The sequence below is a fragment of the Eubalaena glacialis genome, chromosome 2 (assembly GCF_028564815.1).
Source record: "Eubalaena glacialis isolate mEubGla1 chromosome 2, mEubGla1.1.hap2.+ XY, whole genome shotgun sequence".
Lineage (NCBI taxonomy): Eukaryota > Metazoa > Chordata > Mammalia > Artiodactyla > Balaenidae > Eubalaena > Eubalaena glacialis.
This window is the reverse complement of record NC_083717.1, coordinates 151,491,693-151,563,781: the sequence shown is the minus strand read 5'-3', so window position 1 is coordinate 151,563,781 and position 72,089 is coordinate 151,491,693.

Here is a 72,089-nt window from a genome sequence, read left to right as displayed (position 1 = left end):
TTCTCCCCCGGGGGTTGGACCCTTAACAGGAATTTGAATCCCTTAAATGAGAGGAATGAAGGTCCCATGGGGAGTTTGGGTGGTAATTTGTGCAGTCAATAAATCCTTTGCAGGGCTTCTGAAAACAATACTCCTTCAGGTGGTAATCTGCTGGTCAATGCTACCAAGATATTTCACTTTGTCAACCCGGGGCCCAGGGTATAGAGTATTTGTCTAACCTGAAGCAACTTCTCTGGCATAGCAGAGCTCTCACTTTTAGGGAGATGTATGACTCTGCTGGGGTAGCTCTTCTAGAAGCATACATTTTGCACAATGAAAATACAGCGGGACAACTTAAGAAGGAAAATGAGACATGTGGTTTGACTAACCAAGTGCCTCAGTTTATACTATTACTTGCCGCCCACCCCAGTTTTTTCCTAAATCCTCCTCAAGCAGCTGTCATGGAGGAGGAAAGCCCTAGCCTTGGACCAGAAGTTCTGGCTCTGCCTCTTTCTAGCTTTGGAAACTCAGACACATGATAACTTTTCTGAGTTTCCATTCCCACATTTAAAAAAATGGGGCTTTACAGCCAAGATGTCCTTCAATGGGTGAATGGATAAACATGCCCATACAATGGAATATTATTCTGTGATAAAAATAAATGAACTATCAAGCTTTGGAAAGACATGGAGAACATGAGATGCACATTGCTAAGTGAAAGAAGCCAGTCTGAAAAGGCTACATACGGTATGATTCCAACTATATGACGCCTGGAAAAGGCAAAACTATAGAGACAGTAAAAAAAACCAAACAGTTGACAAAGGGAAGGGAGAAAGAGAAAAATGAATGGCTAGAGCACAGGGGGTTTTTTAGGGCAGGAAACTATTCTGTATGATACTGTATTAGTAGATACATGACACTATGCATTTGTCAAGGCTCGCAGAACTGTGCAACACAAAGAGTGAGCCCTAATGTAAATGTTGGGCTTTAGTTAATAATAGCATATCATATCCACTCATCAATTGTAACAAAGGTACCATGCTAATGCAAGATGTTAATAATAAGGGAAACTGTGGGGAGGGGGGTATATGGGAACTATGGGAATTCTATACTATCTGAACAACTTTTCTGTACACCGAAAACTTCCAGGGCTTTGACATCTACCTCCCAGTGTTGACAAGGGGACTAAAGATGACGCTCCTGAGAGTTCCGGGCACCTAGCAACTACGCTGTAGTGTTCAGCCTGTCAGATGCCCGTGGCTCCAGCTGTCCCCCCTTCTCTTTCCTAATCACTTAAGGGGGGTTACTTTCCTGGTAGTGATCACACCTAGAAATATTCACTTTCAGTGTCTGGACATGATGATCAGTTCCCCCATAAATCTAGCTGCTTTTCAAAATGCTCATGTTCCAGTTGTTGTTTTTTCCCAGTATGCCAATCTTATTTTATCTTTCTGTTAGCCAGCACATCTTCTGACCTTAGGAATCCTGGCAGCTGCAGTATAGCAATGAAGGGCATGGGTGTCAGAGCCAGACTGCACTCGTATCCCAGCTGCACCATCTACCAAGGGCCCAGGCAACCTTGTTCATGTTGTTGGACCTTCCTCTGCCTCTGCTTCCTCATCTGTTAATTAGTGATAAAAAAAATTCTGTTAGAGTGATAAAAATAATACCTCCTGCACATTTTTTGAGATGATTAAATGAGATGACCCATGGAAAGCAATTAGAACAGTGACTAGCATATAATAAAAAATGTTATTTTCCTAAATGAGCATTTACATGTCAAAGATTTCGTCTTTATGGCTGTTGGTTCTCTCCATATGGCTTTGCCCACAGTCACATCTGTGCCATTGGGAAAGAGAAGGTATGTTCTTCCATCCACTTCCTGGGTAAACCTTGGAATTTTGTCAAGCAGACAGTGCAGAATTTGGTATGTGAGTTTTTCAGATCCATGTTAGACTGACCCAATGGCCAGATCCACTGTTAGGGTAAGATCTGGATGAGGAAAACATGAGAATAACTTGGCGCTCTAGAACTCCTAGTTTAACTAATAAATGATTATCTATCTATGCTAAAATAAAACATGTGTATATTTAATTGGTAATTATATGTTGAGTACATATGTAGGGGACAGCCATCCCCTAACCAGTTCTGCATTTTCAGCATCTTATCCAGCAATGCAACACCCTTCTGCGTTTCGGAAATGTGCTCTGTTTTCTCTCTTTCAGGAAGGAAACAAAGGTCTTTCAGATGGACAGTGAGGTCACTTCTCCCTGTCCCCCTTCCCTCTCCACACCTTGTCCGCAGCCCCTGAGCTCTGCTGAATTGAATAGCACTGGCATCCTCAAGAAGCGAGCTCCATGAGAAAACATGTGCTCGTTATATTTACATTCAGCACGTCTAGATCAGCAGCTTCATCTGGGACTTAGACCCACAGTGTTGATGATGCAGAGAGCCAGGTATTTAGTCACATCAAAGCAATTTGCTAATTGCAGATGCTTCCTTTCTGTTTAATGTTTCATGTGCAAGATTAGGTGGTTGATTTAACTGGTTCATAGTGCCTGTTTTATCTCATTAGCTATCTTTAAAGGAAATCAAATCATGTCACATATAGACAGAGGACATTCATTATCTGGAAAACATAATAGTATAACCTGTATATGAGTGTATGAGAAAGATGATTTAAGTCACTGTTAATTTTCTAGCATCTTAAATATATGAGAACTCATATAGAGATAAACATGTTAACCTACAAGAGGGTCTCATATATGAATTAGGTATCTGTGCATGTCAATTACAGTATATGCACTCAACATATAATCATCAGTTAAATATACACAAGCTTCATTTTAGCACAGATAGATAATCATTTATAAGTTAAACTAGGAGCTCTAGAGCTCCAGGTTATTCTGATGTTTTCCTCATCTCTTTTATCTTTAGTACATTTTCGACCATAATTCTAGCAAAAAGTGCAGATAGCTTTAATGTTGCTCCCACCATCTTTTGCTCCAACTATGTTCCTGGTCTAAGCTTTATTTTCATAGACTCTAACTAACCTTTAATTTAGTCTAAGTATGCAACTAAAACATTTCAACCTGAGACAAAGCAGCATTATCATATTTGAGAGAAAAAAGAAAGTCATAAAATTTCCAGAGGAAAAAGAATCCACCAAATCTGTACTTTAGACATTCCTCTGGTAGGGGATGTCAATAGTGGCGGAGGCTGTGCATATGTGGGGAAGGGGGTCTATGAGAACTCTCTGTACTTCCTGTTCAATTTTGCTGTGAACCTAAAACTGGTCTAAAAAATAGTCTAAAAGAAAAAATTATCTGTGATATTAGTATCAAAAAACAAATGTGTTCAGTGTAGTAAACCAGGGTCATGCATAGGTTTGGCCTGTAATAAGGACTGATGCTTGTACTATTTACGCTGCCATGCCACCAGCATAGAGATATCATGATAGCCAATAGCGACTCCTTAGGGGATGTTTATCATGTCACCGAGCTTTGAATTCACAGAGCTTTACCAAGCACATCAGCCACTGAGGATTATCAAGGAAGGGATTCTTTATTTAAATGCTCCCCACTATTTTACATGATAGAGTACAGCAATCTTTATATCATATTGATTTTTTTTTTAGTCTCTGAAAATAAATGAAGACAAGTACAGACAAGAGCACCACGAGACTCTGCTCTCCCTCTACGTCTCCCACTCCTACCACTAAAGGAGTGATTTACTTCTACAAACTCTCAGGACATGGTGTTCTAATCCCAGGGCTTGTATGTGGATGCAAGGGGACCACTCATGTTTCCCAGTCTTTATCTAAGCAATGGGCTCAGCTCTATACGGGCATTAGCGATGCTCTGGTCCAACTGGATAGACCTTGTCTACTTTGGTTCATGTTCTTGCCAGAAGGGTTAAGGCAGATTGCAACGACATTGATATTTTAAATCAGTTCCTTAATAAGTAAGAGAGACTAGTATAAATTTTTTAATGTTTATATCTTACAATAAATTTTTTAATGCAACTAAATAAGTTCCTTTTCAGAGATCAATGTACCCTCGGAAGCCATTCATTGACAAGGCCAAGATGCTGATAGTATAAAGCAGTATAAAGTAAGTGATGCTCTAACTCACTTAATTATAGAATATATTGAAGTAAAAAATGATAACTAGTAATTTTTTTCAATCAGAAAAAATATGCTTCCCAGAGTACAAAGGTACTGAGTACACTGCAAAGCTGTCTTTTGAACGGAATTTTACTTTCCACCCAAAGAACGGTGCATTAGTTCGCATGAACATCCTCCAAGCAATCACAGTGTCTTTAATCACCTTTTGCTCGGGCCCCACATAATGTAAGGATTCCCATTGCACCATACTTGGCAGAGCAGATTTTGAAGACCTGACCGCTTTTAAGAGGAAAATGATTTCTTCAACGCACTGCAGCTACATAACTCTCCCAGCCATTTTCTGCACCACAATTTTTCTCATTTTGCTTCCTTTGTGTTCCATTCAAGGTTTTCCTGCACTGAGACAATCTTTTACATTTTGTTCTTCTTCTGCCTGCATCAAAGTTAGGACTTTGTTAGGGATGCTTTGCTATCGGCATCTGTTACCTCTTTTTCTTAGGGGCTGAGGAGGAGGCTGCTGTGTGGCTGAAAAAGACTCTCATTCAGTTCGGAATTGCCTCCCTTTGCTTTCCTGTCAGTCTGTCAAGCTCAATCAGAACGCCATGAAAGTGATACAGAGGCGAGGCTTTGCTGGCGAGACTTAGAACAAAGACTGCTCCATAGCCGAGTACAGATTTCACATCCAATTTAACTCTTTGGAAAAGGATTTCAGGAAATACATAGTCAAGAGTTGAAAAAATGGAGTTGGGTCTACTATAAAGGCTAAAAGTATTATCCTGGCTTAGATAAGCTACAAAGATAGGTTGATACTATTTTCTAGCATAAACCACATTAGCCGGCATTACACATTGAGCTTTCTTTACTCGTTAAGTTGCAAGGAGATTTGAGAGGAATTTAACAGCTACATAAAATGACTCTTTCATGATTCTAGCTTTACCAGTCATTTTCGTTGTACAAGGTGCATGAATAGCAAGGACCTAAATCATGTTGTTTAACAAATCTGGTATTAGAGGGTTAGTCTCAGTTTACTTATTAAGAATTTAGTTGAGTAAAGGATTTTAGGACTCAGTTCTTTGTGTAGATGACAATGAACAGGCCAATACTTGTATTTTTGGGGGGAAACATACGTCAGCTACACATGCTTTGAACAGTGCTGTTGGGCCCATAACTAATGTTTTGCATTCAATATATTTTTCCACGGGGAACTAACTGTAAAGAAGAAAATTCATTGAGAAGGACATAGGTCAACGGTGACCTTAGTGGACTCTACCATGACTTCCTTTCTGAAGCCTACTTTCCACTTTTCTTTATCTTAAAAGAGACTTGGTTTAATTCTCTGAATTTTTCAAATTTAGGTCATGACAAGAAAGAAGTGTTGTTAGATTAGTGATTTGATTTTAAAGAATGATGGTCCTCATTTTTTCCCGATAGACTTGAAAAATGCTGAAAACTGGTTCATATAACACACACCAGTGGTAAATCTTAAACATTCTATACAGTAGCAATAATGCTAATGCAATAGTGAGGAGAACCTCCAAGAGTTTAAATGAACTATTTTTATAAACTATTCTTTAAAACGGTTATGGTCATAGATATCATTGTCAAAATGCCAATGTTTGTTATTTAGGCAATGATAGGTATTTTTTGCATGTCTATGTACTTTTATCTTATTGAAAGTACAAATTTTTAAATAACTTTATATATACATGTTTCTATACACTCATAGAGAGAGAGACATTGAAATTATTTTACAGACACAATTGCATTTAAGAGGAAAACATTCATATAGCTGGTACCACATCATCATACTAAAGAAGATATCTCTGGAAAATTTTCCATGAACAAGAGATGATTAGAAGCAAGCATGTGATAGACACCAACATTTCATCTCTGCATGCAATTATGATACAAATTAGAAATGCTATTATGTTGGTGCTCCATAATTAAGTAAGCAATTAAAAACAAAACTAGTTCATTAACAAATTGTCATAGCTAGGCCGACAAGTGCCCAGTGAGGTCACGGTCACGGCAATTGCACAAGATGATGACTTCCTGAGAGCAAAAATCCCAATGAACAGCAATGGTTCCATTTCTAATTCATGTGTTATATAAATAGCAATTTTGTGGTGGAAAAATGGAAATAAGTATTGTAGACAAGTGTGGGAAAGAGGAGAGCTCTTCGTGGTAAGTTATCTGTGCCATTTGTTAGAATATGGTTAGACTCTAAGATGAAATGTTAGGTTTATTCAAAACTGAAAATAAAATCTCCTTTGATACTTGATATGGCTATGGTTTTTTTCTCATAATTCTCTGGCCAGTTGGTTCATTCAGTCTCTTTGCTTTTGGGGAATCTATGCTTCTATCTTAATGAAGACGGTGACTAGAAATGAGCAGTTACTGGTGGAAGCTGTGAGATCCAGATATTTGTATGTATTTTTTAAGTGGCCATCAGTTCATAAGTATTTCATTATCAAAAAAAAAAGGTTTCCCATTATTTCCGGTGAAACCAGATAGTGTCACAGAAAGAAATTATGTCAACAATGAACACGTTTAATAAATAAGAATTAAAAAAAAGTAAAATGGTTAATCCCTGTACTAATTATTTGCCCCATTTTTGTTAATACAAATTAAATGTTTCACTTGGTTAATGACAAGTTTGATCAAACAGTTCATAAACTGATGGACTGACTTTGAAATGAATTCAGGGGAAAAAAAATGACATGATGTGGAGCTGGCAAAGGGCCGCCTCTAGTGGGAACAGATGCCCAACAAATTTGGCGAGTAGTTTTGTTCTCTTCTATCTGTTGCAGTTCACAATCCTAATGAATGTTATGTTTAAATAACATGAATAAAGATAAAGTGAAAATGAATTCGCAGCAGAATAAAAATGAGCAAACTGTATTATCTTCTGCCTCCTAATCTGGGTTGAATTTCCTCTGTATCTTTTTTGTTTGTTGAAGAATCCTTTTCTTGAGTCTCCTTGGCCATTGACAAGGTCTTTTGAGATGAATATGAAAAGATAGATTTAAAGGTTAAGGCCAGGGTCAGATGGTTGCAGATGTTTTGTGAGAGATTGTTCTGTTCAGTTTGTGGTACTTCTCCTGACTAAGGTATTTCAAACAGGCAGACTCATGGCCGGCAACTGTCAATGAATGTTGTTTGTCTCACAATTGATCCATGCAAACACAAACACACAGTAGAAGGAGTGTTTGTTTTCTCTTAGGCAGATAATTTTCCCCCAGCCCAAAGATAGTGTCAAAAGCCAGAGAAGAAGATGCAGTTTTTATTTCTAGAAAGTAGGATATTTTAGGTTTGGCTCTTCAGATGATCATCTGAGACCATTGTTCAGGGGACGAATAAAGGCACCATGTGACAGAAATTGATTAAACAGTAAAAGGTGGCAAAATTTTTGAAAAGGAAGAAAAAGGAAGTAGTGCTTAGACATAAAAAAATAAATAAATGATAAATGAACGAATCTTATCTCTTGACTTCAAATTCTAATGAACAGACAATGTGAAAATAAAGGGACAGGAATTCATGGAGGTCATACTGATTACCACTGGGATATTTCATTATTTAATTGATTTAGATCAAACTCTGTCTCCTCATAAGGAAGGTTAGAATAAATAAAGGTATATATATATATATATACCTATATATATATATATGTATATATATATATAGGTATATATATATACACACACACATATAATGTGTAAATATATATAATGTGTATATATAAAATATGTGTGTGCAAGAATTGTTATTTACTATTTGCTCAAGTTTATAAACATGATTAAAACATCCCCATGGGCCATTTCCCACCCCTCCCTTGAGTATTTTAACATTAGGTATGAACATTGAGATCCTATAGTTAATTGACTAAGGCCAATGGGATGGTTCCTTTCTACAACATGCAATTCAGAACCCACAAGACTGGGATAGTTCCTTTCTTAGATATTGTAAAAAAGGCTTTTGATTAAAGTATATTTTGGAAAATTCTATGTAAATATCTAGGATTTTGAAAGATACAAAAAACTGTGAATTTTTCAATCAACATACCGATAGGAAGCATTTATAGCTCTTACTTTCCTATCATCTATTCAACATTAGTCTCTCTTTACATTGACATTCTTCTGAATTTTATCCTGCCTAATGCTACTGGGAAGATGGTGTTTATTATTCTGACTTGATTCTTTGTGAAATAGGTGCTTGATAAGGATTATTTTTAAAAGACCAAAAGCCCCTCAAGTGATTACCCTCTCAAACTTCTTGTAAAGGAGGACAGATAGTGATTCTCATCATCACCGAAGGCAAATCTAGAATTTTCCAATGTTTTACATACTTGCATATCACACAATATAATCAAAGGGTTTTTGTTGTTGTTGTTTTGTTTTTTTTTGCTCAGGTGAAAAACTAGATTTTTTTTTTTCTTCCTGAGGCCTGTTGCCTCTGTTGAACATTTAGTCACATTTCAAAAGCATAGTGAATATTCTGGTCATTCCTAAATATTTGACCCACTTGAGAATGCTACAGGTTTGCAAAAAAATATGAACAAAATCATTCTCATGGTTCTTCCTGTAATAATGAAAGTATTTGACAATATAAGTTTCAAATCTACTTCATGCCATCAACACACGCATAAAAGATATGAAACATTCTCTTTACAAGGATTCACCAATGTCAGTTTCACTCTTTTAGGCTGTAAAGTGAAATGATTATCTTTTTACACAATATTATCCATTTTGCAACCTCACCCAACTAAACCATTTCATTACAGGACATGAGGTTTTTAAGACTGTGATTTTGGTAGAGAGGGTGTTATCTGTACAACTTTCCTAAGTATGTGGAATGCTGTTTGAAATATACGTTTCACTTTTTGTTTTTTGGCTCTCCTGAAGGCAAAAGAAAAAACATTCAAGGAGCCGAAAAGAAAATTCCACAATAAAAACAACGAAACCTATATAACAGTTATGGTTTTTGCAAGTGCTGGTTTTAAAAGCTTTGGGATAAACAGGAATCAATATAATTTATTCATATCACAATTTTCTAAAGCACGTTTACAGGTTTTTTTCCTAATACACACTCTGCCATCATTCTGTTTTTATATAGGTTCATTTAAAAATATTTGCCGAACATAAATAAGAACAATTACAGAATTACAGAGTAGGATTACTTCTGAAAAAAAATATTATCATCAGTTGTATTCTCATCAGCTATCCTATTTGACTTCATCATTAAGAAAAGTATTCAGGGGCTTCCCTGGTGGCGCAGTGGTTGAGAATCTGCCTGCCAATGCAGGGGACACAGGTTCGAGCCCTGGTCCGGGAAGATCCCGCATGCCGCGGAGCAGCTAAGCCCGTGCACCACAACTACTGAGCCTGCGCTCTAGAGCCCACAAGCCACAACTACTGAGCCCACGTGCCACAACTACTGAAGCCCGCACACCTAGAGCCCGTGCTCCGCAACAAGAGAAGCCACTGCAATGAGAAGAAGCCCGTTGCACTGCCCCCACTCGCCGCAGCTAGTGAAAGCCCACACGCAGCAACAAAGACCCAGTGCAGCCAAAAATAAATTAATTAAATAAATAAATTTAAAAATAAAATAAAATAAAAAAAAAGAGAAAAGTAGTCAGGATGTCTAGTGGGTGAAGAGAGCAGAAGTGTGTTTTCATTTTGATATGAGAGCTGCATTCAAGTTATTCTCTTTACAATAGATTTTACCTAGCTTTATCTTCATAGGAAGCTGCTTTCAGTTGAAAAGCAGAAGTGAATAGAAGTGTCATGACATGGGATTAACAGTACAACCGGTTAGTAAATCAAATGTTTGAGGTGAAGAAAGTAGAATGTGACATGCATCAGCAGGATGGAGTGGCAGGATTTTATGGAGACGAGTGAAAAGAAAAATTTGAATCATTGGTCGATGCTCCTGGTGTCTGTACTATTTTGAAAGCACGTGGTCCATTTAACCAGTCAGTCACTGTAACGAATCTGAGTGCAGAGGGACATTCTCAGCAATGTTAGTTCATGTTGAAGTGATAACCATAGAAGAAACTAGCCGAAGTTCTGTTTCCAACTACTAAAAAAAGAAAAAGAAAAATGTTCCTGAGGCTGAAAAACTGGCCAGGATGGCTCACTTTTGAGATGCCAAACCTCGCTGTGGGTTCATGTCATAACATTCACGTTATTCACTAAAGAATTAACTTATTCCAAAAAATCCTTCATGCTGACACTTACATAGATTTTATAAAGTACTCAGAGTTAAGATTGGAAAAATTTGAGAGTGTTCACCACAAGTTTTAAACAGATAATAAGCAATCTATTGGGAGCACTTCAAAATGCGTGTTTAACCACATCCATGGATTTCTTTCCTCCTTCTGGTAAGTATCCGCAGAAATATGTAAAAACTTAAATTGAAATTGGTAATGCTTAAAGATTTATCTGAGTAGCCTTGGAGATTATCTAAAAGGTTAATTTAAAGGCTTAATAAGAGATACTTCATGTCATCATCTGTGTCTTCACATGGAAGATTCTTAAAATTCCACATAATTTGCCATTTGCTCCATAACTCCGTATGTTTCAGTCTCCATTTTTTACACAGCAAGTTTCCCTAAGAATAGGGTTAAAACTGTTATGTGCCTAATTTTTAACTTAAAACTGTGTCTTTAAAAAAAAGCTGAATTCACACACCAAAAAAAGCCCATTAAATACCCACACTTTAATATATGTTCCTCAGAAACAAATGTACAGTTAGATAACACATAAAGAATTATGAATGACTAATTATATTTTGCATATTTACAGCAAAGACAATTAGCAAATAGCTTTTATATGCAAAATAATGAAAAAGTAATTAAGATGCACTAACCAGGGCAGCAATATCAAGTCTGTTGTCTTGTGATTCATTCCTAACAAACATAATAATTATGCATTCATTGTCATATAATTAAAACAGCTCTGTCCTTTAGAAAAATGGTTATTTACTGTATAATAACATGAAGAGTGGCAGAAGTTCCTCATAATGGTGAGCAGGATAATTAAATATTTCTTCTTAGGAAATGCTCACCCAATTTAGTTTATTATCATAAATTTCTACCAGCAAGCAGCTGTCCCTCAGGAATGCCAAGTGTTCTCTCTGAGGTCTGGGAAAGTTGTTTTCTGTTTTGTTCGTATGCTCCTGTCTTCGCCTTTCTGTTGAATTGAGCAGGGATGCTCCTGAGCCACTTTTCACCTTCCTAAATCTGGTCCCCCTGGAGGCCATCCGGAGTTCCAGAGGGCTTTGGGAAACAACTTCGAGGCCCGTCTCTCTCTGCGGCTAGGTCTGCGTTTGGTGATATACAAATGTGTTATGACTGCTTCTCTGACCGAATATATTATCTCTTTGAAGATATTCCAGGACTTTTAGTCTTTAATCACTAAAATAGGCCTAAATGTTAACATGAGACTTCAGACAATGTATTAATTAATTAATTAATTATTAACATCCAGTATATCTTGTCAGATAAACCACCTGCTTTTTAGAAATACAGGAACACATTTCAAAATGGTTAATGTATTTGGTATTTAGTCCAATTAATGTGACAGAGACTGTCCTCCGTATCCTCCACAAATAGATTGTGGGAGCCATTTTACTTCCCCAAAGCTGAGAACATCTTTATGTTATATTACTGACAATTGTTCACCCTTCATGTAAGTACAGTACCTATGTAATGCAATCAGAAGTCATTTAAGCAGGAGATATAAATTACTTTGTGACTTTGGTGTGTTATTTTTATATACTGATGCTATTATGTTGTCATGAATGTATAGTCAATAAAATTAACTTATTTTATATAATAAAATCATGTGTCCAGAGAGAGTGGAGAGTGTAGGGGTATTTGGGGAGAGCAGTATCTGTTTATTATCAGTTACTGATTTTTAGAAAATGTAATAGCAACTTTGAAATTTATTGTTTATAACATCTTTGGTATCAGAGAAAGATAAATCTTAAGTAGGAAAAAAATGTATTGAATTATTAAAATTTTATCATTTAAAATCTCCTTTTTATTATACTTATTACATAATTTTAATAATATTAAATGTAAACATCAACCTTAGAGGGTAAGAAAATAAATGGTTTTGGTTAAGTTTTGTGATTTGACTTTATTAATATATTTGAAACTAATTATTTCAGCAATCACTGAGCTATCATTCATTTATTGATTGAGTTCAAGAAACAGATAGCAAACAGTAAGCATAACATTTTGTTTTGTTTAATTTAAGAGCCATGACTTTATTTCGAACACTCCATCCTGAAGTATTTAGAAATTTCCTAAATATTCTATACTATAAGCTCATTTGGCTTGTGATAAAATGGATACATGGACAAAGGAGATAATATATGCTCCTTGTTCCTGTGTTACATTTAGGATAACTTAACCATAGCTTAGAATGCTAAAAAGGAATAATTGCCCTGAAGTGAAACTGGTTAAGTATGTTGTTAGAGCTCCTGTATGCTACCAACAGAATTTGGGAGTAGAAGGAAAATAGAACTTAGAATCATAACAGGGCATTCTGATAGCTACTTTATCAGTAAAAGGTAGAAAAGAAAAACAATGTGGTCACATCTTAAACTCTAATGCAAAAATAGTTCAGGATTACCATTACCAATATACCAGAGGCACCAGGAAAAGTAAAAAATATATATATTTTAGATTTTGTAGTTCATTTTTAAAGGGAAACCAGCAATCTCAAAATAATTCTAAGTAGTCATCATGGGGGAAAGAAATCATATCTTTATTCCTTCTTACATTTGTTTTTTGTTTGGTATCGGTTTTAAATTTTAGCTACTTGGGCTACAGAAGAGGCAAGGAACACCATAATTTTTTCAATTCTTAGTGCTTATTAAAGGTGTTCATGTACCTATATACACATATGTATTTCATCTAATTTAAATTCCTATTTCAGTATGTTGGCAATCTATCTTGAAGGTTTAAAGAATAGTGGGATAATAGGAATATCAGTTTTTGTATCTGCTATAACAGACAGTAAAAATGATCAAATGTTACATTCTTAGTAACGAGCTTGCTTCTCTTTTCAAAGAACAAAGTTTATAAGGGTGGGAGATGAGAAGGGACAAAGGTGAATTCATGCACCTGTTCATGCACCTCTTGCTGTCTTCCTCCCCAGAGCACACATTTCTCAGCAAAATGGGAGATAGCAAGTCCAAGCCCCAACTTTCAGAGCACATCACAAAAATTGTAATTGTTCAAAATTTACAGTTCACCTTGAAGTTGTTATCTGTACCTTTCAATGGAGCCTCATCAACCACCGTGAGTTAACTGCTCTATGAGTACGTATCATGGGCGTGCAGCCAGACTACGGAATGGAAAATCCTGGGAGACAGGGACAATGTCCTTTCTTGTGTAAGTACATGAGATGGTGCATGAGACGTGGCAGTCGCTTGATAGACACTACTGAATGAATACTTCCATCATACTCAACGGACATACACCAAGGGTCTTTGCCCCTTTTCAAAATAATGTTGAAGAAGAACTCTGTTTCTGTCTCCATATTATTCATCCCCAACCCACTCCTTGCTTTCCTCCGCTATATGTAGTCTCAGTTCCCATATACCTTACGTAAATACACACAACCACAGCTGTATCTGTTGTCATCTGTATGATATAGATGCAGTAGAACCTCAGTCAATAGTCATTGAATGACCAATTGACAGGCTACATAAATGAAAGAAAAAAAGGAATGCATAAGTAATACAAATATTAATTGAATGTGTTTTGGAGATGTGGAAGCATCTTCTCAACAAACGTAAATATCTTTTCTCTGTCTCATTTTGGCCTGTATGAAATTTGTGATGTGGGCATCTCTGTCATGGCAGCTTGAACTCTCATGCATAAAGTCCATGAAATCTTTCTAGGTGTGTATTTTGGAAATAAATACTCTGTATTTAGGAATGGAAGACAATCAAAAAGGGAGATAAGAGAAATAATTAATTGTTTCTGCTGCAGACACAGACCTTCCATTTGAAACTCCCTTTTGGCTCTTGGGCCCGTCCCTGCTATGATTGTTGACCTAGAGGGTTCCGTGTGCTCCCAGAGGGTTTATGTAGAGCTACACTATGCACTTTGAATCACCACTAGTCCCTTGTGTGCGGCCCAAACAATTATACTGCAGAAATTTTTGCTAAGAAGGGTTCAAACTACATGGGACTTTTTTGAATTGATGGCCTTATTGTAAAAATTTCTTTATAAAGAATTTCCTAGGTACTTTATTAAAATTTGATGTAAAAATACTTGTAAGTCTAATATTTACTCATAAGTCTAACAACCTAGGGCAAAAAGAAAGAATTTTATAAGGCTTGTATTCAAAAGTAGAACAGAAAGAAAGATCTTAGGTATAGATAATGAAATATCAACTCAAAATACACTCTCCAACTCACCTAAGGCTTAATAAAATGGATGATCCTCAAGAACATAAAAACGTGACTTTTTATTGCTTGCAACCTTCATTTCTGACTATTGGTTTTCATTGACTTAATGGATCTCCTAAGGAATAAATATGAGCAGGTGCAGAGTAAAAGGAAGTTTATTTATAGACTCCAAGCGATGCCATGAGATAGAAAATTGGGTTAGAATCAAACTGGCCTAGAATGTTTGAATGTAAGATAGGTGAGTCCAAGAGAGCACATATTAAGTTTTCATGGCCCTTTTTGCCCAGTAAATCAGCAAGTATTTTCTGAACTCCCCACTTCTGTGCCTTAAGACTCTCCTGTAACTTTGGTTTAATTTGAAAAATAGCATAGTCAAGTAAACCCTAGAAAAATTATTGTATAAATATACACACAAAAAATATCAAGATAGAATGCTGTGGTGAAATCCACAGTTAATATGTAGAAATTAAACACAGAACTTTTCATTTTTTTAAATTTTATATGTGTGCTTGTTAGTTTTAGCATGACAGAATCATGATAATCACTCTCAAATACAATTGGTGAATAACCCACAGGGAGGGCAGGCGAGTCTGACTTTACCGTTGCACATGCTATGGGCCCGTTGAGACTTAATACGGGCTCCATGCTGAGTACTTCCAAACCCCTTAAACTCCTGGGCTTTGGGATTGGCACTCCCTGTTCCTCATTTATGTCCCAGAAAGAACCAATCACCCACAAATGAGGCTGGTTATTTCACCATGAGGAAGTAACACATCAGGACTATTTCAGGCAAGGGAAAGAGCAGTGATAGGACAAGATATGTCTGTGGTGAGTGCTGCAAGCATGTTCAAGAAAACCCCTTTTCTGCCAGCCAAAGGCCCCCCAATGTAGGAAGAATCAAATTCCACCAGCTTCAATCCGGCTATATTATATTTGGATAATAATCCTGAAATGCACATTGATGCTGAAGAAGTTGCTTCTTCAAAACTTTCAGGCAACAATTAAGTATTCCATTGTCATGGCTCAATTAAATGGTTTGGCCTGAGAAAATTGGGGATTGTAAAGTGAGGATGGAATGTGCTTTGATCCTCTTTCCAGGGTTATTGTTTCATTAATAAATGAACATGTCATTTGTCTCACCAGAGGGAGCTCATGCCCTCCAGGCTTTTTTCCTTTTTTTGTTCAGGTTTTATAAAGATGAATTTCCAGTGCTCTGAAATACCATGGATTAGTAGTTAAGCCTGACAGCACTTCGGGGAGTAGCGAGCTTAAAGTGCCTCACACAGGTCTCCAAAGCACTTGTTTACTAATAGAGGAAATCAGCGACCGTCTGCAGCTGCTGATATCGTATTACCATTTGGAGAGACAGTAGCTGAGATAACAAATCACACAGTTTTAATAATTACTCTTGCATTCCCGTTTTTTGTTTCCTGCATAACTGTAAAAGCTGGATTTCTTCCAAATAAACAGATAAAAACAGTATGGAACTTTTATCTTTTAATGATAATGACAACACATCATGTTTCACTAAAAGTTTCCTGCTGAATTTTTTCTGATTTCTAGAGTTTCAGTAAAATGTAATTATACTTTATAATTCCACTCTTTTAATCTTCACTTCAAACACTATTCACAGGGAGCAAGTGTGCCGGGCACCCAGAGTAGGGGACAATCTGCCTGGACTCACCCATGTGGACCCGCTCCTGCATTCCGTCTTGGGGTAAACCTGTCATTGAAACTGCATCCTGTACATTGAGCTGCTTTGCATTCAAATTAATAGCTAGTTTAATTTGAATGTAAAACAGCTCCATTTACGCCATCATTTGAAAAAAAAAGAAGTAAGGCATTTGGCAATGAATGGATGTTTAAGATATGATACATTTGCAACATATTTTTAATCCTAAATTGAACCTATATTAAGATGGGTACATTTTAATATCAATAGATAAGTCATAAAAGGAGCCCTTTTAAAAATCTGCATAGTAAATATGTACTTTAGGGGTCAAAACTACTCCATTGTACAGATACAGTACAGGGTTTAGTTCATATGGTTGGCGCTGGGCATTTTCTGGCAAATCTGTGTATTGTTACATTTCTATAGTCCAAGAACGGCAATTGATTTTTAAAACACATGCTGCAACTTTATTTGCTCAGTAATTACATGGACTTTATCTGGAGGTCAGTGAAAGAACAACTAAACAGGAAAATGAAGCCTTCCTCCCTTGTGCAATGAAATCATCAAAGTTGGCAGACAGAAAGGAATGCTAAACTTTTTCCCAGAGCTCTGAGTTTGGTTTCCACTGGTCCATGTTCCATTGGGTGATTAGAGAAAGCTTTTTTAAAGCCTTACTTCAGAATGATCTTAATTGGTGCAAGGTTGAGCCCTTTCTAGGAGGGGAGGGAAAAGGTTGAATAGCCTTTTCAAGTCACATGAAAGTTTCCAGGATGAATGTACGATAATTAGATTAATAAGTAGCTTAATTTATCACAGCTGAGGATTTCAACAGCCACACATTAGAGCAAGAAAAAAAGATTAGTGTGATTCTAGTTTGTAAAAAAAAATTGTACTGAAACTTGATTAACCTTAAACACAAAGTGCCTTTCTTCCTCAGTCTAAATGTCTGAAGCGGGGAGGGTGTGTGGAGTGGGGAAGTGGGATAGAGGACCTGAAATAATCAGAAAAGTCCTAATTTATTCCTTTCTGTCTCCCAGTTAATGAGCGGTATCAGGATTGCTTGAACCAACTTTTCCCTTTACTGTTTCTTATCCTTAAAATAATGGGCTAGGCATAAGCCTGTAAAATCTTAAATTATGTTGCCCGACCACATCATAGAGATACGTCTTTTCTGATGTGCAATTTGTCATAAGCAGATTCTCCCATCTCTGTTGAAAAGAGAAAGAAGTAATGTGGTTGGGAGAAGAATGGGATTTGGAGGAGATCATAATTCCGGTTAGGGTGTGGTGGGAACATCGAGGTTTAGATTGTTGGATATTTCCAAGAGTTATCTCAGGGCTTTAAAACCTGAATTTCGTCTCATGCCTTCAAAAATCATAGGTTACCCAACAAAGGGCAGCAACGAATTAAGATAAGCAGTATTCATTGCTAAAACATGCTGAATCAAGACAATTCGTATGAAAGCAAGAATAATTGACTCAAACAGTATTTAAAAATCAGACAGGAACTGACACAAAAAAATATGCATCAAATCAAATTATTGTCCATTGGGAGTCTTCTTCTCCATTTCCTCCACATATACACCATAAAATATTTTAACAAAAAGTGGAATCTGCTGGACCATCTGATGGTCATATCCAACAGGGGTGGGCCAACATCAGATTTGATTAACCTTCAACTTCCTGACTCCTGTCTAGCTACAAAAGAAACTTCGGCGCTGTGTGGAACAAAGCCACTGGCATCAGCGTCGGATTCGCAGTGGAAGACCCTGGAGTGTGAATCTATGGTACCTGTCAACACTCAACAGTCATCGTGATGGGGAGGCCAGCTAATGCAAGCCCAGCTAATGCGAGCCCAGCGGTGGATTGGTGCATGGGGCACTGCCCCTGTGGCTGCTTGAGAAGGTGTGTGGCTGCATGTGGGCAAGCAGTGGCGACACCCTCCAACTGGAAGGAGAAAATACGAAGCTAAAATACCAGAGGACCTCATGACAGCACAACCTCTAACACCACAAAAATCACTGCGTCTCCGAAACTTACACAGAGTTCTGACAGAGGTGCGGGTGTGGTCCCAGTGAAAATGTCCGAATGTTACTGTAGCCCAGCCTGATCAACAAGGGCAATGCCAAGTGCACTCATGCACCAGTCTGTGTGAGAAGTTCAGAAACGGGAGCCAGAGCCCAAGGTGAATCCATTTCCACTGTGGAAGTCTTCTCAGAGCACGGCTTCTCTTCTGCTGGGATGAAAGAGAAGATTTAAATTAAAAAAAAAAAAAATCATACAATGAAAAACATCACATTATTTCAAAATACTGAAATTTAAAACACTACTGTAATTATGCACTCTGAGTAAACTTGGAAAACTAAAGCACAGTTAAGCCACCTGCTAGAACCTGAGTGTGTTTTCATCTAAAATGGATATCTCATTACTGGTTAACAGTATTTAGTTAGGAGGAGATATGACCTCTAATTTGCCTTTGAAAGATTAATTTGGTGTTTAAATAAGTGTCTTTTATTTAATAATGTTTTCTTCAACCAATTCACTTATGTCAATAAACTCTCTGTTTAACCTTCTTAAAGGAAACATTTTCTCTGCTCAGAGGCAATTAATGAGCTATCAAATAAATAGTTACAGGAAAATGAACTAAAATTAAGGGCTGCCCAGGACAGCAAATGTGCTTTAATCTATGAAGTGGGGACTGTATGCTACTGTACACTACGCCATAGGAAGTGTATCTGTTCCGTCATCCTGCTATCCGCCTCCTTTCTCTCAGAGTTCATGGCAGAAACAACTCACGCAGGAAAACCCGCTGACATGGGAGCATCCCATACACAGTCAGAGGCATCTTCTCTTGACTGCTGTTTCTTTAAGTTTGGTGAAAAGAATTATAAATCTTCAGTGTGGGGTTGAGTTGTCATTTTTAATGGGAAATTAAGGGAAAATGAAAATATATGCCATATTAATATCAATAATATCAATTTTTATTGAAGGATAGTTGATTTACGATGTTGAGTTAGTTTCTGGTGTACAGCAAAATGATTCAGTTATACATATATATACATATTCTTTTTTATATTCTTTTCTATTATGATTTATTACAGGATATTGAAGACAGCTCCCTGTGCTATACAGCAGGACCTTGCTGGTTATCTATTTTATATATAGTAGTTTGTATCTGCTAATCCCAAACTCTTATTTATCCCTCCCCCCACCCCCTTCCCCCTTTGGTAACCCTAAGTTTGTTTTCTATGTCCGTCAGTCTGTTACAGTTTTGTAAATAAGTTCATTTGTGGCATATTTTAGATTCCACATATAAATGATATCATATAGTATTTGTCTTTCTCTTTCTGAGTTACTTCACTTAGTATGATAATCTCTAGGTCTATCCATGTTGCTGAAAATGGCATTATTTCTTTTTTTTATGGCTGAGTAGTATTTCATTGTGTACATATACCACATCTTCTTTATCCATTCATCTGTCGATGGCCATTTAGTTTGCTTCCATGTCTTGGCTATTGTAAATAGTGCTGCTATGAACATAGAGGTGCCTGTATCTTTTTGAATTAGAGTTTTCTCTGGATATATGCCCAGGAGTGGGATTGCTGGATCATATGGCAACTCTATTTTAAGTTTTTTAAGGAATCTCCATACTGTTTTCCATAGTGGTTGCACCAATATTAATATCAGAGTGTCAAACAGTATCTTTTGCAGTCTTGGGGACATAAAAGTGTATCATGGATAACTTAGTTTATCATTTTTCAGGTAACTTTTTAAAAATTTATTTTGGCTGAGTTGGGTCTTCGTTGCTGCGTGCGGGCTTTCTCTAGTTGCGGCGAGCGGAGGCTACTCTTCCTTGAGGTGCCTGGGCTTCTCATTGTGGTGGCTTCTCTTGTTTTGGAGCACAGCCTCGAGGCATGCAGGCTTCAGCAGTTGCAGCACATGGGCTCAGTAGCTGTGGCTCGCGGGCTCTAGAGCGCAGGCTCAGTAGTTGTGGTGCCCGGGCTTAGTTGTTCCGCGGCATGTGGGATCTTCCTGGACCAGGGCTCGAACCCGTGTCCCCTGCATTGGCAGGCGGATTCTCAACCACTGCGCCACCAGGGAAGTCCCAGGTAACATTTTAAAATACAGTTTTTCTAGATAGTTATCTATGGGATTCAAATGCATTTTGCTTTTTGGGGTATTAATAGAGTTAAAAGCTGTCAAATTTTGTTTAGCTTTCTATAGTATGTGACAAGCAATTTTTTACAAAACTTGACCAGTAGTAACAATCATCATTATTTTTATTTTATTTTATTTTTTTAATACTTTTTTGGCCGCACTACACGGCATGTGGGATCTTAGTTCCCCAAAAAGGAATCGAACCTGAGGGAAGTCCCCCAACATTATTTTTAAATTCAGAGTTTTTCTAATAGGAGTAAATGAGTCACCAAAATCTCTCCTTCTCAGAAGAGAAGCACACTGAGTATGGCAGAGACTGCTGGCCATCCCCTAATAATTATGCCCCTTTTTCCATAGTTATGGATTTTTGCCATAGAGCACACAGCCAACAAAAAATACAGATGACATTTACAATCCTCCTCGTAACTGCTCGCTGCAGTCATAAGACTCAGTTCTGGCCAAGTTGAGGTGAGTGGAAGTGATGTGGGCAACGAACGTCCGGGTTATGTCCTTAAAGGGCACATCTTCCTTTTCCTCTTCCCCTCTTCAAATCAAAATAAAAAGAGCCTTTAACGGCTTCCTGGAATAGAGTTGGCATCTCAGCTCAACTTCTATGTGAGAGAGAAATAAGCTTCTGTCATTTAAAGTCCTGTGTTTTCAGCTAAACCTACATCCTAACTAATACACTGACTAAAAATAGACATAAAATAAATTCAAACTTATGTACTGCCTGTGCCACATTAAAGTATCCAATAAGTCTCTCTCTCTCTCTCACTCTCTCTCTCTCACTCTCTCTCTGTTTTAAATTACTCTTTTTTTAAAAAAAATTACTCTTCCCTAAAATACACTTTTGATTGAGAATCCTTCAAAACCTTTTGGATGGCTCCCCATTGCCTTCTGAATTAAGGACAATCCCTCACTAGACATTCAACACTCCACGCTTTTTCCAGCCTCCGCTACTCACGTACATTCTGCACACATGTCCCTACCTTCTCTGATCATGCTAGAAAGTCGCACTTTGGGGGCCATGCCTGTCCTTCCTCTCTGCCAGTGCAAGTCTTATCCACCATGTTACCAAAGTGAGAAAGAGTTATATCAATTGAGGGCTTTGGCATCAAATGGATCCCATTGGAAGCCATGGGGTCCTCACACAACACCCTCTGACTTTCCCTCATAGCACTTCTCACATCTTGTTACTGCACATTTGGCTGCTGTCTGCCTTCCTACTAGACCATAAGCTCCACATGGGCAAGGATGATGTCTAATTGTCTCATCATCTTATCTCCAGGAGTAACATCATGCCTGGCAATTGACAGGTAATAAACATTTGTGGAGTGGATGGATAAACATCTCTGAATCTGTTTTCTCACCTATTAAATGAGGCTAATAACATCTAATTCACAGAGTCGTTGCTAGAAATAAATGAGAAAATAAAATGAGGTAATGTGGGTCAAAGGACTGTCCCATAGTACATACTCAATAAATGAGAAGCAATATTGTGCAGTGATTCACAGCATGGACTTTGGAATTAAACCTACCTGGGTATGGCTTTAGCCAGGTATGTGTTGAATGACATTGGACAAGTCATTTATTTGTTCTAGTCTTCCATTTCTTCCTCTATAAAGCTGATAGGAAATTTTCATGGTATTATTGTTGAATGTATTAAATTTGACCACCTATGTGCTTTACCACAATATGTGTTACCTAATAGGCATCCACAAATGGTATCTATTGCTACCCATCACTCATCTAATCATTCACTTATTTGTTCAACAGATTTTTTTATTGACTGAATACTATATACCAGGCCCTGGGCTTTGTGCTGGGAATACAACGGGGAACAAAGCAGAGTGGTCCATGGGGCTCACTTCTTGAAATCTACAGCTTGGTGAGGTAGACCGTTAAGTACATAAACATGCCAATACATATATAAGTATTGGTTGTGAGTAACTGCTAAGGAAGAAAAGGACAGGGTGCTTTGAGAAAGACCCTGGATTTACAGAAAGACCCTGGATTTACTCTTCATGAGCCAGCTCAAATGGCAGCAGCTCCATAAAACCTGCCTTATCCCTCCCCATCCTCTCCTTACATGGTCCTTCTCCTTCATTCAAACCATATATCATATTACTCTTTTATTGTGACATTTGTTTTGTTCTTTTACTTGTTTATTTTTACTCATAAGAATAGCTAATGATGACAGCTGTTATCAGGGATTCTTAAAAAGGTCTAATTTAAGCCCTTGTAATCTGGACTAAGAACTTCTCACGGGTAAAGTCTATGTCTTACTCACCTTTATTGTACCTGTAGATCTAGCAGGGTTCCTGGCACAAATTAAGGGCTCCAGGAATATTTGTGGAATTGAAATAAATTGTACTATCTCCTTTGGCTTCCAAGTATGAAAGATTGACTCTAATTCAAATGACTCTCTCTAATCTTTATATGTTAGGCTATTTCTTTAGTTAGTGGATTGTGATCCATCAATTTCTTTAACATATTATAGATGGTAAATAAATCAAAAGTACATTACAATAATCAGAGTGTTAATCATGAAAAAGCTTTAACATCCCATGGCAAGAAGGATATTCTTGGAAGAATCCCAGACTGAAATCCCTTGACCAACATCTAAAGACATTCTGTTTTCTACATCATTTGGAAATGCCTTCCCAATATAAAATTCTGCTGCTGTTTGTCCCATGATCTTGACAAAAAGAACAGTCATCATTACTTACAACAGAAAGCATCCTAATGGCTGTTTCTGGCAGCATAATCCCTTTACAGAAATGAAAACATTCACGTTATACCCAGGTTGAAAGGAAATAATACAGTAAAGAATATCAGTTCACATAACTGAAAAATCCAGAGATAGGGATGTTTTAGATGAGGCTTGATCCAATGCCTTAAGGATATCCAAAAGACCTGGGTTCTTTCCATCTTTCTGTGTCAGCTTCATCCTAAGGCTGGCTCCATTCCTAGTCCCAAGATAGCTGCTTACAGCTTTTGGGGCCATATGCTTTCTTTTTGTGTCAAAGAGAGCAATTTTGTTTCAGCATTCCCAGAAAACCCCCTATAAACACTGTGTGGTCTGCTCAGTTCACACACCGACCGTTGCTTCAATCACTTCAGTTAAGAGGATGGGATGGGATGATTGGCTTGGTCCATTCTACCCCTGACTGGGAGGCAGTGAGGTCAGGTTCCACAAAATTACATAGATCCCAAAAGGAAACTGGGGACTGCTGGGAAGGGGGAATGGATGTTGGCAAAACATTTAACACACGTTGACTATATAAGGTCTCGGTCAGCCTTGGTCTATGAAGCCTGCCTATTCAGGAGGATAGGGCCATTCATTCATATCAGAAAGAAGAAAAGGAAAAGGGGGCTTCCCTGGTGGCACAGTGGTTAAGAATCCGCCTGCTAATGCAGGGGACACGGGTTCGAGCCCTGGTCCGGGAAGATCCCGCATGCCGCGGAGCAACAAAGCCCGTGAGCCACAACTACTGAGCCTGCCCTCTAGAGCCCGCGAGCCACTCGCCGCAACTAGAGAAAGCCCACGTGCAGCAACAAAGACCCAATGCAGCCAAAAGTAAATAAATAAATAAATAAATTTAAAAAAAAAAAAAGAAAAGGAAAAGGCATGGACTTCTCTCCCTTCTGAAAAATGGCATTGTATTCTAGGGGGGAAAAAATGAGCTTTGCTTTTGTATTGGCTCTGTTCAGGGACAGTCCTATGGTTTAATAGAGTCAGCACGTTTAAATAAAATTATTCCTATTCTAAATTTTTAAAATCATGATGGACAAGTGAAGGCCAAGTAACAATATATACTCTGTCTTAAGTTATTAAATTTTCTAGTAGAAAGGTTGACATTTTGCCTCATTTTCAAGGAAAAATAACTTGAGAGAACTTTAGACAGAAGCCATTCATTTGTCTCCACTTATTTTGATCAAGTGAAAGCCTCTAGAGAATCCACGGGATAGCGCCTGTTATCTTTTTCTCACTTTCTTTCCTCTTCCTCTATCTCTCCCCAACCCCGACCCATCTACCCACATCACCCCCCCTACACACTTCTTCTTTCTTCTCTGTGCTTTCTCTCCATCTCCTCTCCCTCTACCCCCTTTCATTTTTCCTTCCCTCCCTGGAATTCTCTTTACTCTCTGTATTCTCTCTCTTTTCACTCATGTTTTTCTCTCATCTTCTCCCTTCAAATGGGTCCCAATAGGTGGATTAATTTAGTAGGAGAAGCCCAGTTCCCTTTTTCTTCACAATATTATGGAAACAAGTGTGAAAGTGGTGGCAATGATTTAGGGCTGTCTTGGGGAGAGCTACTCCCACTTCTCTGTGGCCTCCAAACTGCATCAGAGGACAGAGTCTCAGCCATCTGGTAAGAAATACGCTGGCTTCACCAAAATGTTCCGCATTAGCCATTAAAGAAGAGAAACTCCAATATGTTTAATAGTGAGATCTATGGTTTAACTCTTATCTCCCCAATTCTCACACCACCCTTGAGAGATAAGAAGGCAGCTTAGTTTTCGCAGCCCCATTTCAGAGTTTTGAAGGACCACTAAGCACAGGCACGAACAGTGTGATAGAGTGGCCAGATTTTTAGGCTTAGGGTATTATTGTCTTTACTTCTGGCTGATTTTTTCCAACTCTGACATTCCTCCGAGTAGCATGAAATCACTTTTCCAAATAACTTTATTCATTAACCATTACCATTATCAAGAAGGACAGCTCACAAGCAAGAAACAATAATATTAAAGAAAAATGTAGTAACTTTTGCTTATAAAATAAAAGCACTATACTTTGGGATCAGTCTAAGCCAAATATAGTTCTCAAATAAATAAGTTCATTGTATGTTTCTTTAGGGAATCTGATACCATAAAAAAAAAGGCTTTATTTACAATTTTAAAATAGCTATTTGTAGCTATTAAAATACCTTTGTTTGGGAGATAACTCTGAGAAGATTAATATGAAAGTTCTTGTAAGACTTATAGCACAAAAGTTTTGACCATTTTCTAAATAGAGACACAATTACTAATGGTAAAAGAAAAAAATTCCATCCCTAGAGAGGTAACTTAATACCTAGAGCTTGCTTACCAAAGAGGGAAAACTAATAAAGCTTTATGTTGCTTTTATATCTAATTTTAATAGTTGTTCGCATGATGACAGACAAATGTACTATTTTCTGGTGGTGAAGGATTTGCGTATAACCCTCATTTAACTTCCTTCAAAGTTCTCTGTGATTCTGCAGAGCCATTGTGGTTCATGGACATTTGTCCTAATGGAAGGATCAATATTGAAGTTCAGTAAACATTAAATAAACACGTATTGAACACCTGCTCACTTGACAGCAGACTCTATATGTGGCATCGGGCCCACATAGTTCCCATCCTTAAGAATCTCAGTCTCATGAGGAAACAGACATTTATTTAAATAATTAAATTACATATTGTAGGTATGTACAGTGCACAGTGGGAATATAAGAAGGGAATTAAGGTTCTGTGATGGAGTCTGGAAGACTTCACTGAGGAGGTAGCTTTTGAGATGGAACTTGAAGAATGAGTAAGACCAAAAAGAAGTAAAGAAGGTAGTTGTTCCAGTGGAGAGAATATCACATGCCAAGACATGGAGATATGGTACAATTTAGCCTGCTTAAGAAAACACAAGTAGTTTATTATTGCTGGAACATAAAATGTGACAGTAGTGTAGAAGACAAGGTGTGATTGGGAATCTGTAGACAAATCACAAAATTCATTTTATGCCATGCTAAAAGATGCGTTAAGAATGTAGTTTTTATTCCATAGACCATAGAGGTTGATTGAAGAATTTCAAGTAACATGATCATCTTTTTATATTGAAAATGTATAGTTTAAATTGGGAGGGGACACATCTCAAAGCAGAAAAAAAACAGTCATCAAGTACTGCAATAGTCCAGGCAATGGCTACTGGAGATCTGAACAATAACAGAGGTATGGAGGTTGGAAAAGAGCAGAAAGAGAAAAGATACATTTAGGAAATTGAATCAGTAGTAGATTGATTGATTGATTAGATGTGAGCAGAGGGAAAGAGAAAATCCTTAAATAAGAATTTTTAAATAACTCTCAGGATTTTTGCTTGAGCATGGGGTCAATAGACATTGGCGCCACTCGTTATAATAAGGAAAAAGGGAAAAGCAGCAAGTTTGGGGAGATAGTTGGTAATTTGGGGACGTTGTCAGCTTGAGATCCTTTTGAGGTATCCAAGTGGTGATATCTGGTTGGCTAGTCTCTGCTTTCTAGACTCAAAAAAAAGTCTGAACTAAAGATATCACTGAGGCTACAAATGTGATGACAGAGGAAGTATTTACAGTAAGAAGAGAAGGGGATGGAGCATAGACTCTTGGAGTGCTCCACCAGTGAAAGGTCAGAAAGAGGAACAAGACCCTACAAACAAGCCAGAAGAAACTTGCTCAGATAATTAGGAAGAAAACCAACAAAGAATGCAGTCATGGAAAACCAGGGAGGAGGAATATTTTATTTACATTTTTGTATTGTTTCACATTTTTAAGCAAGCATATCACATATTTCTTTGACATATGGTATATTAGATAAAAATTTAGATTTAAAAAAAAAATGAGGGGACTTCCCTGGTGGTGCAGTGGTTGAGTATTTGCCTGCCAATTCAGGGGACACGGGTTCGATCCCTGGTCCGGGAAGATCCCACATGCCGTGGAGTAACTAAGCCCATGAGCCTATGGGCAACTACTGAGCCTATGTGTTGCAACTACTGAAGCCCGCATGCCTCGAGGCTGTGCTCCGCAACAAGAGAAGCCACCACAGTGAGAAGCCCGGGCACTGCAAGGAAGAGTAGCCTTCGCTCGCCGCAACAAGAGAAAGCCTGCGCGCAACAACAAAGACCCAACCCATCAAAATTACAAATCCATTTACCCTTTGACTTAGTGATCTCAATTTTGGAAATGTATCCTAAAGATATGCCTGCATGTAGAAGTGACATATATTTAAGGTGATCTATTGCATCATTGTTTATAATAGCTGAATATTGGAAACAACCCACATATTCATCTCTCTCTTTCTCTAGACAGAGAGAGAGAGAGAGAGAATAGAAGACAGAAAGTACGTAGTGTTTAAGTAGCTATTGATGAATATGTGGATTGTTTCCAGTATTCTGCTAGTATTTAATCTTAAGGTTTTCTGTTTCTGATTTTTAATAGACCATTTTCAACTTCTTCTTGAAGTTTAATAGGCATATCCACATGATAAGTACACCGCTTGATGAATTTTGTATTACCGAACACACCTAGGTCAGGAAATAGGACATCACCAGCACCTCAGAAGCCCTTCCGATCACGAGCCCCCTGACAAGGGTAGTCACCATTCAAGTTTGTAACACCATAAGTTAGTTTTGCTTATTTTTGTTATTTACATAAATGGAATCATACAACTGGAAAAAGAAAAAAGAAAACTGATAACTGTACAAAAGAGTACTTGTGGAAGTTGAGGATCTGGACAACTCTCCGTGCCTGAGTACCCCTGAGAACATCTCCCATAACCCAGGTATTACATGTGCAACAATTTGAAGATCACTGGCTTAAGATACAGAGTATCACTTAAGATTATCTCAGTATGATTATCAGGGTATGAAATTAATATTTTAAAAATCTTTCCTCAGAGACATCTGTGAAGAAATTAAATATTTATTTGGGTTATAGAATAATTTGAGGAGAAATTATAAATATTAATATTTATAATTTTTTAATATAAACATGTCCTTCATCAAGTTCTAGGTGCTATGATATAGGAAGTTGAGTAAAACACACCCTTGAAGACCTTAAAATTTATTTATAAAGATATATATGCAAATAATTATAAAATAAGATGGTTTTCAATGAGCTCCTTAAAAACAATATTACAGGGACTTCCCTGGTGGTGCAGTGGTTAAGAATCTGCCTGCCAGTGCAGGGGACACAGGTTCGATCCCTGGTCCAGGGAGATCCCACATGCCACAGAGCAACTAAGCCTGTATACCACAACTACTGAGCCTGCGCTCTAGAGCCCACGAGCCACAACTACTGAGCCCATGTGCTGCAACTACTGAAGCCCACGCGCCTAGAGCCCGTGTTCCGCAACAAGAAAAGCCACCGCAATGAGAAGCCTGCGCACCACAACGAAGAGTAGCCCTCCCCCCCGCTCGCCGCAACTAGAGAAAGCCCGCGCGCAACAACGAAGACCCAACGCAGCCAAAAATTTAAAAAATAAATAAATATAATGTAAAATAAATAAATAAATATAAACAGTATTACAGGATTCAGATTTTAAGTTTAAATAATTTATTATCAAAGTGATAATCTCAGATATTCATATATAGTAATTATCTTTAAAAAGGGAGTCTAATTGACTAATACAACTCAAAAATCAAAGGTTAGCTCTCTCAAGCACCCGACACGAATGGATCTTGAACCATAGATTATCATTTTGAAAAGTTAAGGTGCTGAAGAAACAGTAAGATAAAACTATTGCTTCAAGGTATAGAACATTCAGGGGATAAAAACGTGGAGAGAAATTCTTGAACATGTTTTAAAACCAGGGAATTTTGAAGAGCAATTTGGCTGTATCTAGATAGATAAAATTTAAAGTCTATTTCTACAACCCAGCAATTCCAACTCTGGTTAAGCACTCCTGATAAAATCTCAGACATGGGCACAAGAAGACTTGCACAGGCATACATACCTCGCTTTATTGCACTTTGCTTTATTGCTCTTTGCAGATACAGCACTGTTTACAAATTGAAGGTTTGTGGCTACCCTGCATTGAGCAAGTCTATTGATGCCATTTTCTCCAACACCATTTGCTTGTTTCGTGTCTCTGTGTCACATTTTGGTAACTTGCAATATTTCAAACTTTTTCATTATATTTGTTAGGGTGATCTGTGATCAGTGATTCTTGATGTTACTATTGTAATTGTTTGGTGTTGCCACGAAGCGCAGCCATATAAGACAATGAACTTAATCAATAAAAATTGTGTGTGTTCTGACTGCTCCACTTACCGGTGCTCCCCCCTCTCTCTCCCTCTGCACGAGCTTCCCTATTCCCTGAGACACAACAATATTGAAATCAGGCCAACTAATAACCCTATAATGGCCTCTAACTATTCAAGTTAAAGTGTCAAACATCCCTCACTTTAAATCAAAAGCTAAAAATGATTACGTTTAGTGAGGAGGCTATGTTGAAAGCCAAGATAGGCCAAACAGCCCTCTTGCACCAAACAGACAAGTTGTGAATGCAAAAGAAAAGTTCTTGGAGAAAGTTTAAAGTGCTACTCCAGTGAACACATGAATGATAAGAAAGTGAAACAGCCTTATTGCTGATTGGAAGAAAGTTTGAGTGATCTGAGTAGAAGATCAAGAAGAAGCCACAACATTCTTTTAAGACAAAGCCGAATCCAGAGCAAGGCCCTAACTCTCTTCAGTTCTAGGAAGGCTGAGAGAGGTGAGGAAGTTGCAGAAGAAAAGTTTGAAACTAAAGTGGTTGGTTCATGAGGTTTAAGGAAAGACGCCATCTCCATAACATAGACGCGCAAGGGAAGCAGCAAGTGCTCATGTAGAAGCTGAAGCAAGTTATCCAGAAGATCTAGCTGAGATCATTCATAAATGATACTACACATCAGATTTTCAATGTAGACAAAACAGACTTCTATTGAAAGAAGATGCCATCTAGAGCTTTCAGAGCTAGAGAGGATAAGTCAATGCCCGGCTTCAGAGCTTCAAACGACAGTCTGACTCTCGTGTTAGGGGCTAATGCAGCTGGTGCATTAAGTTGAAGCCAATGCTCATTTACCATTCCAAAAATCCTAGGGCCCTTAAGAATTATGCTAAATCTACTCTGCCTGTGCTCTATAAATGGAACAACTGAGCCTGGATGACAGTATATCTGTTTACAACATGGCTTACTGAATATTTTAAGCCCACTGTTGTGAACTACTGCTCAGGAAAAAAAAAAGAAAAAGTACTTTCAAAATATTACTGCTCATTGACAATGCACCTGGTCACCCAAGAGCTCTGGTGGAGATGTACAATCAGATTCATGTTGTTTTCATGCCTGCTAACACAACATCCTTTCTGCAGCCCATGGATCAAGGAGTAATTTTGACTTTCAAGTCTTATTATTTAAGAAATACATTTTGTAAGTCTTCTAAGTCTATAGCTGCTTTATGAATGTTCTTAATGCTTTCTCTGAGGGATCTGAACAATGTAAATGGAAAACCTTCTGGAAAGGATACACCGCTCTAGATGCCATTGAGAACATTCGTGATTCATGGGAAGATGTTAAAATACCAACATTAATAGGGGTTTGGAAGAAGTTGATTCCAACCTTCATAGATGACTTTGAGGGACTCAAGACTTCAGTGGAAGAAGTAACTGCAGATGTGGTGGAAAGAGCAAGAGAACTAGAAATAGAAGTGGAGCCTGAAGATGTGACGGAATTGCTGCAATCTCATGATAAACTTGAAGAAATGAATAGTTGATTCCTATAGATGAATAAAGAAAGTGGTTTCTTGAGATGGAATCTACTCCTGGTGAAGATGCTGTGAAGATTGTTGAAATGACAACAAAGGATTCAGAATATTACGTAAACTTAGTTGATAAAGCAGGGGCAAGGTTTGACTCCAATTTTGAAAGAACTTTTACTATGGGTAATATGCTATCAAACAGCATGGCCTGCTACAGAGAAATCGTTCGTGAAAGGAAGAATCAGTTGATGTGGCGAACTTCATCGCTGTCTTATTTTAAGAAAAAGCACAGCCACCCCAGTCTTCAGCAACCACCACCCTGATCAGTCAGAAGCCATCACATCGGGGCAAGATCCTCCACCAGCAAAAAGATTAGGACTTGCTGAAGGCTCATATGATGGTTAGCATTTTTTAACAATAAAGCATTTTCAAATTAAGGTATGAACATTGTTTTTTTAGACATATTGATATTGCACACTTAAAAGACTGAAGTATAATGTAAACATAACTTCTACATGCACTGGAAAACAAAAAAACTTGTGTGATTCATTTTATTTCGATATTTGCTAGATTATGGTGGTCTGGAACCGAACTCAAAATATCTCTAATGTATGCCTGTACAAGGATGTCTCACACATCGTTTGTACTCAGAAGCATGAAAATTAGAAACAGTAAGGGAGTGAACACATAAAATGTGATATGTGGAATATTCATACCATTGATCACTACCATAGCAGTTAAAAATGAACTATCTTTTTTTTTTTTTTAATGCAGATTGCCTTTATTCATATTGATTTGTTAGATTTCTGTGTATATTCTGAAATCTTTTCACTGTTAAGTATTACAAATATCTCCCAATTTTGAGTTTGTCTTTACATATTTGTTATTCTATTTATCATGACTTTTAATAAACAGAGGTTCTTCTATTTATCAAATATCCCTTTTATGGTTTACACTCTTTGTTTAATCCTTTAAAAAGAGATTATCCCAACCACATGATCCTAAAAATATTCTCTATACTTTCTTCTAAAAGTTTATTTTTCTTTTACATTTATCTTTTTGTTTCATGCAGAATTGATTTTTTTTTAACATCTTTATTGGAGTATAATTGCTCTACAATGGTGTGTTAGTTTCTGCTTTATAACAAAGTGAATCAGCTATACATATACATATATCCGCATATCTCTTCCCTCTTGCATCTCCCTCCCTCCCACCCTCCCTATCCCCCCCCTCTAGGTGGTCACAAAGCATGGAGCTGATCTCCCTGTGCTATGCGGCTGCTTCCCACTAGCTATCTATTTTACGTTTGGTAGTGTATATGTGTAAGCTGTGACAAAGTGAGAGAGTGGCATGGACAAAATGAACTATCTTAATTCACTTAAGAAATATCTATTGAGTGCCTACTCTATGTCAAATACTGTTCTAGGTTCTGGGGATTCAGTGATGAGCAAGCCAGAAACCCTGCCCTTGGCGAGCTCACAACTACATCTGCATATACCAGCGCAGATAAGGTACAGAAACATCCTGTAGAGAGAAAAAGTAGGCTGCGAAATATGAAATGTGTAAATTCTTCAATTATCCACTAAGCAATCCTATGTCTTATTTATGTATATACATATGTAAATGTATACTTTAATGACCTTAAAGAACACATGCAAAAATCATAATAGTGTTGCTTCTGGGAAGGGAAAGGTGATCAGACTGAGGATGTGGGTCAAAGGGAACTTCAACTTTATGTGTAATTTTTCTTTTTATTAGAATATCATAACATTAATAATGGTGATTTCTGGGTATTGGAAAAACTCATATTTGTTATATTTATTTCTGTACTTTAATTTTTAATTTCTCAAAACTAAAGAACCTATGACAAGGGAATTTCGGGTTTTGAGGAACAGAAGGTACAATCTATAGAGAAAAGTCCTTAGAGGAGTTGGGTTCAATCTAGAAATAAGAGGAATGACTCTTCCTCTGAGACAGAAGAGCAGAAGCAGCAATGGATGAAGAAAAATAGAAAAGATTGAGGAAAGAAATAGTAAGTTGCAGGAGATTTACAGATGGCCTTGAACTTCTCAGTAAGGCAGGAGGCAAGAGCATCTTCTGGTATCAAGGGGAAGGGAAGATCAAACAGTGAGTTCCAAAAATATGAAAAAGTTTTTAAACAACCAGTGTAGGAAATTCACTACTGAATCTCCAAGAGATTAATAAAAGGAGTACAGGGCTTCCCTGGTGGCGCAGTGGTTGAGAATCTGCCTGCCAATGCAGGGGACACGGGTTCGAGCCCTGGTCTGGGAGGATCCCACATGCTGCGGAGCAGCTAGGCCCGTTAGCCACAACTACTGAGCCTGCGCGTCTGGAGCCTGTGCTCCGCAACAAGAGAGGCCGCAATAGTGAGAGGCCCGCGCACCACGATGAAGAGTGGCCCCCGCTCGCCGCAACTGGAGAAAACCCTCGCACAGCAACGAAGACCCAACACAGCCATAAAATAAATAGATAGATAGATAGGTAAATAAACAAAATATATATATTTAAAAAAAAGGTGTTAAAAAAAATAAAAAAAATAAAAGGAGTACAGAGCAGCAATGAGAACCAGGTGAGGCTCAATAGCATGAATTTTCAGTGAACTGAATCAGAATGGTTTCGTGTTTTTCTCTAGAAAAAAACTGGCAGCCTAGGAAAAAAGAGAGAAATTAACTGATAGTGCTGAATACACTTTAAGGAATGATTGTGTGAATACTTGGTGAAAACTTAAGGACGGGATGAAGTATACTAGAATGATAATTAAAGCATCCTTTAAAGCTCTCAACTTGGGGCTCAGACTGGACAGAGAAAAAAACGGATCTGGGAAAAGCTTTGGCTTTCTCAGATTTGGGTTTGGCAAGGGCAGGGCACACGTGCCAACTATTCTGTCCCTGAGCCATTGGCAGATCACTAATTGATCCTGGCATACTTTCTTACCAAACCTAGGCATGAGCCCAGAACACTCCTCAATTCAGTATTCCAGGGATGCAGTCCCAATTGCTTAGAGAGGACACACATTGTGAAACCAGTATGCTGGACATGCCTGCACCAGACAGCAAGCTTCCTCCAGGCAGTAAGCATGTCCTCTTTGAATCTCCAAAGGCTATACCTGACACATAATAAGCTCTTACTCAATAAGTAATTGTGGGGAATTCCCTGGTGGTTCAGTGGTTAGAACTTGGCACTTTCACTTCCCGGGGCCCAGTTCAATCTCTGGTCGGTGAACTAAGATCCTACAAGCTGCATGGCATGGCCAAATTTAAAAAATAAAATAAAATGAATGTATCTTTAAAAAAAAAAAGTAATTGTGGAAAGAAGGAATGAAGGGAGAAAAGGAGAGAGAGAATGGAGTCCCTGATGAAAAACAAAGAACAGGTTCAGGAGAAATGAAAGAAAAGAGAAAGTAAAAGAAGGTCAGATTGGGGTCAGAATAGGGAGCTCAAAACTGGTGACCTTGGGACTTCCCTGGCGGTCATTAAGGTGGAACTGTTTCAAGTAGTGAAAAAAAGTTAAAGGTCTGCCTCTTGTAATGAATAAAAAAAAAAAAATGAGAGAGTTGTTATGCCCTTACTCTAAATTTTCTTCTGTGAATTCTTATTCTTCTGAAAAGCGTTTCTCTTACAAGGTAGCTTATAAAAGGTGACATACTTAAATAAACTTTTGCCATCTAAACATTTAGAAATGAAGAGTTCAGTAATATTTTGTTTTGTTTACATACTACGTATTTTTATGGGGAAAAAATACTTTCTGTCACATTGCTATAGAACCATAGAATTTTCAATTGACAAAAGTATGTGATTTTTGTATTGATGTTTTACATAAAAATCACAGAAAACTTTAGCTAGAATCTGGTACAACATGGAATACAGGGGAAATATACGTCATTCTTCTGATCCTTAATTTAAAGAGAAAATTCAGGATACTTGGTTGCCTGAATTTTTTAACCATTAAAAATTCAGTAATGAATTATGGATGCAAATGTTTTTAGCAATGCTGTCTTAACATTTACCTGAAAATAAAATTAACTGCTTCTCTCTCCAGGTCATGAATAAAATTAGTCTAATGTGGTTGTCCCCTAACTGGGTCTTTTATGGAAATATTGGGTGTTTTCCTTTATTTTTTTTTGTCCAAACTGCCTATGCTGAACTCTCATGGGGCAAAACTCACCAATCCTTCTTATCAACCCCCTCACCTGTGGCGGGACCATAGCTTTGTTTCTAGATATCAACTCAACAAGACTTGAGTGTGGAGGTAAATCTTTAGGTATGTGAAAAGTATTTAAAATAAAAGTACCTTCATGGTATGTACGTACAATGGAATGTTATTCAGCCTTAAAAAGGAAGGAAATTCTGACACATGCAACAACATGGATGAACCTTGAAGACATTAGGCTAAGTGAAATAAACTAGACACAAAAGGCCATATAGTGTATGATCCCACTTATACGAGATACTTTGAGTGGTCAAATTCATAGTGACAGAAGGAAGAAGGGTAGTTAACAGGGGCTGCGGAGAGGGGGATGGGGAGTAATTGTTTAATAAACACAATTTCAGTTTGGGAAGATGAAAAAGTTCTGAAGCTGGATTGTGGTGATTCACAGCAATGTGAAAGTATTAACGCCACTGAATTATACACCTAAAAATGGTTAAAATGCTAAGTTTTATGTTATATATGTTGTACCACAACAAAAATAAAATAAATTTTAACTATATTTTCAAAAGCAAAGGAAACTGTGGCTGATTTTGATTCACTGTAATATAAAGTAACTAGAAGATTTTTTTCCCTATGGAAGCATTGTAAACATCAAAATAAATACTTTTATTTTAAATGGTCATTATCATCTTGGCCAAAAATTTATTCTATAAAAAGAAAACTGGACAAGACATTTAACAAGGAAATGTCCTTTGAGTGTGAGATGAAAAGGAAAAATGAAGACATATACTCCACACCTTCAACAATGCTTCCCTCTGTGGCCTGGGAAGCCTTGCATGAATTAGACTGAAATTAGATTGGAACTATATTATCTTTGGTTCGAGAAGACTTTTTTTTTTTTAATTAATAACTTAAAATGTTCATTTTGGCCATTAGGAAAAATCAAAAGTAGAAACACTGAAAAGGAGAATTTTTAATGTGAAGGTGGTTAAAATGTGTCAGTATCACATATTTAGGCAAGGATAGAAAAGTAAATTACATGTATGTGTTTGTCTTCCCAAACTGTTTTCTTGGCCTAAAATTACTTCAACATGTAAAAAGATTCCCAGTAATGTCAATGACTACATAGGAAATTGATAACTGCTCAACCTCCCACTTTCCTTGCCACCCCACAAGAAAATAAAATGAAATCTGAGCCCCTGGCTGCACAGTGCCCTCAGTTGCTTTGTTACCCTGGGAAATGCAGAGGGTCGGTGGAAATTATCCTATAATGAGCAATCCATCTGGCTGCACCTAAAAATTGAATAAAAATGCCACCCTTGACTTTTCCATGGTAGTAAATTAAAGCCTAATGTATAGTTCTAATTGCTAACATTTTCTCTCTAATGGTTCAGTTTGGCTAGGATTTCCGACAATCCCCTTGTTCCCCTAAAGCAAACACCAGAGAATGTTCTAACCCCACTGGTGGCATTTATTAATAACCCCCTTGACAGATGAAAAAAAATCATTATTCTATATTAGACAGGAAAGGATTTTCTCAGCAAAAGCTAATTGATTAAAAAAAATTCAAACGCTACAGAGGAATTAATTTCAGAGAGGGGGAAAAATACAACAGCGTCAAATAAAAACAGATTCTTGTATAGCATGATGTTGCTTGGGCACTGTTTGGGGTACCAGCTAAGGGGAAAAAAAAAACCTGATAAATGTATGAAAAAATATCCATGCCTCCTTATACACTGGGATGAAGAGATGAGAGGAAGAGGGCTCTCTTGTGAAGAATTCTTACTTTGTGCCTCCATGAAAGAGATAAGATATGATAAGTTGGTTTCTATGGATGGCAAATACAAACACATACAAAAAAAAATTGTTGGAAATGTTTCCACATTCTTCTATTTAATCTCTTTCATTCTTATTTTTAAAAGACGTTATTCTTTTTAAACTAATGTACAAATACATGCTAAATATAAATCAGTATTAATCTATAGGTCTAGTTCTCATCAAACAGTATACAGCTTTCTGAGTGACAATAATTTAGAAATACTAAACAAAAATAAGATTTGTGATATACTGAGAGGAGGCATGGTAGAAAAAAGAAATATGCTGAAATAAATATTTTTGTAAGCTACACTCCAAAGTATGCCAGTAGTAAATAGAAATACAACTTTATAAAGCAAAGCAGTGGTGGACCCATGCAGGTGGGGTCAGGGTGTCAGGGAAGCAGTGGAAGCAGTGGCTTTTGGTACAAGCACTAAAGCAGTGTCTACAGAGAGTGGAAACCCAATATGAAAACCAACTAAAATCCAATCTACCTTTTAGTATCATCATGCACTGACCATTCTAAACAATGTCAGGAATAAAATACTTTTCCCGGCAAAAATACAGTTTGTCTAAATTCTAAACAATTTCTGTGGTTACCGTTAAATTTTGATAATGTAAGTGTACACTTCAAGTTAGCACATTTTTATTACTTAGGGTTTATAAACATTGTATTCTACATAAAAGTTAATTTGGAAAACTGCCAGATGCACTGTCCTGGCCCCCCATGAATTCAGCTACACACATTCATTACTACAACAGACAAATATGTAGATATAATATTTCCCCTTATGTCAAAAATGCATTAATGTATTTTAAAACTATTAATCTTTTTTAAATTTTTGTACTGTAATCTCTATTTTATTTATAATTATTTTTCTTTTACTTGCAAACTATAAATACAAAGTGCAATAAAAGAAAATATTCAGTGTCTGTATTTCGTTTCTGGACATTATTTTTTTTTAAGATTTATTTACTTTATTTTTGGCACGCCACATCTTAGTTGCAGTACACGGGATCTTCGTTGTGGCACGTGGACTCTTAGTTGCAGCAAGCATGCGGGATCTAGTTCCCTGACCAAGAATCAAACCTAGGCTCCCTGCACCGGGATGGCAGAGTCTTACCCACTGGACCACAGGGAAGTCCCTGAACATTATTATTATATTTCATTTCATGATTTTTACAGAAAATGATTTTGTTGTATAAAACACGGGAAATGTTAAAAAGAAAAAAAAAAAGGACCTGCTTCGGTTATTGAATACACTATGTTCTCTACTAAAGCAAAGAAAATAAATTATATTATCTGAATGACTGGAGGATAAGGTCTTCAGCTTAATCAAATAATCTAGTGAGGGCTTCCCTGGTGGCGCGGTGGTTGGGAGTCTGCCTGCTAATGCAGGGGACACGGGTTCGAGCCCTGGTCTGGGAGGATCCCACATGCCACGGAGCGGCTAGGCCCGTGGGCCACAACTACTGAGCCTGCGCGTCTGGAGCCTGTGCTCCGCAACAAGAGAGGCTGCGATAGTGAGAGGCCTGCGCACCGCGATGAAGAGTGGCCCCCGCTTGCCGCAACTAGAGAAAGCCCTAGCACAGAAACGAAGACCCAACATAGCAATCAATCAATCAATCAATCAATCTTTAAAAAAATAAAAATAAAAAAAAATAATAATCTAGCGAAACGGTTTTCTAATAGATGGTCAATTATTATAAAGTGATGATTAAAAGCAAAAATCAAATAAAATTAGACTGTGTGCAAATGAATCTTTCTTTGATAATTAAAAAGGTCTTTCACTGACTCAAAATTATCATTGTTGTATAAGTATGCAGAAATGCTCATTAGTGGAAGCATTAGGTAATGCAGTGATAGGTAAGAGAACATTAAAAAGTTAAAATGAAGGCTTATGTTGAATGCTGTTTAATTCACACCCCCATTTCTCCAAGAATGTAAAAGTCATCTGCAATTTACTGTTTTGAATCTCAAATAAAATTTCTATAGGCCTGAAATATAATTTTTTTTGTTTTTGTCCGAGCCTCACAGCTTGTAGGATCTTAGTTCCCCAACCAGGGATTGAACCCCGGGCCCTGAGAGAGTGGAGTCCTAACCACTGAACCACCAGGGAATTCCCCTGAAATACAATTTTAAAGTGTACTTTTATTGTGAAAAAAGAGTTGTCACATTTATCATTATTCACACTGAGATTTATATGTTTCAATGAGCTAAATAATATTTTAGGACTTTTGTAATCAAAAGACTTGGTTCCTCCAAATCAGCTGATTAGATCAGTTCTTTGTTACTCAACTCTTTGTTGATCCATGCCATGGTGAAGATTCCTGAAAGACTCATGGGCAAGTCTATGAGGCAAAATAATAGCAACATGAAGTTCCAGACTATTTGATGGAAAGATATCAGTGCTCTGCCACTCAGATCTCTTTAAATTTACCTTTCAGTTGTTGCTGAAAACCAATTACTGTAAGTTAAGGGTGGGTTGTGGACCTTGGTCAGGTTTTCATGTGAAGGGCTTCTATTTTCTACTCCAACAGCCTGAGGCACAAATAGGCACCTACAGATTCATTTGGGCATCAATGGAATGGCAGAAAGCTCAATATTCATGCTGAAGCTCCATTAGCTACACAAATCTGACATCCTGTCAACACATTGACCCAACTTTGTATATGCAAAGGTTTGCCTTGGCAACCTCAGCAGCTATCTAAGGGGATCTCCTCTGAAAGGAAGCCTGCCCTTTGGGGGAGGAGATGCTTCCTTAAAGCCTAGTTTTTATCAGTTTCCCACTTAAAGGGACACTGCATTTCATCAAGAAGTAAAAATGTGAATGAATGGTAACTCATAAGTTTCCATAAATTACAAAAATTTACATGGTTTTTACTGCAACTTGTGCTGGCTGTGAAGAAAACAACAGCTTAAGACAAAATTAAAATAATCATTCAGCAATTAATAACTGAGTAACAACTATGGCAGTCCCCAAACTAAGCACTGTGGCTCTAGGAAAAAGCACATGGTAGGTACCCAAGAAGAAAGGTTCCTGTGAATAAACATATATACCTAGCTGGTGAGATTACATGAATGTATGCATACAAAATGAAACGATCGTGAAAAGTCTATGTGTGACAAGTTTCAAGTGAGTGGTATAGAAAGTAAGTGCTAGACATGTTTATAAAAGAAAGAACTCTCTGTAGATTGCGGGAACAGGTGAGCAAGTCTACATGTTCTAAAATGAGTCTTGGATTAAACTGAACATTAAACTGGCCAGGACACTGTATGAACTATGAAAGCTTTATGAAAAGTAAAACTTTTGAGCTGGACAATAGCAATACCTCCTTACTAAGTCAAGATAAAATATCTTTCTATTTAATGGTAATAGTTCTATGTTAAATTATATTCAGTTCCTGGTCCCGTACGATTGCCAAGTCATTTTCCGCTATTCTTCAGATCTTCTGTTATACACCTCATTATTCTGCATTTTCCAGTCTAATTGTGAGCAGTTACTCCACCATCTTACCTTGACACAAAGGTACCAGGGGAGTAAATTTTTTGCCTTCCACAGGTGGAGAATGCCTGTATATCCATCACCTTGAAGAGAAGGTGATGCTCCTAATCCATTTCTTATTCAACCCCTGTCAGTACCCCGCAACTTCAAACTTGTGAAGTCTGTGCCATTTTGATTGCCACCCTTTCTTTCGCCTGTTGTCACTGCCACTGACCACCCTCCAGCACTTTGTTCCAAGTATCTATCTCTCCAACCCATCCCCTGCCATTCCTTTTTTTTTTTTTAATAAATTTATTTTATTTATTTATTTATTTATTTTTGGCTGAGTTGGGTCTTCGTTGCTGCGCGCAGGCTTTCTCTAGTTGCGGTGCGCTGGGGTTACTCTTCTTTGTGATGCTCGGGTTTCTCATTGCGGTGGCTTCTCTTGTTGTGGAGTACTGGCTATAGGTGTGCAGGCTTCAGTAGTCGTGGCATGCGGGCTCTAGAGCGCAGGCTCAGTATTGTGGCACACGGGCTTAGTTGCTCCGCAACATGTGGGATCTTCCCGGACCAGGTTTCGAACCCGTGTCCCCTGCATTGGCAGGTGGATTCTTAACCACAGCACCACCAGGGAAGCCCCCTGCCATTCCTTAGTGACTCAGGGAGCCTAATGATCTCTTCAACCTCAGTGACTTTTACTTTTACTCCTTTTTTAAAAAATTCATGCAATGAGTCCTAGTGGTCAGGATGTTTATAATCTTTATCTTATCAAGAAAATACAACTCGAAGGCATTTGCCATCACCCATTGTAGGACTAAATATCCAAGAGGAGAGGGGAGATAAGTGAGTGTAACAATGATAAGTATGATCACCAAGTACATCTCTTTTGATGTATGAAATAAATACATACTGTACAACATTCCTGAACAAATGACTATGCAGTCTTTGTGAAAGTTACCAGTGAAAATTTTGTTATTGTCATATTCCTCTAAGGTAAATGCTTGGGGACTGTCCCCCTACAAATTTAGAACTTCTGTGTAAATTTTTATTAGTAACAACTAAATAACCATTAAAATGAAATTAGTGAATATTAAAATAGAATTATTAATTGCTGCTACTAATACAGTGGTTTTATTAGTGACTACTAAAATAGAATTTCTTTTCTATATGTCTAAAGCCATAAACTGAGGTCTCTGGCTACATTTAAGCTGCAGCACGTTGCACAGCAGGAGCAGGAGGGGGGAAAGAGATGGAAGTTGGACTCAGATCATCTAAGTTTAATTCCCAGGACTGCCAGACTGCCACTTAATGGCACTGTGATCTTTGACAAATCACTTCATTTCTCAGTTTTCCCATCTGTAAGGTAGGGATAATGATTATGTTAGCTCAGGATCATTGAATGTTATCAAAGGAGGAAATATGTGAAAATAGTTCATACATTTTAGAAGCACATAGCAAATGTAAATTGTTGTTACTTCACAATATTTCACTGAATAAAATTTAACAAAGTGGCTAAGACTGTGGTCTCCAGACCAGAATGCCTGGCTTTAAATCCCACCTCCCCCAGTACTAGATATGAAAGTCCTTTAACTTTTTCAAGCCTGATTCCTCCTCTGTAAAGAGGGACAGTACCTATTTAATAGTGTGTTGTGAGTCTTAAATGAGCTAAGTCATGAAAAGCACTTATAGCACGCTCTGGAAAATCATGAAATAATAAATGTTCGTTCATTTAATTTATTCAACAAATGTTTATTGAGTGCATACTCTATGCCAGACTTATTCTAGGACTGGGAATATAGTACAGAATACAAGACCAAAAAAGTCCTCACTCTTAATGTGGCATATAACTTAGTTGGGGTAGAGAAGATTTTATTAGGATTACAAATAATAATATATATGAGAAATATATTTGGAGGTGATACATGCTATGAAGAAAATAAGGGGCTTCCCTGGTGGCGCAGTGGTTGAGAATCTGCCTGCCAATGCAGGGGACACGGGTTCGAGCCCTGGTCTGGGAAGATCCCACATGCCGCGGAGCAACTGGGCCCGTGAGCCACAACTACTGAGCCTGCGTGTCTGGAGCCTGTGCTCCGCAACAAGAGAGGCTGCGATAGTGAGAGGCCCGCGCACCGCGATGAAGAGTGGCCCCCGCTTGCCACAACTAGAGAAAGCCCTCGCACAGAAACGAAGACCCAGCACAGCCAAAAATAAATAAATAAATAAATAAATAATTTAAAAAAAAAAAGAAAAGAAAACAGGACAATATGTTACAGAATGACACAGGACCTCTACTCTTACTAACCAGAAGTTGAGTTATTACTGCAGTACTATTACTACCACAACTCTGCCTTCCAAATCTACACTGTTGAGGCACTTCCTTGTCATGCGTGTGCTCCACTTTGGCTGAGAGATGAAAATGCTTTTAAAGCATTTTCCCTCCCAGTGACACGTAAGAACAATAGTATCACCAAACAACATCGGAAATCCAAGCATCATGTGATGAAGTCACACCTTATAGACATAGAAATGGACACAGAACTTGACTTTAACCTATCTAGGATTTTGAAAGTCAATCTTTTATGTATAGGATTCCAATATTTTTCAAATCAACACATGTTTATTAAGCATTTACTACATGAAAGTCTCTACAGGAGACAGAAAGTGATGTAAGAAAATAATTTCTGTTGTCAAGAAATTAATAATCAAGTCAGGGGAGAAAAGATAGTAATATATTTAAAGTGAAATAACCTAAAAGATTTAAATGACATTTCAAAATAACAACAAAAATCACTAATTACCAAATAAATTATTTGAATATGTTAGTTCAAAAGGAAGTTCAAAAGAGAGAATGACATATTTAACTTGGGTAGGCAGGAAAATTGACATTTGAAAAACTGGGAAGAAGAGAGTATTTCAAGTGGAGAGAATAGTTTAAACAAATACCTGTTGATAGTTGAGGGTAAAGGCATTCCGAGAAGAGTGAGTAAAATGATTTGCCTTTAGAAGAATTGAGAGGGGGTAGAAATATGGCTATGAGACAGATAGCTTCAGAATCTAAAGAAAAAGAATATAAATGCAGTTTAAAAAAAAACTGTATGCAGTAAACATCTGCACCTAGAGAATATTTATTCTGTCTATCTATGGTGAAAATTTTAAAAGGAAGTGAAAAGAAAAAGCAAGTAAAGAGGAAGGAAAGGAAAGGAAAAATATATTAGGAAATTACTGTACATCATAAGGTAGAAGAATGTGAGGAGATTGGTTTAAGATGGTGGAGTAGAAGGACATGCGCTCACTCCCTCTTGTGAGAGCACCAGAATCACAACTAACTGCTGAACAATCATCTACAGGAAGACACTGGAACTCACCAAAAAAGATACCCCACATCCAAAGACAAAGGAGAAGCCACAATGAGATGGTAAGAGGGGCGTAATCACAATAAAATCAAATCCCATAACTGCTGGGTGGGTGACTCACAAACTGGAGAACACTTATACCATAGAAGTCCACCCACTGGAGTGAAGGTTCTGAGCCCCACATCAGGCTTCCCAACCTGGGGGTCTGGCAATGGGAGGAGGAATTCCTAGAGAATTAGACTTTGAAGGCTAGCGGGATTTGATTGCAGGACTTTGACAGGACTGGGGGAAACAGACTCCACGCTTGGAGGGCACACACAAAGTACTGTGCGCATCAGGACTCAGGGGGAAGGAGTAGTGACCCCATAGGAGACTGAACCAGACCCACCTGCTAGTGTTGGAGGGTCTCCTGCAGAGGCAGGGAGTGGCTGTGGCTCACCACGGGGACAAAGACACTGGCAGCAGAAGATCTGGGAAGTACTCCTTGGTGTGAGCTCTCCCAGAGTCCACTGTTAGCCCCACCAAAGAGCCGGGTAGGCTCCAGTGTTGGGTCGCCTCAGGCCAAACAACCAATAGGGAGGAAACCCAGCACCACTCATCAGCAGACAAGCGGATTAAAGTTTTACTGAGCTCTGCCCACCAGAGCAACACCCAGCTCTGCCCACCACCAGTCCCTCCATCAGGAAGCTTGCACAACCCTCTTAGATAGCCTCATCCACCAGACGGCAGACAGCAGAAGCAAGAAGAACTAAAATTCTGCAGCCTGTGGAACGAAAACCACATTCACAGAAAGAGAGACAAAATGAAAAGGCAGAGTACTTTGTACCAGATGAAGGAACAAGATAAAACCCCAGAAAAACAACTAAATGAAGTGGAGATAGGCAAACTTCCAGAACAAGAATTCAGAATGATGATAGTGAAGATGATCCAGGACCTCAGAAAAAGAATGGAGGCAAAGATAGAGAAGATACAAGAAATGTTTAACAAAGACCTAGAAGAATTAAAGAACAAACACCTAGAACAATTAAAGAACAAACAAACAGAGATGACAATACATAAACGAAATGAAAAATACACTAGAGGGAATCAATAGCAGAATAACTGAGGCAGAAGAACGGATAAGTGACCTGGAAGACAGAATGGTGGAATTCACTGCCACAGAACAGAATAAAGAAAAAAGAATGAAAAGACATGAAGACAGCATAAGAGACCTCTGGGACAACATTAAATGCAACAACATTCACATTATAGGGGTCCCAGAAGGAGAAGAGAGACAGAAAGGACCTGAGGAAATATTTGAAGAGATTATAGTCAAAAACTTCCCTAACATGGGAAAGGAAATAGCCACCCAAGTCCAGGAAGCACAGAGAGTCCCAGGCAGGATAAACCCAAGGAGAAACATGCCAAGACACATAGTAATCAAACAGACAAAAATTAAAGACAAAGAAAAATTATTGAAAACAACAAGGGAAAAACGACAAATAACATACAGGGAAACTCCATAAGGTTAACAGCTGATTTATCAGCAGAAACTTTAAGTCAAAAGGGAGTGGCATGACATATTTAAAGTGATGAAAGGGAAGAACATACAAGCAAGATTACCCTACCCGGCAAGGATCTCATTCAGATTCAACGGAGAAATCAAAAGCTTTACAGACAAGCAAAAAGTAAGAGAATTCAGCACCACCAAACCAGCTCTACAACAAATACTAAAGGAACTTCTCTAAGTGGGAAACACAAGAGAAGAAAAGGACCTACAAAAACAAACCCAAAACAATTAAGAAAATGGTCATAGGAACATACCTATCGATAATTACCTTAAACATGAATGGATTAAATGCTCCAACCAAAAAGCACAGGTTCGCTGAATGGATACAAAAACAATGCCCATATATAAGCTATCTATGAGAGACCCACTGCAGACCTAGGGACACAAACAGACTGAAAGTGAGGGGATGGAAAAAGATATTCCATGCAAATGGAAATTGAAAGAAAGCTGGAGTAGCAATACTCATATCAGATAAAATAGACTTTAAAATAAAGACTGTTACAAGAGACAAGGAAGGACACTACATAATGATCAAGGGATCAATCCAAGAAGATGATATAACAATTATAAATATATATGCACCCAACATAGGAGCACCCCAATACATAAGGAAACTGCTAACAGCTATAAAAGAGGAAATTGACAGTAACACAGTAATAGTGGGGGAATTTAACACCTCACTTACACCGGTGGACAGATCATCCAAACAAAAAATTAATAAGGAAACACAAGCTTTAAATGATACAATAGACCAGATAGATTTAATTGATATTTATTAAATAAATATGGACATTCCATTCAAAAACAGCAGATTACACTTTCTTCTCAAATGCACATGGAACATTTCCAGGATAGATTACATCTTGGGTCACAAATCAAGCCTCAGTAAATTTAAGAAAATTGAAGTCACATCAAGCATTTTTTCTGACCACAATGCTATGAGATTAGAAATCAATTACAGGGAAAAAAATTTAAAAAACACAAACACATGGACGCTAAACAGTACGTTGCTAAATAACCAAGAGATCACTGAAGAAATCAAAGAGGAAATCAAAAAATACCTAGACACAAATTACAATCAAAACACGATGATCCAAAACCTATGGGATGCGGCAAAAGCAGTTCTAAGAGGGAAGTTTATAGCAAAGAAGCCTACCTCAAGAAAAAAGAAAAATATCAAATAAACAATCTAACGTTACACCTAAATGAACTAGAGAAAGGAGAACAAACAAAACCCAAAGTTAGTAGATGGAAAGAAATCATAAAGATCAGAACAGAAATAAATGAAATAGAAACAAAGAAAACAATAGCAAGGATCAATAAAACTAAAAGCTGGTCTTTGAGAAGATAAACAAAATTGATAAACCATTAGCCAGACTCTTCCAGAAAAAGAGGGAGAGGACTCAAATCAATAAAATTAGAAATGAAAAAGGAGAAGTTACAATGGACACCGCAGAAATACAAAGCATCATAAGAGACTAGTACAAGCAACTCTATGCCAATAAAATGGACAACCTGGAAGAAATGGACAAATTCTTCAAAAGGTTTAACCTCCCAAGACTGAACCAGGAAGAAATAGAAAATATAAACAGATCAATCACAAGTAATGAAATTGAAACTGTGATTAAAAATCTTCCAACCAGGGGCTTCCCTGGTGGCGCAGTGGTTGATAATCTGCCTGCCAATGCAGGGGACACGGGTTCGAGCCCTGGTCTGGGAAGATCCCACATGCCGCGGAGCAACTAGGCCCGTGAGCCACAATTACTGAGCCTGCGCGTCTGGAGCCTGTGCTCCGCAACAAGAGAGGTATAGCTGCGATAGTGAGAGGCCCACGCACCGCGATGAAGAGTGGCCCCCGCTTGCCGCAACTAGAGAAAGCCCTCACACAGAAACGAAGACCCAACACAGCCATAAATAAGTAAGTAAATAAATAAATAAATAATTAAAAAAAAAAAAAAAACTCTCCAGATAGAGGGAACCTATCTCAACATCATAAAGGCCATATGCGGCAAACCCACGGCAAATATCATTCTCAAAGGTGAAAAACTGAAAGCATTTCCTCTAAGATCAGGAACAAGACAAGGGTGTCCACTCTCGCCACTATTATTCAACATAGTTTTGGAAGTCCTAGCCATGGCAATCAGAGAAGAAAAAGAAATAAAAGGAATCCAAATTGGAAAAGAAGAAGTAAAACTGTCATTGTTTGCAGATGACATGATACTATACATAGAGAATCCTAAAGATGCCACCAGAAAACTACTAGAGCTAATCAATTAATTCAGTAAACTTGCAGGATACAAGATTAATGTACAAAAATCCCTTGCATTCCTATACACTGATGATGAAAAATCTGAAACAGAAATTAAGGAAACACTCCCATTTACCATTGCAACAAAAAGAATAAACTACCTAGGAATAAACCTACCTAGGGAGACAAAAGCCTGTATGCAGAAAACTATAAGACACTGATGAAAGAAATTAAAGACAATACAAACAGATGGAGAGATATACCATGTTCTTGATTGGAAGAATCAATATTGTGAAAATGACTATACTACCCAAAGCAATCTACAGATTCAATGCAATCCCTATCAAATTACCAATGGCATTTTTTACAGAACTAGAAAAATAAATCTTAAAATTTTTATGGAGACACAAAAGACCCCGAATAGCCAAAGCAGTCTAGAGGGAAAAAAACGGACCTGGAGGAATCAGACTCCCTGACTTCAGACTATACTACAGAGCTACAGTGATCAAGACAATATGGTACTGGCACAAAAACAGAAATATAGATCAATGGAACAGGATAGAAAGCCCAGAGTTAAACCCACACACCTGTGGTCAACTAATCTATGATAAAGGAGACAAGGATATACAATGGAGAAAAGACAGTCTCTTCAATAAGTGGTGCTGGGAAAACTGGACAGCTAGCTACATGTAAAAGAATGAAATTAGAACACTCCCTAACACCATACACAAAAATAAACTCAAAATGGATTAGAGACCTAAATGTTAGAGTGGACACTGTAAAACTCTTAGAGGAAAACATAGGAAGAACACTCTTTGACATAAATCACAGCAAGATCTTTTTTGATCCACCTCCTAGAGTAATGGAAATAAAAACAAAAATAAACAAATGGGACCTAATGAAACTTAAAAGCTTTTACAAAGCAAAGGAAACTACAAACAAGACAAAAAGACAACCCTCCTAATGGGAGAAAATATTTGCAAACGAATCAACGGACAAAGGATTAATCTCCAAAATATATAAACAGCTCATGCAGCTCAATATTAAAAAAACAAACAACCCAATCCAAAAATGGGCAGAAGACCTAAATAGACATTTCTCCAAAGAAGACATACAGATGGCCAAGAAGCACATGAAAAGCTGCTCAACATCACTAATTATTAGAGAAATGCAAATCAAAACTACAATGAGGTATCACCTCATACCAGCTAGAATGGGCATCATCATAAAATCTACAAACAACAAACGCTGGAGAGGGTGTGGAGAAAAGGGAACCCTCTCGCACTGTTGGTGGGAATGTAAATTGATATAGCCACTATGGAGAACAGTATGGAGGTTCCTTAAAAAACTAAAAATAGAATTACCATATGACCCAGCAATCCCACTACTGGGCATATACCCAGAGAAAACATAATTCAAAAAGACACATGCACCCCAATGTTCATTGCAGCACTATGTACAATAGCCAGGTCATGGAAGCAACCTAAATGTCCATCGACAGACAAATTGATAAAAGAAGTCGTGGTACATATATACAATGGAATATTACTCAACCATAAAAAGGAACGAAATTGGGTCATTTGTAGAGACGTGGATGGATCTAGAGACTGTCATACAGAGTGAAGTAAGTCAGAAAGAGAAAAACAAATATCGTACATTAACACATATATGTGGAACCTAGAAAAATGGTACAGATGAACCAGTTTGCAGGACAGAAATAGTGACACAGATGTAGAGAACAAACGTATGGGCACCAAGGGCAGAAAGTGGTGGGGGGGTGGGGATGGTGGTGTGATGAATTGGGAGATTGGGATTGACATGTATGCACTAATATGTATAAAACAGATGACTAATAAGAACCTGCTGTATAAAAAAATTAATAAAATAAAATTCAAAAAAAAAAAAAAGGTAGAAGACTGTGTTGCCATGAAATGACCATTATGCAGACTTTGCAGAAACCTTGGGTAATGTTTGTGATGTATCTACGGTTCTGGACTACCAATTAGAGCTAGGTCTGTATGCATGTTAATGAAGACACTATTTACAAAGTCTACTAACAAAGAGTTAAGGGAAGCTGACAAGGGACGGTGAGGTACCACTGGGCTAGCAACAGTGAAAAGCCAAAACCACTCTAGACTTGAAGGGGCAAGGGGAGCGAGTGATTATGGGAACCTGGAAAGAGCTCTAGTGTAGGAGGGGCTCACCAACAGAAGCTGTGGCCTTAGGTAGAGTAGCACAGCTCCTGCCTACCAACAGGCAGCAGGGAGGGGGCCAGGAGAGTAAATATCCTGACTTCTTCCTTCTCTGGCCCTCTGATCTCCTGCTGATGCCTCCTACTGACTGTCCCCAAAGAGAAGCCACCCCACAAGGAAGCCTGAACAATTCAGTCCTCAGAGGTCAGCCTCTATCTCCCTCCCAGGCATGGAATGAATAACTGGAGAAAAGTGAAGTGAATATGGAAGGGCAAATGTGCGTGTGTGTGTGTGTGTGTGTGTGTGTGTATACGTGTTTATATTGTTTTGTGGGTGGAGTTAGGGCGTGGATAATACGAAGGTAAGAAAATCAATTAGCAAGAGACTGCAGCAAGGCCAGATTATGACATTCGTGGGCCCTAGGCACTGTTATCTTTGTGGGACTATTCATCTATTTAAAAAAATGTTTAAAATTCTACTTTACAATTGCATCAACATAAAGACGAATGCAATCTAGGTTGGATTATATCAAGTTTTTCTTCTGATTTTAAAAGAAATTGAAACATTTTCAGGGGCCCCTAAGTATCATGGTGCTAGGCACATGCCCACTTTTGCCTAATGGAGAAGGGGGTCCTGGACTGCACAAGACCAGATGTGAAATGGTAAGATCTCAACCAAATAGCGGAATTAAATGGTATATGTGTATCATGTGGGGTTCTGATAGAAAACAGAAAGGACACTCAAGATAATTCATGGAGAGTTTATTCACAAAGGAACTATTTGGAATCTGCAGGTGGGGTGGGGGTGGGATAGGGGCACCTACCAAGTTCGTGCAGTAACCTAGGGCTAGGAACAACACAGACCCCTGCCATGCACAGGCCTGAGGGGAGCAGGAGAGGGGCCATTACCAGAGGCTGGAAAAAGCGTTGTGAGGAGAAGGCGTCCGTAGGAGGAACAGTGGCTTTGACTTGAGGGACACAGTCAGCCTGGGGTAAACTTGCAGGGAGGAATCCAGGATTATAAATACCCTGTCGTCCTCCCTCTTCCATTGCCTGAGCCCAACGGGAAGTCGAGGGCATGAGACCACTGATGCTGTGCACACATGTTCATTTCTCAGGAAGAGAGCTGTTGGAAGGGTGGAACTGCAGGACCAGTCGGAAGCTATGTGACGTACGTAGCCTTCCGAGCATGGGCTTGGACTAGACTCAGCAGTGGCGCTCGGCATAGAATCACCTGGAGGGCTTGTTAACCATGACTGCTAGTCTCTCCCCCTAGAGCTTCTCATTCAGTGGGTCTGGGGCGGGGTCCAAGAATTTGCATTCCTAACAAGCTCCCAGGTGATGCTGATACTGTTGATCTGAGGAGCACACTTTGAGAGTCACTGTCTAGAGTGTTCTCCATGGACCTTTCTGCCCTAAATATTATGATTTGATCACTGTATCTGCAAACATCTAGAACAGGGCTCAGTAACATACAGTTGACTCTTGAACAACACAGTGTGAATTGCACAGTGGGTCTACTTATACATGGATTTTTAAAATAAATACTACAGTACTACACGATCCGCAACTGGTTGAATCCCAGGATGCAGAACCGTGGATGGGGGGAACCACATATTTGAAGGGCCAACTATAAGAAATACTCAGATTTTCGACTGCGGAGGGTTGGTGCCCCCAAACCCCATGTTGTTCAAGGTTCAACTGTAGTTGGTACTGAATAAACCTCTGATGAATTAATAATTAACCTAATAAAACCTTAACTAAAGCAAATTCTCCTTGACTCAATTTAATCATCTATAAAGCACTCAACCATCAATGACACACATTGAAGTGGTGGCCAAACGAACACAACAGATCTAAGATTCTGGCAGATATCTTCTAAGTAGGGGCTCTGTTCTGGGCAACTTCAAATCTTCTCACATGTCACAGATGCCTATTTGCTTTGTTAACATGATGGTTCAAATGTTTTATTCAGTGTGAACAGCATAGTGAATGACTGCATCATTGGTATTTCCAATATATTATATATAATCATTCATCCATCAAATATTAAGTTACAGAGTTGAGGACCATTCACGATGCTAGCCCCTGGGGAAACAAAGATGAACTACTTCTGCCCTCAGAGCTCACAATCTACTGGGGAAAACAGACACGTACACAGAGAAATTGGTGAATATTATCTTAGAAGGACACTGTGGTAGAGATACACACAGCTATATACAAAATAGATAAACAACAAGGACCTACTGTATGGCACAGGGAACTATAGTCAATATCCTGTAATAACCTATAATGGAAAAGAATCTGAAAAAGAATAGATATATAACTGAATCACTCTGCTGTACACCTGAAACATTGTAAATTAACTATACTTCAATTAAAAAAAAAGAAGTGCATCATGGTAAATATAGAAGTACGAATGGTCGGCTAGGAGCTGGAAGGAGGAGGAAGGCAACTCTGCCGAGGAGTTTCAGGGAAAGCTTCACAGGAGTGAGTTTTGAGGTGGATGTTAAAGGATGCATAGAGGTTTTCCAGATTTGTAAACGGGAAAGGAGCATCCAGACTGAAAGTCTCACTTGTGTAAACACACAGTGTTTGAAAATGAGTGAGAGTTGAGTGTGAATTATTGCATAGGAAATCCAGGAGGGTAGGCGGTGACTAACAAGGGATAAAGCTAGAGAGGTAGATTATATAGGGAGCCAGGTTGTACATAGTCCCTGAATGACAGACTCAAAAGAGCTAACTCACTGATATTCTCCTCCAGGAAGCTTTCCATAACCCTGAAGGTGGGATGAACCACCCCTGCCCCAGGCTCTTATAGCACACTACACATACCTTTATCATTGCAGTTACTTCATTAGATTGAAATTATCTGTTCATGTTTTCAACTTTCCTACTAGACCATAAGCTCATCAAGGGCAGAAACCCTTATTCACTTTTGCAGTAGCACATGATCTGGCATACAGTAGCAATGAATAAATGTTTGCTGAACTGAGGGAACCTGAGGAGGTCTTTCTATTACAGGGTGGTAGTGAGGGGGTTCTCCAGCTGGTTCAACCCTCCAGGACAGGTGCTGGGCTTTTTTTCTCCCCCTCTTTTTCTTCTTCTCCATCATTCCACCAGGTATCTGGGGTCCCAGTTGCCATCCTGAAGGCTCTGAGTATTCCAAGATTTTGAAAGAGGGGGTTTGTCCACAGGAGATAAATTGAAGGGAATAGCTGTTGTTCTCCCATTTCTTTGGGATTTTGATGTATCAAAAATTAGGAAGCAGGAAATCTAAGTGCTTCTCTAGTGGGGAGCTGAGGGGTAGGAAAATAGTAAAGACCTGAGTAATATAGAGTTTGAGCGATAGATAGGATTTGAGAAGCTAAAGAAAAGAAAGAAAGGCATTCACAGTCCTGGATAATTGCAATCATCCATTTTCTCTGTTCTTCATCTTGGGTTATTAGGGGATGCTAAAAACATATGCATAATTGTGCTGATTCCTCATTGTAACTCCACATGTAGAATGATGCCGGACACATTTAAACACTGCTTTTAAATGTGAATTGGTTAGTTATAACTCAGCCCGACTCATCTCTCTTCTACTCACCTATAAGGACAAGATACATTTAAGCTCTTTCCTAAGAGAGATAAGCTACCATATATATAAAATCAGGGACTATAAACAATAAGTGTAAAATTTATTTTTTCTTTAGAACTAGAATATAACCACATCAACAGTGCACAAGAAGTGCTTTAAAAAGCTGAGCTCTCTGAATTTATTCCTTTATAAGTTGTTTAATACTTCTACTATGCTTGACTATGTTTGTATGGGCTGTTCATTGCACAAGGGCATCTGGCTGAGGGGACAAGTGGGGCTCAAATCCAGCCCAGATTCTGTACAATAAGCCATGTGCCTATGAACTACATACATCCAGAAGAGTCAGCTTTTTTTTGATACACACAGTAGTTTATATGGGCTAGCAGTGGCCCTCACTATATATTCTCCTTTTCTTCCTATGCTCTATTCTCTTTTGAAAAAATGGGCTGAAATCTCAATGATGATACTATCATTGCTGTCTTCATCTTTATCACATTTCTGGTACACTAGTTTCCCTAGAAAATAGTCTTAAGGTAAAAGTTTTGATCTAAGGCTTTACTGGTAGGTGTAATCCCAGGGCATTAAAAGAGAGGGAACAGGAGAAACAGGCAGAGAAGAAAGAAGAGCAGATAAACCATGGTACACAGTGAGTTGACCACAACATCATAAGAAAACCCAGCCACTCTATTAATAACAGAGGACATCTTCCAGGCAGCCTGCATGGAACTCCCTGCTATTCCCTCTCTCTCATAGGTTGAAGTTGGCCCTAAGAGACCAATACACTCCTTGAGTATGTTACCAGCTCCACTGGCCGTCGGCCAGAGAAGCCAAATCCCCTACTCCAAGATGTGGTGATCCATCAGGGTCCAAAAGTGATATGAGAAGCCAGAGCTTCTGTGGGTGCAGTAGGGTCAGGTCTGGGTGCTGAAGCTGCTCTGGCTCCTTCTGGACCACATGTGGGGGAGGCCAGGCCACAACCAAGGAAGTTTTAGAAGCTCCAGCAATTTTACAAGATGAGGTAATGGCAACAACAATGGTGGTGGCCAGATTCCACATTGAGCAAGCAGAGGAGGGCCCAGGAAACACACAGGTCAAGCAATTCAAAACACCTGGAGTCAGTGAGTATTGCTACAAAAAGAACTAAAACCTTATCCTTTCTCAATGCTTGTTAACATGAAAATAGAGAAAAATTCATGTTTTTTAATGACTCAATCCCATAAAAAAAGTTAACCAAGGCAGAGATTTTTCACATGTTTACATGGACAAGATATCAATGATGATAAGGGGGCTTCCCTGGTGGCACAGTGGTTGAGAATCTGCCTGCCAGTGCAGAGGACACAGGTTTGATCCCTGGTCCGGGAAGATCCCACATGCCGCGGAGCAGCTAAACCCACGAGCCGCAACTACTGAGCCCATGTGCCACAACTACTTAAGTCCAAGTGCTCTAGGGCCCACGTGCCACAACTACTGAGCCCACGTGCCACAACTACTGAAGGCTGCGTACCTAGAGCCCGTGCTCTGTAACAAGAGAAGCCAACACAATGAGAAGCCTGTGAACCGCAATGAAGAGTAGCCCCCGCTCACCGCAACCAGAGAAAAGCCCGTGTGCAGCAATGAAGACCCAACACAGCCAGAAACAATAAATAAAATAAAATAATAAAATAAATACATTTATTAAAAAAAATGATGATAAGGAAGTGGGCTCAGATATGCCACAGTAGTATGTATGTATGTATACAATAAAATTGGCTTATTATGTTCACCATTTGGGAAATGGAAATAGCTTTGTTTTATGGAATGACAGTCATTGTATTGGGATTTACATGTATTTGAAATTTATCTGATAACTCAGAACTAGTTTATTTCTAACATATTATGTGAAGGATATTTGTCACACAATCTAACAACTCAAAAAACAATAATTGCCTCAACTCACACACACACAAAATGGCATCATGTAGAAGCGATGGATATGTTAATTAGCTTGACTGGTGGTCTTTTCACAATGTATATGTGTATCAAAACATCAAGTTGAGGCTTCCCTGGTGGCGCAGTGGTTGGGAGTCTGCCTGCTAATGCAGGGGACACGGGTTCGAGCCCTAGTCTGGGAAGATCCCGCATGCCGTGGAGCGACTAGGCCCTTGAGCCACGGCTGCTGAGCCTGCGCATCTGGAGCCTGTGCTCCGCAACAAGAGAGGCCACGATGGTGAGAGGCTCGTGCACCACAATGAGGAGTGGCCCCCACTGGCCGCAACTGGAGAGAGCCCTCGCACAGAGGCGAAGACCCAACACAGCCAAAAATAAATAAACAAATAAATAAATAAAAATTAAAAAAAAAACAAAAAAACCCCCATCAAGTTGTATACCTTAAATATATACAATTTTTATATGTCGATGATATCTCAATAAAACTATTTAAACAATGTAAATTAAAATTTAAAATTAAACAATGATGTTCAATAGACACTGGCTGTAAATGTATTTGAACATAGGTTAGAATAGGGTAGGATAATTAGGATGATGATTTGTTTATGTGTTATGACCATGCCTTCCTTTTACAAGATATAAATTTATTTATTTTTCCTGTAAAAGTCAAGGTGCAAACAATTCAAGGCCGGTGTGGCAATTCCTTGATCATCTGCAACTTAGACTATTCTCACTTTTCACTCTGCCAACTTTTGTGGTTTTTGACTGCACAGTCCAAGAAGGCAACTCAGCTATCACAACCCCTTCTAAGCAATGGCTGGGGGAAGGAGAGAAGGGGCACCCTCTTCCTTTCTTATCACTTCTTAGAAGTTGCACAATCATTCTTTTCATAGCCCATTGCCTAAAACCTAGTTATATAGCCACATGTAGTTTTATCCTGGATAGTCTTATATCCAGATAAAAATCTGGAGCTATTACCATAAAGGAATGAGATTTCACAGGACAACTAGCCTTTGTGCCACAGCATGGGTTTCTTAGTTAAAGATCACTCAAAAATCCCAAGAGCAAACTAACAAAAAATTATAACTACCAAATCTGTATCGCATCAAACTCATTCTGCTCACTGATTAAGAAGGGAGAAACAGTGTTTTAAGTGTCTGCTTTATAACCAGCATTGTCTTGTATATAAACATGAATGACTAAACAAATATGAATAACTAAAGACAAAATCAAAGTAGCATATAATCCACTTTACATGGGTGTTACAATGGTAAGACCTGATGGAGTAGGAAACAGTGGGTTATGTGGACACCTGTTCTTCAATCTCAAGGAACCCTCCATTCCCCTAACTGCTAGAATGTTCTTATACCAGATCCTTGATGGCTGGGTCTTTCCCATCCTTCAAAAAAAAGGCTCAAATGTCACCTCCTAGGATTGAACCTACCACATTTAAAAAAGGATGCTTTCCAGGAACTCTCTAATTCCTTGAGGGCAGGAGCCTTGTTTGTCTTATTCATCACTGTGTCCTGGAGGCCTAGAATAGTGCTTGGCACATGGCAAGAATTCATTAATATTTGTTGAATGAATGAATAAATATATAAATGAAAGAGTTCCCCTAGAGAAAATCCCATTGCAATGCCGATGAGTGTGACCACAAGGATATTGTTTCCAATTCCAGTTAGCCTTTCAGTGGTAATCCTTTTTATCCATCTTCAGTTACATTCCTCTTCTAGTCTTCTCAGCAGCAATTCCAAACCATGTTTTCTCCTTGAATCCCCCAGGCTAAAAATACACACACACACACACACACACACACACACACACACAAACACACACACAGAGACACACACAAAGAAGCCAACAGTCCAGAACCACCTCATCTTCCCATTCTGGATCATCCCAATATGGCCCCATCCATGGTCATTTCCCAACTCCGACATAAGCACACAAAACTGCCCTCATATCCTCCAGCCCTCAAGCTACTGCCCTCTCTCTGTCCCTCACAACCAAGCTTCTCAAAGTAGCCCAGAGTCAACATCTCTCCTTCCTTACTTCCCATTGACTCCTTGCCTATGGAGACTGTGTTCTGACTCAAGCCTTCTGCACCCACCAAACAATCACCATTAGGGTACCAGTGTTTCCAAATTGCCCTAATCTTACTAGACCTCCTGAGTATTAGTCATTCTGTCTTCCCTTGACTTCCATGGCCACTCTCCCCTTATTCTTCTTTTCCTCTGACTTTTTCTTTTCAGTCTCCTTTGCTGACTCTCCCTTCTGTCTGCCCAGTCATACTGCTATTACCCAAGGTCTTGTCCTCAACCCTGTTCTGTTCTTATTCTACATGAAATAAGTAGAAATGGAATCTCATCCACTTCTATGTTTTAGCAACCATATGTATTGTGACAACTCCTAAATATCTCTAGTATGTGAGTTTCAGACATTATCTATCTGTCTATCTAGAAAGAGAGATATATTTAATTGTCTAGTTCACATCTGCACCTGGATATCCTACAGCACTTCAAACTCAACATGTCCTAAATTAAACTCATTACCTAATATCCCTATCCCACCCCCAACCTGTGTTCTTTCTTCTTTATTTCTATTTTGACTAATTACTTCACCATCTAACCAGGTGCTCCCAAACCAGAAAACTTTAAGTCATCTTAATGTTCCTGTCCTGCTCTGGCTGTGCCCTTTACACTCTTATTCTTAAATGCCTTCTCTCACTCCACTGCCAGACCATCAGTCCCTTAAAGTAGGATCTATCCTACTCACTTCTGTATATCCAGGGATAGTAAAGTTACCAAAAGGGATGGGGGAGGAGGAAGATTATATCCTTTTGATAATCAGGGTTTTTTTTCTTTTTTCTTTTTTCTTTTTTTTGGCTGCACCGGGTCTTAGATGAAGCACGTGGATCTTCATTGTGGCACGCAGGATCTTTAGTTGTGGCATGTGGGATCTTTTTAGTTGCAGCATGAGGGATCTAGCTCCCTGACAAGGGAGTGAACCCAGGCCCCCTGCCCCCTGCATTGGGAGCACAGAGTCTTGACCACTGGACCATCAGGGAAGTTCCTTGATAATCAGCTCTTAAAGATATCCATTCATTCAAAAAAAATGTATTGGGATTTCCCTGGTGGCGCAGTGGTTAAGAATCCACCTGCCAATGCAGGGGATACGGGTTCCAGCCCTGGTCTGGGAAGATCCCACATGCCACAGAGCAACTAAGCCCGTGTTGCCACAACTACTGAGCCTGCTTGCCACAACTACTGAAGCCAGCGCGCCTAGAGCCCGTGCTCAGCAACAAGAGAAGCCACCACAACGAGAAGCCCGCGCACCGCAACGAAGAGTAGCGCCCCCTCGCCGCAACTAGAGAAAGCCCACGCGCAGCAACGAAGACCCAACGCAACCAAAAATAAATAAATAAATTTAAAAAAAATTTGAAATCCGTAGTTAACATAAACCTCTTTTTAAAAAAATTTATTTAACACTTAATATATATGAGAAATACTCATGATTTACTTAAATTATCACCTCTTTTGTAAATGAATATTCTTCATCTTAATGACTGCCTGCGGCAACCACTTGTAATAGTCTGTAAAAATCTAACTCAGGGCCTTCCAACATAATTGCTACTAACAAACACTACTGTTACCATTTTACAGTGAGGCTAGGGACACAGCCAGCAATCAGAAACCATTCATAGAAACGTTCAGCAAAAATCCTGACTATACGACTTGCACATTGTATTGTTTAATTAGAAAGGAGATCTAGAAATATGCCTGATCCTGCAAAGTAATTCTGTCCACAAAATGGGCAAGAGGAGAGATTTCCCATTTTGTTCACCAACCCGTAATTTGGTAGGAGGGGTTTGGGCTATTTTAATTAATTATTGCAAATTAAATATTTCAACAACTTGAAGTGAGCCCTTAAAAGAATGAAAAAATATACACAGCTCCCCTCTGCTAAGACTGCAGTTGATGATAGAATTCCTACTGTCTAATCTATAAAGATAAAACCTGAGTTTTCAGCTAATTTCGCTTTCTCAAACAGAAAAAAACAGTGCCACCCCAGTTAGATGCTTTAACATGCAAGTTGATTTCCACTCGCAGCTGTGGCAATTAGAAAGTGTACTTAATGGAGTGTCATGTTAATTGTTTTCAGAGTTAACCAATTTCTCCATTTAATTGTCAATTGATTAACCTATTGAAATGTTAAGTGACTCAGTTTCCTTCCAGAGTAAACAGCAGCAGCATATGGTAGCTTCATCAGCCGAAGGCAGCACTCATTTGCTTGGATTCAATGTGCTGGTATTTTCTACACCTCCCTGAGCTTTTAATTAGATGAGGCAATGTTACATGTATTTGTCTGCTGGAAAGGTTATCAGTGCCACGGCTGACCTGCAGAGGCAAGGTTGAGTCTAGCAGCTTTAACAGAAACAGTTTTCAGCTATGACTGTTGTACTTGATTGCATTGTGATGGTAATTAACTCAAGACTGCTTTCCTCAGCGTGTGTGTGTGTGTGTGTGTGTGTGTGTGTGTGTGTGTGTGTTTTCCTGTAGCTCTAACTATGCAGAGATGTTTCCTGTCATATATATGCACTTATTAAGCACTCATTGGATTCTAATAGGCAGGCAAATAGTCAAGAGTTTCTTTAGGCTAATATCATACTACTCAGACTCTGATGCCATTAAATAAGTGCGATGTTCATTGCCTGCAGCACATTTTACAGAGAAAAAGCCAGCTACCTTTGGTAGAATTTTGCTCCTTTATTTTCATGGTGTCTCGTTCCAGCAGATCTTTACAACTATAAAGTAAAAATGATTTTACGGTTTTCAATTTAAGCACGTATGAGGCCACATAGGGTTGAAGGAGAGACAGACTTGGATTTGGAAGCATATTTCCAATGTTCCCGTTAAAGATTACTGAGTTTAAGTGACCAAATTAATAGAAGGTCCTGGTAGCGAGCCATTAATTCAGTCTTCTCATCTCTTGAACACTGTTTTCTGACTCTGGGCGCGCATTTCTTGCGTGTGTGTTTTTACTGTACCGCACTATTGTTTAATTACAAGCAAGCCAATCCACAACTGAGCCAGCATTATCATCCTTGATAATGTTGGTAGCAGGCAACGGAGACAAAATGATTACAAACCTATGTTGTGTTCAATAGTTCTTTAGAGGATTTCTCTCTTAATGGTTCTGGTTCATTCATGTTTGATTCAGCACATTTGTTCTTTAAAAAAGGCATAGCTTAGAAGAGTTTCAGGGTGGGTTAATAACTCAACTGAAAATGGCTGCTCGCATTGTAAAAGCTTGTTCCTGCGGTTGCTTGGGGCTTTCTTCAGTTTTGCCGCTCTGCAGCTTCGGCCCAGTTGGTAAACAGCTTAAGTCCAGACATCTTTTCATTCTCTGAGCAGCGGATTGAAATAAAAATGCATATAAGTGGCGACTGACTGGCGCTGGCCTAACAATAGCCTGTAACATTATGCAAGGGTATTTACATAGGAATAAGGCCTTACTGAAGGAGATGGGGCAATTAATGGTGTGGGCCACACATATAAGGAAAGTTTGTCCAATCCTTTCCTCAATAAAGATCTTTTGTAAAGTGCTATGGAAACTCATGGAGGCCCCAAAGAGATTAAGGGGAGGACTTTTCTGGAATTTTAAAAAATATATTTGTATATATTTTTTGAAACTTTCCATTTACATCTATATTTATGTAAATGGAAAGTTTTAAAAAGCCAAATTATATTAAACAAATGCACAGAAAAGAATATGAATTCTTTGTTTTGTTTTAATCATTTTGGGTAGTTTCTCCAACCCTGGAAAAGAAGGCAGTTACACATTTTTTTCATTTCTCCTCCCTTCCTTTTCTTCTTTTTTTTTTTTTTTTTGGTGATATTTATTGAGCAGAAAATTGTTCTGAGATAGACAAGTTCCTTAGTTATCTTGTTTCTCTGTGTGTTTGAAATTGACGCCATCATCTTTAAAATATTTGAAAAGTTTTGCCTTACTTCTTATTTCCAGTATTGTTTAAGCACAGGGAGGAAAAATTGCCCAGTGGCCAGGCCTAAGGGGAAAATCCTCAAGACTTTCAGGAGTGTCAGGCAGCTTGGTAGGCACAATGAAAGTGAACAGCCACAAAAACTGGGAGGAACCCGAGAGAAAATGCAAGGGGTGTGTCATAGGAGGATGTGAAAACCTTAATTCAAACCTCGCCTTTTTTTAGGATATGTCATAAGAGAATAAATATCTTGTCATTCCAGATAAAAATTAAAAAGTCAAATGCTTAAATTATTTTCGTCCCAATACTGTCCCAATATATTGTCATTGATTTTTCTTTTTTTTTTCTTTTGGAAGTGGGAAGTCCTCCTCACCCCGACGCCTACCCCTAGCTCACCAATCCCAGCAGTAAAAGACAAATCTGGGGTAGCTCTGTCACGTGTTTTCATTCTTATCAGAGGCTCACCATCTGCTTCCGCCCTTGGCCAGATAGCATTACTGTTATTATTATTTTGGATCAGAATACTTTTTTTTTCTTCTTTTTTTTTTCTCAGAATACTTTTAATAAAGTATTATCAGCATTCTAAAAGTAAGAGACAGAAAAAGAACCCAAGACCTCTTTGCAGGTTTTAGGACCAGTTAAAGCATTTACTATCTATTTTAAGCAAAGTACATTAGTTTCTTTTTTCCATTTTTCTCTTTTAATGTTTCATCTCATTCGAGGGACATTTTCTAAGAAAGCAGAACTTTGGCAGGGAGTGCTCAAGCTCTGTTCGCCCTTGCTAGTCAACCTGTTCCTACTTCCAAAGTTGCTTTTTTTAATCCCATTTTCTCATTTATAGCTGGTTCATGAAATTCATGCCCATATAGGATGAGTGAAACAAAATCTTAACATGATAACACATAAGCTTTAGGTGCCTGCGTGTGTGTGGCATACAGAGAAAGCGATTTCAGCTGCAGCCCTGTCAAGCAGGCAGAAATCAATGCCTCATTCAGGACTATTGATCAGTACTAAATTAATTAGACTCCAAGGCTTATGGCAGTTGATAAGACAACTTGTTAATTTAGTCAACGATAGTGTTTTCCCTAAAGCAGCAAATACCCTCTTCTTTAGAAAAGGCATTTCTAATACTTGCTGCCAGTTCTTTTTTTTTTTTTTTTTTACTGTTTTCATCTTTCTTTTCTTTTTCTGGGAAGGGGTTCTATAGGGGTATGAGGGGGGGAGGGGGGGAGATCAATAGGCAAAGGGGTGCTGTAAAAATGTATATGCTGAGGAGGCAGTCTGGAATAGTCAGTAACCCACTGCCACGTCTGTTCCTAGCCTAATGTTGTAATTTCAGGATGAAAAGAGTGCCGCCAGATTAAAACCGGAGACCTGGATTTCCTATGGGGCTTTGGCCATGTAAGGCCACTCCAGCCCCACGAGGATGTTCATTTGGAAGGGGGCTGCTTCCTAAACCTACATTTAGAATTGACTGATACAGATCGCTTTTGCTTTTCCCTTAAACCTGCAACAGTGATGGTCATAGTCAATAACAAAGACTTGGGCCTGTCAGTTATGCAAACTGTGAATGGAATGAAGGTATCCCAGAATGCCCTGAACATGGGGCAGTACTTCCTGCTGGCTTGGAAGGACAAAAGGACAAAGCCCGGGAGTGTAGGGGTCCCACCAACAGCTCTTGGAGGCAACAGCCTGCTATCAGCAGCACTCCTACCCTCTGAGAATGCTAATAAGCTAGTGAAGAGCTCAGCTTTCTTGCCATAATTCTATAGTGTGGTTGAGGACCACATAGTGCTCACTAAATAAAGACAACTAATTGAGAATTTTTTGCACATTTTGCCCAGGGGACTTGTTGTTCGTTCGATTCTTTGGGGAGAATGTACCCCTACTGACAAGAGGAACTGATTGTTTTGGCAGCCTCATGTTACTCTTCCCCAGGTCTAAGACTGACTTTCGAAGTATGACAAAAATGTTTAATTTTGATTTTTTTTAATTATGTTGCTGGGAATTATTTTAGATCTCAAAGAATAGGCGTTCCAGTGTTCATCTAAAAAAAAAATCCTGGCAGAGTTTTTTGAATTAAAGCCCTGTTTTTTCTTTTTCTTTCTTTTTTTTTTTTTTTCTCTTAAATTGTATTTTCTGTGGTGAGGCCTACATTTTTGTGTCTGCAGGTGACACGTTGATTGAAACTAAAATTAATAAATCAGCTGAAAAGCTCACACCTACAGCTCACAGCAGGGCCTGCAAAACACGTTTATAAAGGGAGCTTTATGCCCTCATATAAAGAAGGAATAAATTACAGAAGCACTTGTTGCCCTGGGACTTGATTTTGCTTTGCAATCTGGTATCTTATTTTTGGAGGCTTATTGTTAATCAACAGGTTCCTGATTGCTTTAGCAGGTGACTTTGCTATTAATCTCTTACTTATCATTATAGTATATTAATGAGGAGGCTTCTAGATGTGGCTCTATCTTCTGACCAAGGAATTAGTTTAAAAGGTGCACTTTTTCCTCAATGGCTTGCAGTCAGCCACATTGAGGACCAAATGCAAAGTAGCATTTTCTACAGCTTGTGTAGTATTAAGGAGTGTTTTACTAACATATGTGTCTTACTGTGCTTTTCTTCTCTCCTACACTTATTCCTTCACCATGGAGGGCAATTATGGAACTTACTAGTCTCTGTTCATTTTTTTTAACAAAATAAAATTATATATAAATAACAAAATGATATCCTTTCTTATTAATGTGCACCCTCATTTTAATTAAACAATGTCAATGTTTTTTGGAGGTGTGTTCGGAATTAAAATATATGATTTGGGAAGGCAAGAGGTTCAACATTTCTCACCAGAACTAGATTAATAAATGTCATTACAAGTGCAGGAATTTAACCATCACATTTCCCTTTAGAGTCTGAGGTAATTGGAAATGTTTAAGCTTGACAAAAGAAGGAAGTAAATATACCTACGGGGGTAGTTTAGACATATAAAGAAGAACTGAGGATTTAAGTCCTCAAGTCTTAAGTTTGTGATTACAAGGATTTCCAAAGCACATAATGATGCAAAACAACCCAGACAACCCCACATATGGGAAGAATCGCTTTGTTGCAATCTACAGATATTTCAAAGGACATCCTCTGGCACAGCATTATTCTTATTATTGTTCATTTCCTTTCAAATCTTTAGGACAATCCAGTCCACACCTCAAGGATGCATGCTGTCTTTTTTTTTTTTTTTAAACCTAAGAAATATCAAGCTTGTGCTTTTCTTATTTCTAGCTTTTTTAAATGACTGGTTTGGGTCAGTTGAGGCACATTTGATGTCACTGTCTACCTCACCCTTTCAGACTAAGTCTTGAGGTATCTCCATTCTGTAGGTTGAAGTCAACATCATCACTGTTTCAGTAAGGTATTTTCTGATTAGGTTTTAGAAGAGGAGGAGGTGAGTTAGAGGTATTAGTAGAAAAGTTGAAAGCTAATCACAGGAATACACGAGAGTGAACATTAACAGAGCCATCAGATTTGACACTATTTATGAAATGTTTGTCTATAAAAATGCATAGTAACAAGAAAGTCATCAGAGATATTCTACTGCTGTAATATTAGACTACTCCCATGGATGGGAGACAATTGGAAATAATGCTATCCTCTTAAAAGTGGTACCCAAGTCACCAGCTTAACAGTCCATTGGAATTATACTACCTAGCTGACAATTTTATAGGAAGCAGGGGAATTTCATCTGCTCCAGATCACTATTGTTACCTGGAATTTGGATCCTCATTCTAGAGTTTTTTGTTCAGGCGAATAAGCTAGGGAGAACTTTCGTACGGATGACCCCAACCTGCTCCCAACAACCCAAAAATTTAAAAAATAGTTGCCTCTGGCTTGTTTATCTTCTAAAACCCAGGAAGAAAAAAAATCTGTTATACACTAGATAGAAACAAATCTTAGACCCCAGTGACCCAAAATCGACTGCTTGAGGTTCTCACGTACCTTGTAATAGCTGTGTGGGGTGGGGGTGAGGGGAAGTGTTTTTTAAGTGAGGAATAGAAGGAAATGGAGGACAGGGAGATCAGCTCAGTGCTTTGTGACCACCTAGAGGGGTGGGATAGTGAGGGTGGGAGGGAGACGCAAGAGGGAGGAGATATGGGGATGTATGTATACGTATAACTGATTCACTTTGTTATAAAGCAGAAACTAACACACCATTGTAAAGTATTATACTCCAATAAGATGTTAAAAAAAAAAAAAGAAGGAAATGGAGGAAATAAAACTCATAGTAAAAGAAATGAAGGAAGTGGCTGATGTATTCTAGGATGGTCAGGATAATTTGATAATTGTAGTACAAATTTCTAGAAAACGAAGTTCCATATATGTCCCCAAGTGCTGCAGACTGGCTGGTCTAGGGTGTGTTTACAAAGAAGGACAGTTACTATTAGAGAACTTTCCGCTCCTCCAGTTCTCCCTTAAGTACTTCCAGCTGGGGGGGGGGGGGTCAGCCCTTTTTGTCTTTTTACAATTTAGCAAGATCAGACACATTTCTGCAATGCATATGCAGATTTCACCTCTTGTTACTTTCTCTAATGAGCGTTCACTTAATCAATTTGACAGTAGCCTTTATCCCCCTCCCCCTTTTCCCCCCTTCACTTCCACTAAGAAAGTTTTCAGAAAAAAAAGTGTTAGCAGATTCAAGGGGGCATTAGCAATGTGGAAGGGTAGCTGGCCAAAATGGGGTGGATGGCGGGGCTTTTCAATGGCCCTACTCTCCTGCCACCCTCTCTGTCCAGTTCCTGAAAACAGGAAGCAGGTCTGCCAGCCTCATAAGGAAGCATGTATTTTAATAGCCGACAGGAAATGATTTTCCTTTCCTCTTCAAGAATTGAAAACAATTAATTGTTATTTAACAAAACATTTAAGCACAGTACTTTCTCATAGCCCCATGCCCCCATCCTGCCCAAAGCACCTTAAAAAAGGTTTATGCAAGAGACAAGAGAAACCAATCCACATTGGCACTCTCCCATCAAATTTCCCAACAGGGCACCTAAATCTCATGACCCGACCTAGGAGAGGGGAGCGCAGGGGCAAAGACCAGGTAGGTTTCAATCTACCCAGAGAATGGGAGATGAGACCCAAACCCCAAGAGTTTTCAATCATATTCTCAACCTCAACCTGAATCTGCTACTGGGCGATGGATGTAACATACGACAACACATGGCCCAGCTGTTGGGATGTAGCAGGTCCTCGAAGTAAATAAATAAATAAATAAATAAATAAATAAATAAATAAATAAATAAATAAAGTGAGTTCTAGCTCCTCCCTTGCCTACAGGCAGCCAAAGCCCTGGTGCAGCATCTGAGAAGCCTGCTTTACCTCTCATTTGGCCATTTTTTCCTTCTTCCAATTCCCTCTTCCTCCCTCCAGCAGAATCGGGTCCTTAATCTTGGACAGTTTTGTAACTCACCCACTTGACTCCCTTTCACTTTACCAGGGTCAGAAAAATCAAACTAAAGAGAAAAGAGGGGAGGGGAGGGGAGGGGAAGCCCACCAACGCTTCCCCCACCGGTTCCCTGCTTGGTAGATCTAGTTTTGCCTCTCCTGCTAACTCACAGTACCTTTCTCCCCGACACCTATCCATTAAGTCCTAACAGCCAACTGTTCACCTTTTACATTCAAATTGAATAGGAAATTTGGTCTGGTCTCTATCTAGAGGGCTTGTTAGGTCACTGACAAATCTTTCTTCTCCTGCCCTTTTTGATTAAAGGTGGGAATGTATACAAACGGCTGCCTACCTTCTCTAACTTGAGTGCCTGTTTTACTCAGCAGGCTGAATCTGTTCTAACCAAGGAGAGTCTCCAGCTGGGAGTCCTCTGAGGTCTGAGAAAGAGCAGTACTTCGAAGCCTGGCTTCAACTAGTCTATCTTGAATTCTAAGGGCTGCACTGACATTTTCAAGAAGTCGAACTGAGTCGATCCACAGCTGAAGAGTCTGCATTATGTCATCTGAACTCTGCTTCTTGTTAGAAAAGCAGAATGGCAGGCCCCATCCCAAGACCTATTGAACCAGAATCTGCATTTTAACAAGATCTCCAGGTGATTCATATGCACATTTCTTTAACCACCTGAGGATCTTTGAGAAAGTAGAGATATAGAGTACCCTTGTGGGTTCTTTCTATTTGTTTTCTGTCTTCTAATCGCAGTCTCTAGTGAGTCAGGGAGGACGTGGAGTTTGGGTTCGAAGGGAGAGAGGAACGGTGGGAATCAGCAGTTATTATTTTATTATTGTTAACCTGGTTTTCTAATCCACTGATTTTTAAAATCATCTTGGCACATACACAATTAAAACATATGCTGTTAGGTTCCTATTCCTTCTGGAAATAATTTGGAATTTTATCTAACCCTTCTCTCCTTTGTTTTACAGAAGCACCCTGAAATGCCTTCTACTGTGTGAGTGTTTTCTGTTTCGTGAACTAGTAGTTTAACCGTGATTTTAGTTTCACTTAAAATTGGTTTCTGTGCAAGCTTCATTCTAGAAAATGTTATGGTTTGCCCGAGCTTCTAGAGGAACTTCTGGAGAGGTGTTCCCGGGCCTGCGACAGAGGATACCCCCTTGCAAAGGTTTAGCCGTTCTTGCTCTGACACCTGAGTGTGCCTCCAGCCCCGGGGCAGAAGGGCAGTGAGCGAGGGCAGTAAGTAGAAGAGCAGGGCCCCGAGGACAGAGAGTGGGATTTACTCAGCTGGTTCTGCCGTAAGGGATACTGCAAACTTTGGCAAGTGATTTAACATTTCTCAGCCTCCAGATCCTGCTCTGTGAGAGGAGATGATAACTGGAAGGGTTGTTGTGTTGATAAAAGAGGTAAAATTTCAAAAGAGCCTTCAACAAAGTGGGAGATTGGTAAATGGGGTAGGGGGGGTGTCCCTTCCTCTTAGGCTTTCTTGGCGAGGCCTCTGAAGAGCTAGTCAACCAGGAGACTGGCTGCCTCACCCCCAAAGCAAAGGTCCTCCAACTTGGAAATGAGGCATTTAAAGGTAGGTGAGAATCCATGCTCCTTGGCTTGATGATTATAAACAGTCCCCACTTCCTACACACCTACGACGTGATTGTGACGGTAACCTTCCTGAACCGTTTACTCCGCTCTGTGAAATGGAGATTATAATGCCTAATAGGATTGTTGAATTTGGTAAAAGAGGTTGCTTCTGGGCTTCCCTGGTGGCGCAGTGGATAAGAATCTGCCTGCCAATGCAGGGGACACGGGTTCAATCCCTGGTCCGGGAAGATCCCACATGCCGTGGAGCAATTAAGCCCGTGCGCCACAACTACTGAGCCTGCGCTCTAGAGCCCGCGAGCCACAACTACTGAAGCCTGCGTGCCTAGAGCCCATGCTCTGCAACAAGAGAAGCCAGAGAAGCCCGCGCACCGCAACGAAGAGTAGCCCCCGCTCGATGCAACTAGAGAAAGCCCGCGTGCAGCAACGAAGACCCAACACAGCCAAAAAAAAAAAAAGAAAGAGGTTGCTTCTATGTGCATTATCTCACTGAATCTTCCCAATGACAGTGAAATAGGCCTTATGTAGCCCCATTTTACAACTGAGGGCACTGAGGTTCAGAGATGCCAAGTAATTCACTTAGGCTTATACAGCTGACACGTGAGAGCCAGGTTTCAAGCCTGGATCTCTCTAATCCAAAATGTATGTGCTCTCCATTGTACTTCCTACGCCTTAGGGAGACCGATAAGTAAAAGGGAAAGCAGATAATGGTAAATACTTTAGTATTTCTGATCTCTAATACCATTTCAGTTCACATTCCAGGAAGGGAGTGATTTTCAAACTTCTTAATTTATCTTTTTTAATCTGCAAGAAAATCAGGAACTAGCCAAGAGAGGAGAAATTTCCCCCCTACATGGTGTCAATCTTGGCAGATCACAGAGCAATTCTTATCAAGTTGGATGTGCCAGACCTGAGAAGCAGCAAGATTTGGTTCTTTACTCTGCCTCTGAATAGAGTCAGAGCTTCAGGCTTCAGGGAGGGACAATCTCTATCAAAGATCGTCATGTCCGGGAGCAGATGGTGCTCAGAATTATGGGGATGTTATGAACGAAGGTGAACTGACTCCAAACTTATACCCTCATTCATCTGGTGAGTCACCCTAATTCAGAAAGAAGAGGCTTGAGGAATGACAAGAAATCAAAGTACATTGCTTGGGGATCAGTTGAGGAAGGGAGAGGCAGAGAAAATGGGTGGGGAGTGGGAGGAAAAAAGGTGGTACCCTTAAAAAAAGCACAGACCATCGAACTCAGGCTTCGATGCTGAACCTGCATTATGCACTTGCATGGGCAGCATTTGATCCCGACAGGTGGAAAGTGTATTTCCTGTGCAGTCTGTTAAACACAGGGTGGGTAGCTGTGGCACATGAAGATGCTGTGTCTACAAATAATGTGCTCACACACACAAAAATTCTTGACAATCTAAAACGGAGTTAGACTTGTTAACGAGTGCACCACGGGTGAAAGTATGTCTCTTCTCCGTTGCATTAGGGGCAGCCTCGTGGGTAAAATGACCCTCACTCTAGTTAGACTGGCCCTTCAGAACCTCAGCCTCTATTTCCCAGACCTCAGAAGTAGGGGTGTGCCTGTAGAATAATGTCAATTAAGAACAGTCTTCAAAATAGATAAGGCTCATTATTTGCTTTGAATCAGTGCTATCAAAGTGCCATGTTTTACATAAAATGCAAGAGAAGTATTTTAATTTGATTAGCCTATAATGTAATAGTGTTATGGCTGATAGTAAGATGAGCATTTTAGTGATGTTTGATTAAAAAAAAAATTTGCTAAGATAAGCAACTTCCTTCTCCCTTACATAGAACTTTCTTCTTTTTAACCATGTATTTCTTGCTCAGCAAAAGTGACATAGCCACCAGATATTTGCTTTCTTAATAAAGGTAGATATAGTTTGAGTGACTGATGAAACCAAGATAGCTTTCCAATTCAAATGGTTTGAAATTCTAATGTCTGATATTTATAGTGAAATATGAGCATCCTCTTATTTTTACAGGCAAAAGAAATTCAAACACCCTTTCCTAATAAAATTCTAAGCATAGCGATCTCTAAGCTCCAGGTGAATCAGCAAAGCATTTCTGTGTTGAGGTTCTCAGCGTTTAAGGAACAATTTCCAGAAAAGTTCAACCTCTTGGAAGCTGAACCCTGAAAATAAGATCACCCCAAATATTTCTGTTTGGGTATTGTGTGTTATTATTGTTGGGTTTTTTTCCCCTTCAGATTTTCTTTCTATGTGCCTGTGTCCTTGTCCCAGGAAGCCCTCTGGACTGGTAACTCTCTAATCTGTCTGCATCCTGGTTTTATTAGGTGGAAGGCACCAAGTGATAATGTACAACCTTTTTTTTTTTTTTTTAAAACATGGACAGGTTTGTTTTTGTAACTGTCAGCAATGTTTTGGCTATTTTGAGAATGTAGGACAGGGTTAAGGATTAGTACCAGCATTCTCTTTTCTGTGTATCAGAGCCGCTTAGCAGTAATTAATCAGGACATTAGGTTTTGTGCCTTTGGTTCAGGTCATTTGCCTATGAGCTGCTCCAGCCTTATACAAAGGCATACTGCATATGTTTCTGGGTACCTTTTTGAGAGAAGATTTAAATTGGCCAGATGAATAATACTTTGTTACAAGTGTTTTGCCCTAGGCAAAAAGGTTTTCCTCATGTTATCATAGCCTGAAGCTGCAATCCTCAAGCTTGATGTGACTGGTGTTATACTGTCACATGGCAATGATGTAAGAACAGGCCTCTCTGTGTCAGACAAATCTGGATTTAGGGGAATTATAGCAGATGTTGCAAAATGGCAACAGTTTAGCAAGTTCCTTTTATCCTACTGTTGGGAGGCAGGACTACTAAGTGTACCAGACAGAAAAGAATGTTTTCTTTGATCCTTTACACTCTGGAGTAGGGACTTCGCCAGTTAGAGAACATCATTAATGATATAGTTATACAGTCACTGATGGATCAGAATACAGAATTAAGGGTTGGCTTTTTTTTTTTTTTTAGTATTTGTTTTGATTAAGCTTAGTATTTGTGGTCATTTGCATTACATTATAAGCCTCAGAAACCCTCTAAGATTTTATTCTTATTAAAGAAAGCCTAATTCAGTGGAAGAAACTGAAGAACAATAACAAAAACTAACCTGCACACAAAATATTTTAACTTTGGCAACCGTATCCACTCAAAGCTGTTATGCAAAGCTAAATTACGTGAATTCCGAGAAAGAGAAAAATAGGAAATATAGTATTTTAATTTTCACATTCTAATAGGTATTAACAAGTATATTCAACCATGTTGAATAGTAAGGTACACTGCATTGTCAGTGTTCATGCAAGTCTTAGTTTCTTAAAAGAAAAGCTGTTTTTAAAAGCTTTGGATTCCTCTGATCTGGATTCTTTCCCATTCCATTCTACTAAAATTAATTCATACACATGATCAAGGTGTGTAGGTAGATGACAGTGACGTGGGGACAAAAACAAACACAAAAGCCATTCCCTGTTAGAAGTGATGCCAGGTTTGATTTATGGGAACTGCGTCTAGCTGTGGTTTGTGTGTGTTTCTAGTCTCTAGAACCTTCTTTTGGAAATGTAGTATTAAATATCACTACAGCATGTTGTCCATGGCACTTCATAACATGCCTGCAGAAGTCAGCCTGTGCATGCAGGACAATAAGAAATAATTTCCTACTAGGTAAAGATTTCCAGTGACTTAAAACCCACACGCATAATGAGTTTGCTCTTTTTATGCAAATGTTTATTGATCATTTCCATTGGCGCATTAGACAGTGAAATGTGTGCAAATATTTAGAAAATTTCTTTAAAAGGTTTCTATCTTTATGAAGAGTATTTAAAAATTTTTTAAAGTATTT